At 37.9% G+C, this 72089-nt stretch overlaps 1 long non-coding RNA gene and 1 pseudogene across 1 annotated transcript; one reads left to right on the top strand and one right to left on the bottom strand.

Annotated features, from left to right (window-relative positions):
- The first annotated feature begins 22257 nt into the window (after positions 1–22257).
- On the top strand, positions 22258–32484 carry LOC141578291 (guanylate-binding protein 6-like; annotated as a pseudogene).
- Positions 32485–43703: 11219 nt separating this feature from the next.
- Positions 43704–49311, bottom strand: LOC141578498 (uncharacterized). The gene is made up of 3 exons (XR_012508881.1): positions 48647–49311; positions 45783–45883; positions 43704–43838 (listed from the first exon to the last, which is right to left on the bottom strand). It is a non-coding gene; the product is annotated as an uncharacterized LOC141578498 (long non-coding RNA).
- Positions 49312–72089: the final 22778 nt, after the last annotated feature.

Here is a 72089-nt window from a genome sequence, read left to right as displayed (position 1 = left end):
ACTCAGTGAGGTAAGTGGAGCATGGAAGCTGTTGTCAAACAAAGGAATGTGCCATCAATTTTGAAGGTGTGAGATAAGCAGCCAGAGTTCAAAAGTCAGAGCTCACCCAAAGAGTCTATGGGGATGCAATGTACTAAATGACCATAGTGAATAATACTGTATTATATATTTGAAAGTTGCTAAGAGAGTAGATATTAAACATTCTCATCATAGGAAAAAATATATATAGCTATTTGTGGCAATGGATGTTAACTAGACTTATTGTGATCATTTGTATCAAATACATAAATATGATATATATATATATACTATATCTATTTCAAATCCATGATTTTGTGTACCTGAAAGTAATATATGCCAGTTATATCTCAATTTAAAAATAATGTAAAAATGCATGTACTAAAATATCAAAGGAGAAAAGAAGAAAAATAAAGGTAAAGGACTCAGGTTTTAATAACATGATATTAACCAATTATGAGAAATAAAAGCAATATAAAATGGGATGTATAATTCTACATTCTTGCCTCTCAAGAACACTGAAGTTTAATGCAATGACAACAGTTCCATTCAACACAAAAGGTGATGAAGCTTCAATGGCAAAGTGTCTTTATTAATGAAGAAATATGTTTTGCTTGAACATTAAAAATTCCAAGCTTGAAATTCCCATAGTAGAGCCCTAGTAAAGAATTCTTGCTGCATTTTGAAGGGCTTAAACTTTCACTTCAAAAAATAACTTCAGATCAGATTACTCCCTAAACTATATGAGGCAAATGAATAACTGTGCATTGTTTGTTTTTTTCAGCTTAAAGGGAATAGAAGCTATCTCATCTCTCCTGAAAATTATCCACTATTTCACACATCATAGAGTCGTTAATTAGAATTCCAGCATTATTTGATAATAAAACTAGAATGGGTTTTATTATACATAAAACTATATGTTATATTAGAAAATATAATAACAGTATAATATATATTAATCACTTATTGTATTCCTGGAACTGTGCTAAACTTGCTCAATGTTAATATATTAAATGTGATCACTGTACACCTTGTGTGATTCTCAATGTGATTGTGCTATTTGTCAATTCATTGACTTCCCAACTCCAAGTCTACCCTTTATTCTCTATTCTGAAAAAATAGAGCTTAACTCCTCAAGTATTTTTCCTTGGCAAAATGGCAAAGTTCAGCTTTGTCAGTAGAAGGTGTTAGGAGGACAGACACGGTCTAATGGGAGACCTCCTTTAAATATTGAAAGACTAAACTAGTTATTCTTAACATTTTCTGTACATAAACATCAACAGGGATGGTCTTAAAAATGCTCACACTTGACCTTTGGACCATCACCAGAGTGTCTGATTTAACAGAGCTGGACTTGGAGCTAAGCATGAGTGTTTTTTTAAGGCCTCCTTCCCAAGTGATTTTAATTGCAAGCCAAGGATGGAAACAACTGGAGTACACCTACAAAGAAAGTGTGAACTTGAAGGGAATCTGCCTTCCCTCACTCAGAATGCATTATATTCAATGTTGATTTGATACAGTATGGAAAGGAGAGAGAAGAGAAGCAAAAAAAAAAAAAAAGATTCATGGCTATCATATTTATTTGCAGCCAGGGGTTTGTTTAAAAGTGTATGTTTTGTTATTATTCAAATATGGTGAGACCAACAGATAAGGAGATGATTGTCATGGAAAAGATGGTTTGTTATTCACAGCTCCCAAGAGGAGAGGGCATGCCATGACAATGTGGGGCAACACAAGAAAGTACCAGGGTCAGTAAGGAGCAGAGTGAGCAAGGTGAAACCTGGGCAAGAGCTTTATTGTGGCTGCTGCTGGAAGGGGAAAGGGAAGGGGTGAAGCAAAGTAGTCAGGTTAAGATTGGTTAGTTTGAATAATTTCAGCAGGCTGTATGGTATGGGGGTGTCCATAGTTGACTGATATCTGATCCTCAGGTGATTAGAGCAGTTGGATAGTGGCCCAGAGGGTGAAGGCTGATAGAGGAAGTGGCTGGAATATAGCCTATTGATTGGTTGGTTTTTTACAAAAGACACACTTGCAAGGGAGTCCTTTACTATTTCAAAGAATAGGCTAACCCCAGATTGATCAGTCTCTTCAGGGACTGCAAAGTCCCAAGATGCCAAACCATTAAATACAGAAGCTAGTAAATATAGTTACTACAGGGTTGCATCTCTTGGATGGTCCAGGAACTCAAGCCAAAATTTTGGTTTAGGATGACTCTGGACTGGTAATATCCACAGGCACCTTAAAGAATTAAATATGAATCCTTCACAATGGAAGATAATTTTACCCTATTCATCTTACAATTCCAACAAGAAATTTTAAAAGAAATTAAATAGCAATAACAATTTAAAAATTGCCAAGCTCAAAAGGAAACAATGAGCAAACACCCTTCCAAAAAAAAAAAAGAATAAAGTGACTAACAAAATTTAAATGTTGAAAATTATTGAATACAGATTACAAACTCATAAGCTTTCTCTGTTTAAACAAATAAAAGACAAACTTTAAAATATTTGCAAGTAATAGAAAATTATATAGTGACAGCAAATTTCAAAAGGAATGGAAAAGTCTTTAAATGAAAAATGGAATAGCTGAAATTAAAAACAAAATATATTATTAAAAGCAGATTAGAGACATCTGACAAGAGAACTGCTGTTCTGGGAGACAAATCAAAATACAGTATCCTGAGTGCAGCACAGAAGAGGAAGTAGGAGGAGAAGGAGAAGAAGATATGGAAGAGAACTGAGGCATCTTAGAGGATAAGGCAAGAAAATCTAAACTATATGAAATGGGTGTTCCAGAACCAAATTGAGATTAATGCAGATTCAGTTTTAAAGAACTATCAACAACCAGAAAGAAATTAACAAAATGGCAATAATTGCATACCTATCAATAATTACTCTAAATGTAGATGGACTAAAGTCTCCAAACAGAAGACATAGAGTGACTGAACATATGAAAAGCAAGATCGATGTATATGTTGCCTACAAAAGACTCACTTTGGATCAAGATACACACTAACTGAAAGTGAAGGAATGGCAAAATATATCCTATGCAAAGGGAGACAAAAAGAAAGTTGGGGTAGAAATACTTACATCAGACAAAATAGATTTAAAACAAAGACTGTAAAAAGATACAAAGAAGAGCATTACATAATGATAAAGGGATCAATTTAACAAGAGGATATAACAATTTTATGGGGGGAAGGTATAGTTCAAGTGGTAGAGTTCTTGCTTAGCATGCATGAGGTCCTGGGTTCAATCCCCAGTAGCTCCTCTAAAAATAGACAAACCTAATTACCCTGCCCCCAAAATTAAATAATTAAATCATACAATAATAAATAAAATATTTTTTAAAAGAGTACACAAGACTTGTAAATATCTATGCATCCAACATAGGATTACCTAAATACAAAAAGCAAATATTAACAGACACAAAGGGAGACAGTAAGATAATAATAGTAATGACAATAATACAATAATATTTGTGGACTTTAACACCTCACTTACATCAATGGCTAGATCACAGAAAAGCAGAAAGGAAACAATGACCTTAAACAATACTTCAGACCAGATGAACATAATAGATAAACACAGAACATTCCACCCAGAAGCAGCAGATACATATTCCTTTCAAATGCACATAAAGCATTATACAAGATAGATCACATGTGAGGCCACAAAACAAAACTCAATAAATTTAAGAAGAGTGAAATTATATTAAGCATCTTTTCTGACCAAAACGGTATAAAATTAGAAATCAATTATAATAAGAAAACTGGAAAAAAAAAAACCACAAACACATGGAGGCTAAAGATCAAGGTTCTAAAAAAGTAAATGAGTCAACAAAGAAATCAAAGAGGAAATTAAAAAATACCTTGAAACAAATTAAAATAGAAATAGAGCATTCCAAAATCTGTAGGACACAGCAAAAATCATTCTAAGACAAAAATGTATAGTTATAAAGGCCTATCTTGGGAAACAAGAAAGCAAATAAACAATCTAACTTTACACCAAAAGAAACTAAAGCAAACAAACAAATAAACAAAGAAAGCCCAAAGTGAGTAGAAGGAAGGAAATACTAGAACAGTATGAGGGGAGGAGGAGAGAGAGAGAAGGGACAGAAAGTTTATTAGAAAGAAATAATGGTTGAAAATCTCCCAAATTTATGGATGGAAATAAATATCCATATTCATACAGCATAATCCAAAGAGAATGGTTTTAAACTCGACACTGAGACACATTATAAGCAATTGTCAAATCAAAGATGAAGACAGACTTTACAAAGATTCATTAAAAAAAATAACTTGTCACATACAAGAGAACCCATAACTATGAGAGAATTTCCTTTTTTTAACGTTTTTATTAATTTATAATCACTTTAGAATGTTGTGTCAAATTCTAGTGTAGAGCATAATTTTTCAGTTATACATGAACATATATAAATTCATTGTCACATATATTTTACTGTGAGCTACCATAAGACCTTGTATTTCTTTCTCCATGCTATACAGTATAATCTTGTTTATCAGTTCTACAATTTTGAAATCCCAGTCTATCCCTTCCCACCCTCCATCCCCTTGGCAACAACAAGCTTGTATTCTATGTCTATAAGTCTATTTCTGTTTTGTATTTATGCTTTTTTTTTGTTTTGTTTTTAATTTTAGATTCCACATATGAGCGAACTCATATGGTATTTTTCTTTCTCTTTCTAGCTTAATTCACTTAGAATGACATTCTCCAGGAACATCCATGTTGCTGCAATGGCATTATGTTGTTGGTTTTTAAGGCTGAATAGTATTCAATTGTATAACTATACCACTTCTTCTTTATCCAGTCATCTGTTGATGGACATTTAGGCTGTTTCCATGTCTTGGCTATTGTAAATAGTGCTGCTATGAACATTGGGGTGAAGGTGTCATCCTGAAGTAAGGCTCCTTCTCTATATATGCCCAGGAGTGGGGTTCCTGGGTCATATATTAAGTCTGTTAATAGTCTTTTGAGAAATCTCCATACTGTTTTCCACAGTGGCTGCACCAAACTGCATTCCCACCAGCAGTGAAGGAGGGTTCCCTTTTCTCGACAGCCTCTCCAGCACTTGTCATTTGTGGATTTTTAAGTTATGGCCATTCTGACTGATGTGAGGTGAAACCTCATTGTAGTTTTGATTTGCATTTCTCTGATAATTAGTGATATTGAGCATTTTTTCATCTGCCTATTGATCATTTGTATGTCTTCCTTGGAGAATTGTTGTTTAGCTCTTCTGCCCATTTTTGGATTGGGTTTTTTCTTTTATTAAGTCATATGAGCTGCTTATATATTCTGGAGATCAAGCCTTTGTCAGTTTCATTTACAAACATTTTCTCCCATTCCATAGGTTGTCTTTTTGTTTTACTTATGGTTTCCTCTGCTGTGCAGAAGCTTGTAAGTTTCATTAGGTCCCATTTATTTATTCTTGCTTTTACTTCTATTGCTTGAGTAGACTATTCTAGGAGAACATTCTTCAGATGTATGTCAGATAATATTTTGCCTATATTTTCTTCCAGGAGGTTTATTGTATCTTGTCTTATGTTTAAGTCTTTGATCCATTTTGAGTTTATTTTTGTGTCTGGTGTAAGGGAGTGTTCTAGCTTCATTGCTTTACATGTTCTGTCCAGTTTCCTCCATACCATTTGCTGAAGAGACTGTCTTTATTCCATTGTATACTCTTGCCTCCTTTGTTGAAGATGAGTTGACCAAAAGTTTGTGGGTTCACTCATACCAGTCATTCTCAAACTCTTCCAGAAGACTGAACAGGAGGGAATACTCCCAAACTCATTCTATGAAGCCATCATCATCCTGATACCAAAACCAGGCAAAGACACTACCAAAAAAGAAAATTATATGCCAGTATCACTGATGAACATACATGCCAAAGTCCTCACCAAAATTTTAGCAAATAGAATCCAACAACACATAAAAAAGATTATACATCATGACCAAGTGGTGTTCATCCCAGGGACACAAGGATGGTTCAACATATGCAAATCAATCAATGTAATACATCACATCAACAAGAGAAAGGACAAAAACCACATGCTCATCTCAATAGATGTGGAAAAAGCATTTGATAAAATTCAACACCCATTTGTGATAAAAATTCTTACCAAAGTGGATATAGATGGAACATATCTCAACATAATAAAAGCTATATATGACAAACCTACAGCCAGCATAGTACTCAATGGTGAAAAACTCAGCAGCTTCCCACTAAAATCTGGGAGAAGACAAGGATGCCCAATATCACCACTCATATTCAACATCGTCTTGGAAGTCCTAGACACAGCAATCAAGCAAGAGAGAGAAAAGGGATCCAAATTGGAAGAGGAGAGGTAAAAGTGTCACTATATGCCAACGACATGTTACTATATATAGAAGACCCTAAAAGGTCCACACAAAAACTACTAGATCTGTTTAAAGAATTCAGCAAGGTAGCAGGTCACAAGGTTAATGTTCAAAAATCAGTTGCATTACTTTACACTAATGATGAATCAACAGAAAAAGAAAGTAAAGAAACAATCCCCTTTAAAATAGCACCCAAAATAATAAAATACCTAGGAATAAATCTAACCAAGGAGGTGAAAGAATTATACAGAAAACTATAAAACACTGCTGAAGGAAATTAAAGAAGACTTTAAAAAATGGAAAGATATCCCATGTTCTTGGATTGGAAGAATCAATATTGTTAAAATGGTCACACTACACAAGGCAGTGTACAGATATCAAGCAATCCCTTTCAAATTACCCAGGACATATTTCAGAGAACTAGAACAAATCATTATAAAATTATATGGAACCATCAAAGACCTAGAATTACCAAAGCATTACTGAAGAGAAAGAAAGAGCCTGGAGAAATAACTCTCCCAGACTTCAGACAATACTACAGAGCTACAGTCATCAAGACAGCATTGTATTGGTACAAAAACAGACATATGGACCAATGGAACAGGATAGTGAGCCCAGAAATGAGAGAATTTCTCAGCATAAATCTTATAGGCTAGAAAGGAGTAGAATGATATACTCAAAATGCTGATAGAAGAAAAACTGTAAAATAAGACTACTGTATCCCAAAAAATTGGTATTCAAAAGTGAAGGAGAGATAAAGACATTCTCAGACAAACAAAAGCTGAAGGAGTTCATCACCAAGAAATATTAAAGGGAGTTATTCAAGTTGAGAAGAAAAGACACTAAATAGCAACAGGAAAGTATACCAAAGTATAAAACTCACTGATAAATATAAATATATAAACAAATATGGAATATTTTACACTGTGATAGTAGTGTGTAAATCACAGCTTATTTTGATATAAGAGTTAAAAGACAAAAGTGTTAAAAATAAACATAAGTATAAAAAGTTATGAATGGATGCACAATATAAAAATATGTAAAATGTGACAACAAATATAAAGTTGGAGAAGTAAAAGAGTAGAGTATTTGTATGTGATTGAAGTCAAGTTATTGTCAGTTTAAAAAGAGACATAACTCTAAGATATTTTATGCAAGCCTCATGGTAACCACATGACATGAAAATACCAACAGAGAAGACAGAAGAAAAAGAGAAAACAATCAAAAAGTAACAAAAATCAACAAAACACAAAGGAAGACAGCAAGAAAGGAAAAGAGGAACAAAGATCTATAAGATAGACAAAGCTGTAAACAGTTAATATCCAGTAACAAATGAGTAGATTAAGAAAATGTGGTCTAATCATACAATGGAATATTACTCGGCTTTAAAAAGGTAAGGAATTCCCACCATTTAACACAACATGAATGAAAGCGGGAGACGTTATATAAGCGAATTAATTTTGTCACAGAGGACAAATACTGCATGATTCTACTTACATGAGGTGCCTAAATATTGTCAAAGTCATAGATGTAGTGAATAAAATGCTGGTTGCCAGGAGCTATGAAGAGGATGAAAGGGAGATTGGTTGCTCATTAGGTTGTCAGTTGCACAAGATGTGTATGTTCCAGAGAGCTGCAGTATGGTACTATGCCTACAGTTATCAATACTGCACTACACACTTAAAAACTTGTTAAGATATATAAAATAGATAAACAAGTTTATACTGTATAACACAGGAAACTATATTCAGTATCTTGTAGTAACATATAAAGAAAAAGATGAAAATGAATATATGTGTTTATGACTGAAACATTATTCTGTGTATCAGAAATGGATGCAACATTGTAAACTGACTAAACTTTAATAAAAATTAAATTAAAAAGTGTGTGTGTATGTGTATACATATTATATATATATAAATATATATAATATATATATATAGCAGTTTGGCCCACTAAAATGTTTTTGAAGCAACAGTACTGCAGAAATAATGAATAAATGCAACACCCAGATTTTTGTTTTCAAATTTTTGTTCACTTAAAAAAATGTAGCAAACAATGTTCCTTAGAGAAATCACAGATTGATTGCAGGTGTAGGGGAAAAACACAACATGTGGCTATGATATAGTTTGGTGCCAGAAAACAAAAGTACACTCAAAGATTAGTGAGGTCATATCAAATAGGTCATATCAAATATGCCAAAAGGACATATCATGGGCAAGTTTGGGATAATTTTAATATCCAAAAGACTCATGATTATAAGTGATTATATTCACATAACCTAAGCCGGTATCCAGATATAACTTCAGTAATAGGAAACATAGGGAAAGAAAAACAATATAAAAGACACCATGAGAAAATAAACAGGTGGGATATTCTATATGAAAACTAGTTTCTTTTAAAATTCAATGCTGTTTTTAAAATGAATAACACATTAAAAACACAAAATGATACTTCTAGGTTTATATAAACAGATATAACAAATAAATATAGGACATGATACTTGGTTTGACCCTGATTCAAAGATATAAATAAATGATACAGCTAAAAAGGTATGTTAGACGCAATTGGGGAAATTCAAATATTGGCTATTAGGTTATATTAGAGAATTATAAATTACCATTCTTTCCCAGTTACACTAATAACAAATGTTTATTTAGGAAAAGATACTTATTCTTGGGAGATGCATGCTGAAATACTTAGGGGTATTGTGAATTGTCATGAAACAAGTTTTAAATGGTTCATCGAAAAAAGTATGTAGAGAGAGAAAGTAAACGTGACAAAATATTAACAAATTTTAAATCTTAATGGAAGGTATATGGGTGTTCATTGCACTATCTTTTCCACTTTTCTGTATGTTTAAAATGTATCAATTTAATGTTTGGAGAGAGAAAAGAACTGTCCAAGTGTAGAAAGGCATTCTTGCAATGCTGTTAAAAATATTATAACTCAGGGTACAATCTAAACGCACTGCAAGCATAAATCACTTAAACACATTTAGTACAGTTGTTCCAGCCACAGAATGAATTCAGCCAATCAGTGAACAGTTACCACCCAGGCAAGTTCTTGGCATCAATACTACCCTAAGCCCTGAGGACAGAGTGATAAAGAAAATAGAGAAGGCTTCTTCTCTCAGGGGAGAGCCAAAAACAAGCCAACAAATAAATGAACAAATTCATTACCGATAGGACTGGTGCATGGCATGAAGGAAATAATAAATGACAGAGGAGTTTCCCTAGATTGAGGGAGAGGGAAGGTTACATTGGGGTGGCAGTATTGGAGCTGAGGCTTGAATGACAACAAGGAGCTGCCACGGGGGACACCTCTTAAATCTTCCCATCCTCACAAGTGATAGCAGAGTGTAAAGGCACTGATGTGAGCATGAGGACGGCTACACAGGTGAAAAAGATGAGCACGGCTGAGGAACATGTTTGCAATTAAGGTGCTGTGTGAGAAGAGGGGTCTAGAACTTCTTCTCTAATAGGATACAACTCTTCAAAGATACATGTACACACAGGATGATACAATGCAAAACACCAACAGCTTGTCACTGTGTTGACATCACAGGAGACCTTTCTCTTTCTCTCACTATTTGTTTTTCCCAAAGTACAAATGAACATGTGACTTTTATATAGATATAGATATAGATATAGACATAGATATAGATATAGATATTTTAAATGCTTAGCACCCTCCTGGAGGGAAATAAAAACAGCAGAAATAGCTCAGTAACTCCCTGGCACCCTGAATGAAGTTCAATCTGGACACTTGAGAAGGACCATTCTGATCCCACCTAGTCACAATCCAGGAGCTCTTTGCAGGGAACAGCTTCATATATTTGTGAAATGCTTTGCTTTCTTCCTTGACTCTAAACCTTGGGACTAGGACAGAAAATAGGGGAAACTTCTCATAAGCTACCAACAACAGAAGACTAGCTGAGCCTAAACAAACAAACAAACAAACAAAGCAATTAATTAATTTTTTAACATTTTTTATTGATTTATAATCATTTTACACTGTTGTGTCAAATTCCAGTGTTCAGCACAATTTTTCAGTCATACATGGACATACACACACTCATTGTCACATATTTTTCTCTGTGAGCTACCATAACATTTTGTGTATATTACCCTGTGCTATACAGTATAATCTTGTTTATCTATTGTACAATTTTGAAATCCCAGTCTATCCCTTCCCACCCTCGGCCTCCCTGGTTAATCTTTTTAAAGTGTGGCTATGACTGATTCAGCATCCTGGTTACTGCCAAGGAGGAAAGCAACCTACCAGTTGCTCGTTAGTGGGAGCCTGATGATTGGCTGCTCAGCCACAGATATCCACAAGAGAGCAGCAGAGGAGTTTGCTTGCTCAAACACAATCCCATATGCCCTATCCTCCAGGGCCTCCATTCTTCCCTCTTCACCCTCTCTTTTAGTTCCGCCCTCAAAATGATCTCCTGTTTTTCAGCTTACTGTGGAGAATAAATCTGTTGGATCTCCACCTTCTGGAGACAATGCTCAAACCACTCATGCCACCTACTCCCAACCGTAAACAAACTGAGAAAGTAGCATTTAAACGTTTGTCTTCAATTAAATTGCATGGCGAGTGATTTCCCCAAGTCCCAAAAGGAAAGAAGGAAACTATGCAAAAAGTCAAGAAGCCTTGGCTGCTTACTCTCTGAGATTCCCCAAACTTATATCAACTTATAAACTTTTTTGTGGTGATACTTTTCTTTGGTTTCAGAAAGCTAAATGGACCACTATCTTGGAAGACCTGGAGGGGTCTCAAATTACTGCTGAGTTCAGTCAGAAAGTAAGAGTTAGAGGAAAAGGGTTAGAAGCCATTCCAAGTTTTATCTTGTTAAAATCGTTTGGTCCTGTGTTCAAAATTGTAAACAACTGAAGGATGAAATGTGGCAAATTAACACCAGCAATTAGAAACTATTTGGAAAGAGCAGTCAAGGCTTGAACTGAATTACAAAAGTAGCCTTTGCTCTAGCCACAGCTTTCTGAATGATATAAGACTTGAGCTTTATGACAGAAAAAAGTCTACTGTTAAAATGCTGAGATGCCTGAATTTCAGACATCAGCTCAGCATTGTGAGGGTAACGTTTCTAAAAAATAGAAAATTCACTATCAAATCACATGGCTTTACAATTAAAACAATTGCAAAAATCTGAACAAAGACAGGACCCCAAAATATGGGCTTCCATTGAATAGAATACTTGCTGGCATTACAAAGAAAATTTCACTGGATTTTGGACTGTCTAGACTCCAAATAGAAAGAAAAGCCCCCAAAACATACAGGAGGAATACTAACTTAGCTCTGAGGAAGCAAGCATTCTTTGACCACAGTTCCCACTAAATTCACAGGGTGAGGTTACCCTTGTGAGTTGAAGGGCACCCTAACACATTTCTCTTTAATTCTGGAGTGACATATTTCACTTTTAACACTGCTTCCTTTTCTGGCACCTTCTTCAAAGTCACCAAACTGCCAGTGGTGGGTTTTGATAATTTCCCTCATAGTTTGCCTCCCAGCCCCTCAGTATATCTATAAGATCCCTTCTGTGTCAGCCCAATTTTCCTCTTAGACCAACTACTCCAATAACTTCATGGATTGGGGTATTATACTTCATTGTGATACTGCAGGACTCCTTTCACAGGTCTCCTATTCATTTCTTTCACTTTTGTTACCTCTAATGGCTTTACCTGACTTCCTTAAGCTTCTCTGTCCTCTTCAACCTAGTACCAATCTTACTGTGGACTGAAGTCAATTAGTGGACAGGAGTTCTCTTCTTTCTAGACAAGGAATTTAACTCAAATTGGGCATGTATGAGGTGGAGAACCCCATAATAGAATGCTATGGTAAATAGAATTAGTTCTGTCCATGCCCACACCCCCAAGATCCCCCAATATAATATAACACAAGAGAAACTTGATGGGTGCTAATAGTTCAAGAATTATTAGATAAGGTACTCCTGGTTCCTACTTGTATCCCATGCAACACTTTCATTCTGGCTGTTTAAAAGCCAAATGGAAAGGATACTGTCTATTCCAAGACTGGAGATGCTAACATGTTCCCCTTCAAATCTAATAGAACTCTATCCTGAGGTCTATTTAAATGTTCCCATAACTATATACTTCAACCCTCAATCCACCCTTATCAGAATTTCCCCTTCCCACTCTAGCCTTAAACTCTGTATAATCACTCAGCTTTAGGCTTCTTTTTCCCTTCTGTGGATTTTTGGAAATGTAGGGACCCTAAAAGCAACTACCACATGTGGAAAAGACTAATTGAAAACAGAGTGGATATTTTACCAACTCAAATGAATTTGAAAAATACCCAGATAGCTGCTTGGCGTCTTCCTAGTCCCCATTCCAAAATTGAATTTACAGTCTCCTTGACACTTATCCAGATGTCAGGCTTCCTCCCACACTCACAGAGGCCTGCAGACCTAGGCAGATGTCACACACCAAACCAGCCTCTTCCTCACTACCACTGAGTGTATTCCATCACGTTTTGTTTCTCTTTGGCTGATCTAGAAGTTACTGGCAGTGCTATGTTGTTGGGAGTGAGACAGTTACTGGCATAGATGTGTGGATGCATGGCTTGGGGACCAGGCAGGAACCCATGTGGATGATGCATAGACACATGGACAGTACACAGATTCCTTTTCTGCATCTCTGCTCCAAGACAATGAGGATAGTTAGACACTGTTTAACCCAAATGGCACTAGAAGCAGACACTCAGCCTGAGATTCTGGACTTGGACCATTTTACTTGGCTTGTAAGACAATGATACATATATGAGCTGATGATAACCCCTGGTATATCATAGCACCACATTTACTTAAACCAGGATGACTTCCCATTGTCCACCTTTGTAAACAATGTCTTGCTGGAACATAGTTATGCCCATTTGTTTACCTATTGCATGGATGCTTTCACTGAATAGTTGTGACAGAGACCCTATATCTCAAAAAGCCTAAAATATTTACTATCTGGCCTTTTATGAAGAAGTGACCATAGACACGGAGAATGCTGAGGAAGGTTGAGAAGAGGAGGAAGGAGAAGTACTCCTTATACCCTCACAGTCCGGCTTCCTTGGACATCTCCCTGCTGCACTTCTCATCTTTCCCTTATACGCTGCTCCATTTTCTTTCTCACAAATGTGTGCCCCCAGTCACTTTCTTATCTGACCAAATACATCCGTTTGGAACTGGTCCAATTGGCTAAATTCCTGTGGAAAGAGGGTATCTATGTTAGGAGAGGGTCCATGTGTTAGGGAAGTACAGGCATGCTGAGCAAAATGCCAATAGTGAGCATCTCCAGATAATACAATGAAGGGTTGTTCATTTCCATCTTTAATCTTTATTTTCTAATTATGATAAAAGTTTTTCATTTAACTAAACATATATATTAAGGAACAGATGTAAAATGTTAAAAGCCCTTTACTAACAAAAATACCCAGGAATCCCCACCAAGAGGAAAATGCTTGAAATATACTTGTTGTATACAGCCTTGCTTACATTTGTGCCATGGATTTTCTATTTTTCTTGTTTGCTAAGGAAACTTAAGCAGCCTTTGGCAACTTTACACGGGGGGAGAGATGTATCAATAAGGGGGCTATGAAGGCCTTCCAATGCAGGGCAGCCCACAGAAAGCGGTGGCATGTGTTAAGATGTGACTATTAAATAGCGTTTTCTAATCTCCTCTCACCATGAACTACACACCCATATTCGAAATGTAATCAGTGGATCTAGCATGACTCTGCTAACTGAAAAAAAACATGAATTACTTTTGCTTTCAGCTTCAGTTTTATTACCATCATACTAGATGGACCAAGAAAAGATGAACCTCCTCGCTCTTTTTTAGCTTTCATGAAGGAGAGTCAGACTGGTAGGAGGAGCTAGTGAGCAAGGTGTGAGAGGCACTGAGAACCGTTCTTTTATCCCCAGTGTGTGGAGCAGGTATGTCCGTGTCTTTTACATGCAGTGCAAAATTGATGTCTTTTCTGTTTTTATTGAAATAGAGTCGATTTACAATGCTGTGTTAGTTTCTTGTGTTCAACACAGTGATTGATATATATATATTCTTTCTCATTATAGGTTATTACAAGATGCTGAATATAGTTCAATAGGACTTTGTTGCTTATCTATTCTGTATGTAGTAGTTAGCAAGATTGATTTCAGATTCAAAGTGACACCTGAGGAAGGGCAAGTGGCCTGCTGTCTGGCATGCAGGGGTCTGTGGCTGGCTTTAGTTCAAAGGAAGCTCAGCTTCTCTGTATGGACCAGTAGCAGCTGCAAAGTGACAGCCAGACACACTGTGTCCCCCTCGATGTTCTTCTCCTTGAGAGAGTCCTCCTGGGGGCCTGCCTGTCTTGCTCTGTCAAGCTCTATGGGCTGGCGTTAGAATTCAGAGAATAAGACAGTCCCTGGCAAGGAGGTTATAGGGAACTGTCATTTATAGAGATTGTTTCTTTTTAATGTTTCTATTAGTCAATTTAAGAAAGCTCACAGTGAGAGCTCTGTAAATCTCTATGTAGAGATAAATTTAGTCTCCTCACCCCTGATCTTTATTACTTAAACATTACGATCACATCAAAACTATCTTTTTCTGTCTCTCTGGCTCCCTCTTCCTCCCTCTTATTCTCTATCTTCCCCTGTCCCCCAACCCCCGCCCCCGCATTTATGGGTTTGTTTTTCATAAGAACATTGGAATCATTTGTAGCATGTTTTATACATACACAACCTAGGTTTAACAATCCCTCTGGGTGATTTTTTTTCTGTAGATCACATTTTGAAAACCAACCTGGAACAGGATTGAATAGCTGCAGTTTGTTAATTTGATGTTAAAAATTATGTTACTTATTCACAGCTAAGAAATCACAGGTCTGTTTCTTTAAAACATTTTTTATTGAGTTATAGTCATTTTACAATGTTGTGTCAAATTCCACTGTAAAGCACAATTTTTCAATTATATATGAACATACATACATTCATTGTCACACATTTCACTGTGAGGTAACACAAGATCTTGTATATATTTCCCTGTGCTATACAGTATAATCTTGTTTATCTATTCTGCATATGCCAGTCAGTATCTACAAGTTTTGAACTCCCAGTCTGTCCCTCCCCCCGCCCTGCCCCCTTGGCAACCACAAGTTTGTATTCTATGTCTATGAGTCAGTTTCTGTTTTGTATTTATATTCATTTTAAAAATTTTTGAGATTCCACATATGAGAGATCTCATATGGTAGTTTTCTTTCTCTTTCTGGCTTACTTCACTTAGAATGACATTCTCCAGGAGCATCCATATTGCTGCAAATGGCGTTATGTTGTCAGTTTTTATGGCTGAATAGTATTCCATTGTACAAATATACCACTTCTTCTTCATCAAGTCATCTGTTGATGGACATTTATGCTGTTGACTTCTCTTGGCTATTGTAAATAGTGCTGCTATGAACATTGGGGTGCAAGTGTCTTTTTGAAGTAGAGTTCCTTCTTGATATATGCCCAGGAGTGGGATCACTGGGTCATATGTTATGTCTATTCCTAGTCTTTTGAGGAATCTCCATACTGTTTTCCACTGTGGCTGCACCAAACTGCATTCCCACCAGCAGTGTAAGAGGGTTCCCTTTTCTCCACAGCCTCTCCATCATTTGTCATTTGTGGACATTTGAATGATGGCCATTCTGGCTTTTGTGAGGTGATACCTCACTGTAGTTTTGATTTGCATTTTTCTGATAATTAGTGATCTTGAGCATTTTTTCTTGTTCCTATTGATCATTTGTATGTCTTCCTTGGAGAATTGCTAGTTTAGATCTTCTGCCCATTTTTGAATTGGACTGTTGGTTTTTTCTTATTATGTAGTATGAGCTACTTATATATTCTGGAGATCAAGCCTTTGTTGGTTTCATCCTTTGCAAAAATTTTTTCCCATTCCTTATATTTTTGTTTTGTTTTACTTATGGTTTCCTTTGCTGTGCAGAATCTTGTAAGCTTAGTTAGGTCCTATTTGTTTATTCTTGCTTTTATTTATACTGCTTGTGTAGACTGCCCTAGGAGAACATTTTTGAGCTGTATGTCAGATAATGTTTTACCTATGTTTTCTTCTAGGAGGTTTATTGTATCTTGTGTTATGTTTAAACATTTGATCCATTTTGAGTTTATTTTTGTGTATGGTGTAAGGGAATGTTCTAGCTTCATTGATTTACATGCTGCTGTCCAGTTTTCCCAAAATCATTTGCTGAATAGACTATCTTTATTCCATTGTATATTCTTGCCTCCTTTGTCGAAGTTTAATTGACCAAAAGCTTGTGGGTTCATTTATGGGCTTTCTATTCTATTCCGCAGACCTGGTTTTTATAAAGTTGTTTCTCTCACATTTTCCTGCAGCTTCCTTTAAGTTTTCCATTTAAAGAAGGGGACTGGACAACTCTGGTCATTATAATGTAGCTGTTAGAGGATCCTGTTTTACCTTTGTATTCTTTTCTCCCACAATGAAGAATCAGAAAAAAGGAGATGGTACAGGAGCAGTGTTTGAATTTTCTTGCTGCTTTGCTCTGAAAAAAAAAAATTATAGACCTTGTTTCTTAGTAACCTGAAGTTTGCAGATTGTGTTCAAATATGTAACCCAATTTGTTTAGTGCAATTATTGTGGATAAATCTCCATCTAATTCAGTAAGCATGCACTGAAATCCCTTTTTGTGCTGCATTCTATGCTCATATATAAGCTTTTACTTATCTGATTTTATTATCAAAACATCCTCCAGACTGGACTTACCATTTTTTTCATATTACCCCTATAATTATTCTTAAAAACTTAGGTTTAGCTAAGTGAGGCTTCTTGTTTAAGGCCACACAAGTAGTAACTGATTAAGCTGGTATTTTTTAAAAATATTTTTGATAGTATTTGAGGCATCTTGAATACTTGACCTATAAATATGAACTGAATAGTTGAGACATTTGAATATAATATCATGTTTATATAGTCTGATTATGAAATATGCATAGATATTATAGGGAACTTTTATTATAATGCCAATCAGAAATATGCCAGAAGAACCATGGTATAATTGTGTTTTTACTACTTAATTTTTAAAATCAAATTTGCCTTGGAAAACAATTACAAGGGAATCTCATATCCTTTTCACCTAGATTTACCCACTGGTGGCATTTTCCTAGATTTGCTTCCTCTCTCTAAATATATGTATATGTCTCTCAATATAATATAAAACAATATTTGCATTTTCATTCTTATTTTCATTTATGGGATTAAGTTGCAAAAATCCTGACCCTTCTCAGCTAAGTACCTTGGCCTAAATCTCTCAAGATTCAGGACATCCTCCTGAAACAGAAGAAGAGTGGCAAGCGGGAGAAGGAGCAAGTGTGTGGGAACATTGATCTAAAGTGTGCAGTCTCCTTCTCAAAAAGGGGAGGCAGGAGTGTGGGAAAAGTCTTCAGTAGTTTACCTATGAGGATGATGTTACCTGTGCGTTTTTCCATACATAGACTTCATTATGTTCAGGTAGTTTATTTTTATTCTTAATTGTATTTTGTTTAGTTTTCACATATTTGTAGACTTTGCAGTTTTATTCCATCTATTAATTTCCAGTTTCATTTCATTGGGTTCAGAAAAGATACTTTGTATGAGTTTAACCTTTTAAAATTTGTTGACTTGTTTTGTGGCCTAAAATATGGTCTATCCTTGGAAATATTCCATGCCCATCTGGGAAAACGTGTTTTCTCTTGTTGTTGGATGAGAGTGTTCTGTATATGTCTGTTAGGTTCAATTAATTTATAGTGTTATTCAAGTACTCTGTTTTTCCTACCTATTATTGCAAGTAAGGTATTAAACTATTGTATTATTGTTAAGTGATCTGTTGCTCAATATTGTCAATGTTTATTTCACATATTTTGGAACTCTGAGGTTCAGGTATACATATGTAGAATTGTTTATCTTCTAGATAAACTTTACTCTTTTAACATAATATCCTTCTTTGTCTCTTTTAACAGTGCTTGAAATAACTTTTTTATCTCATATAGATATAACCACAACAGTACTCTTTTTGTTGTTATTTGAATAGAAAATCTTCCTGGGATGTACAGTAAGGTGGTAGTTGCTCAGGCTGACCTGTCTCCAACCTGTCTGGTGGCAAACCAGCACCCATTCACTCCTTCTAGTCTAGGCTTCTCCAGCCTTTCTATCTGTTTCAGTCTTTCTCCAAGTAGCCAAGGGGATTTGTCTCCTCTGTGCAGGACCTCAGGACTGGGATGCCAAGTCTGTGGCTTGACCTACTCACTCCTCAGGGTTAGGGTCTATTTGCACAGTCTTCCTTTTCCTCTTAGTCCTTCCCTAGGTGCACAGGTCCCAACCTGAAGTTTTTACTCCTCCCTAATTATGTGGTAATATCTCCTGAAATCTTGTTTGTATAGGAGTTCTGCCAGTTTTCAGTCACTTTTCTGTGAGAAGTTATTATCCCTCATCTTGACACCCCTCCTCTGGAAACAGTATTCTTCATTGGTAGGTTCCCCCCTACCCCATCACTCAGTTTTTAGCAATTTAAACATATCATTCCACTGCCTTCTGGCCTACAAATATTTTGTTGATAAATTGACTGACAATCTTATTGGATGTGATGAGTTACTGCTTTTTGTCGCTTTCAAGATTCTCTCTTTGTCTTTTGACAGTTTGATTATAATATGCCTCAGCATTGGTCTCTGATTATTTATCCTACTGGAGTTTGTTGAATATCTTGCATTTGTAGATTTATATATTGCATTGCATTGGGAAATTTTTAGCCATTATTTCCTCAAATAATCTCTCTGCCCTGCCTCTCCCTTCTGCTTTAGGGACTTTCATAATGTATATACCTGTCTATATGACAGTATTCCATAAGTTTGTTAGGCTGTATTCACTTTAAAAAAGTTATTTCTTCCTTCTGCTCCTGAGACTTGATAATTTCAAATGTCCTTTCTTCAAGTTTGCTGAGTCTTTTTGCCTGTGCAAGTCTAATCCCCTTTATATGTATTCAAATGCTCTTTCCCTGAGCTTTACCACCAAGGCTAATTCCCTGTAGAAAATGTGTAAATTGATTCATTGTATTTTCCAGCCTCAGAATTTCAGTTTGGTTCCCTTTTTAATTATTTTTATCTCCTTGTTCATTTTCTAATTTTGTTCATATATTGTTTTTCTGATTTTCTTTAGTTATTTTTCTGAGTTTTCCTTTAGCTTTTTAAGCATATTTTTAAAAAGTTATTTTAAAGTCTTTGCCTAAAACATCTAATGCACAAGTTTCCTCAGGGTTGTTTTGGTTTTTTTTTTTACCACTTTATATTCTTCCTTTGGAAGGGCCATATTTTCATTTATTTTGTATGCCTTGTGATTTTTGTTGTTGTTGTTGAAAAATTGGATATTTATTTATTTATTTATTTTAAATGAAGGTACTCAGTACCTAACCCAGGATTTTGGACATGTTATTTACATGCTTTACTACTGAGTTATTACCCTCCCACCCCCTGAAAATTGAGCATTTATGACTCAGTCACCTTTCCCATTCTTTGCATACTGGCCTTTTGACAAGGAAGTCTTTTCCTAAGCTGGCTCTTGATTTTGAAACTTGGGATTAAACTTAAGAGAAGTTCTAAAGTCTTTTTAGGCTTTTTTGAGCATGCATCTTCCCTGGGCCTGTGTTTTGCTTTTTCAGTTTTCCCATATATGTGCTCCTTTTAAGTATATTAATTTCCCAAAAGATGCCTCCTTTGAACTTTTGATTGTCTATTGTGTGTCTCCACCCTGAAAAGAAAAAGAAACATTCAGTTTCTCTTCTCAACTTTCTATTTTTTATACTTATTTCTGGTCACCATATATGTGAGCATTTTTTCACAATAAGCAATTCTGACCCTAACTTCCAAGAGTTAGTTTATACCCTACAGATTAAGGGCTCAGTCCCACAAGACTTCTCCTCAGTTCAGATGCAATTACAAATCCAGGTTGTCACCTGTGCTTCTGACTAACTGGCTGTACATTGGAGTTACCCATCTCTTCCCCAGGTTCAATGATTTGCTAGGATGGCTTAAGAACTCAGGAAGGATAGTTTGCTTACTAGATTACTGGTTTATTTTAAAAAAGGATACAGCCTATAAACAGCAAAATAGGAGACGCAAAGGGAAAGATATCAAGAAAAGCATGTGGAGCTTCCATGACCCCTTTGGATGTGCCACCTTCTAACAACATCCACATATTCATCAAGCCAGAAACTCTCTGAACCATTTCAGTTAGGTTTAATTTATTTTTTAATGGAGGACTTCTTAGATAGATATGGTTGAGTAAATTATTGGTCATTGGTGATTAACTCAACTTTCATCTCTTCTCTGCTCCCCAGTGGTTGGAGCATCAGGCTAAATGTTGCAACTTTCTAATAACATTGATTCCTCTAGCAAACAACTCCATTGTAGTGATCTAGGGGCTTTACAAAATCACCTCATTAACAAAAACTCAGTTGTTGTTGAAAGGTGCTTGTTATAAATAACAAAAGACTCTCCTTTCATCTTTATCAGTCTGGAGCTATTTTAGGAATTGAGGACAAAGACCAAAAGTTACAAGAAAAATAATTTCATCTCTCTCATCACATAGGGTTTTAAGAGCTATATACCAGGAATAAGGACAATGATCAAATTTGTGTTTCTTATTATACATCTCAATATCACACACCCATAATATCTTGTCATAGGTGTCTGCAGGTCTTTCTCCCTGCAGCTTTCCCAAGCAATGCCCACTGCTTCTCCCTGCCTAAGATCCAAATAAGGGAAAAGATAACAGTCCTTCAGGCAGCCCATGAGATGTCAGAATATTGTAAATGCAGTCTCCTCTGCTCTGTTTATTTTGAAAAAGGGAATTGGAAACTCAATTGATGCCTTAGATAGTCTATTTTATATATTCACTGGTAACCTCTTGCTCTAGGCATCTGTGGAGCTGTCTCTCCACATTTTTCCTTGAGAAATACCTGCTGCTTCTTTCCACCTGATATCCAAGTTTTACCACCACCTACCCCTCTGCCACCCTTCCCTGAGTTTCATGTGAAGTGAAACAGAGACCTGAAGAGGCAGCCCTGACAGTTTAGAACACTATAAAATTCCCTCTCTCTGAATCAGGGGAGGGAATTGGGAAATGATTTGCCACTTCCTTAAAGACCTTACCAAAATGGGGACCGAGGGCAACAGAAAAACCACAGAATTTCCTACCATTTTGAATGAGGCTGTTTCTTGATTTGGTATTTGGTTGGTTGCTTTGGACCTTTGACTGTTTTATGGAACTACTGTAAGGTTATTCTAGCTAGTATTTTGGTTGTTGTTTATATCTCCTTGGGGAAACAAGAGCTTAGAGTTTGCTAGTCTGTCATTTTGCTCAAGTATGTAGATTTTCAATCCTTTCTCAATGACATTCACTCAGCCTTTGTGAGAACCATTTACCTCATTTCCAAAGTAGTTATGTTAATTACTAACTTTCAGTCTCTTGTTAATATCAGTTTAGCTGGATATGTAAGTTATTATCAAAGGGCTTGGTATATTGTAGGCCTTCAGTGCATCATAACAATAACTTTAATTATATTATTATTTTGAAATAACAGTTTGGAGAGTGATATTATATTATTTCACTACCAATATCATGAGAGACTTGAGGGAATGATGGGGGAAAACCTCTGCATTATGCTAATTCTAGGTTACATTTTGTCTCATGGAAAGCACAGAACTCTTACTTAACTTATCCTAAGTTGATAGATGCTTTGTATAAGTCTGAGTTAGAGAATGACTTTATAATCTGATTTCCCCTAAGAAGCTCTTCTAGGTTGGCAGGTTGCCATGGCATCCAGACCCAAAAGGATGGGCACCATTTGTCTGCTGGAAAGTGTCAAGGTGCTTTCAGTGAACCAAAAATCTCTGCAGATTCTTGGTGAGATTTCTTTGCCAGTGCTGGTGGTGGCCATTGTAGGGCCGTATCATACAGGCAAATCCTACTTGATGAATCATCTTGCAGGTCAGAATCATGGTGAGTGTTGTACTGGGTCAAGGACCAATTGCTTGATTCTAGCTAATACCTCAGCTTCTTAATTTTTGTCCTGATCTTGTGTAGGGAGAACCAAACTTCTCTTAACAAATCAACTTTCCACTCCTTTTTCTCACTGCTAAACCACTGTCTTACTGTAATTCATTATCATATTGTATGTTTTATTCCTGTAAAGCAAAATTTCTCCTACCAATTCTCACAATCCTACCTTATTTTACATGCTTAAGCTCTGGACTCTTGCAATTGTGTCTACTCGCTCTTGAAACACATTTTGCTTTTTTATGGACTATACTCTTCAACAAATAAATGTGTTAAAATGTCTATAATCTTAAAAATATTTCCTGTATGTCATATATTACTGTGGCTAACACCTCTCCCCACTTTTGAAATATTTGTCTGACAAAAAATATAATCTTGATTTTTTTTTCCCACCTTTTTCTCTTCCCATGTCTGTCTTCAGTCCATTTCTCTCTGGCTTTGAACCTCACCGTTCTTTCAAGATACTCTTGTTATGGTTATCAGTGACTTCCATTTTGTCTGATTCATGGATTCCCCTTTGCCTCTATGTTGAGCCCTTGCTTGGTATCTTTATCACAATTAATGTTCCTTCCTCCTTGAAACAGATGACACACAAAGTAGGACATTCTTGAGGAAATGGAGAAAGCACCAACTCGTATGCTGGGATACTGACATTCCAATAGATCTGACTCTGTAGCCCCTTGGTTGTTTAGATTATCTGCTCTAACTGAATGCTGCTTTCTCCCCTCTCCTCACAGGCTTTCCTCTAGGCTCTACAGTGCAGTCTGAGACCAAGGGCATCTGGATGTGGTGTGTGCCTCACCCACGCAAGCCCAATCGTACTCTGGTGGTCCTTCTGCACAATTAGAGCCTGGGGGATGTGTGAATGGTAAAGCAGAAATTCACAATTAAATCCTTTTTATTCTGGATTTTCCCCTTATCTCTCCATGGTCCTAGAAATTTTACTGCTTTAATCTGTAAAATCTAGAAATCAATTATAGTAAATAAGGCAAACTATGTTTTGTTTGAATCTCACTTCTAGGTAAGTTATCATAGTGTCTTAGATAAATTCTTTTATTTCTTGGCACTGTGTGGATGACTTGATTACATTTAGTAAGTCATTATTGAATGGCTGAGTTCCAGGCCTTTGGACTTAGGATTGTAGATATCAGTGACCAAAGTAAATGTCCTGCCCTAAAAGAGTCTTTAGTTCAATTGACAAGACATTATCTGCAGTCAGATTTAATACCATGTAATTGGGAAAGAAGCAGGCTGGAGAGAAGAAGAAATTACGTTGCATTGCAATCCCCAATTTGTGGGAATTTCATGGGAGCTCCATGCCTGGATTGGCTTTTTTGAGTTATCCTGATTTTGGGACAGGGGTGCTGATACATTTTTGAAGAGCTGCTCCTGAAGCCTTTCTAATTAAGAGGGCTGACATCTGAAGACTGTCTTCCACCAGCACTCCCAACAGCTGGGGGAATAAGTCCTTCAGTTTTGAAAGGCAATCCAGGCAGCACCTTACTGGTTTTGAGAACTTACAGTTAAGCATAACTAAGAAAGAGAAGTATCAATCTGTGAGTGAGGAAAAATTTCTGATTCACCTTCTTAGCTACAAGGTGAAGAGTGTATTTGAGGGTTGGATTTAAGAGACGGGTTTACATTTTCTATGATGAAGTTCATCAACTACTCACAGAGTGTTCTGGAAATCTGTGAGACACCTCTGAATGTGCAAGTTCTATAAAAGTAAGTTTTTGTCCTACAAGAAACATTTTAAAATGGATTTTTGGTGTTTTAGCTTTCTGCTAATGGGTGAAATGAACTATCCCTCCTTTCCCTCTTTTGAGATTTATTTGGAAATAATACCTACATTTTTATAGCTCTGTCTTTTTTCTCAACAGGAGTTAGAAAGTCTGCTTATTTTTAAAGCCATATATCAAACAATGATATAATCTTGCTGTTGAAATAATTGTTTGTCATAACTGCTACTTCTTCTTATCCTAATTGATTATTTTTAAAAACTGGGTTTTGGGGAAAGAAAGTAATGAATAGACTCTTATCCCACCAAACTCCCATTTAGAATCTTCTCAACATAAACCACAGTTTTTGCATTTACACTGGGAGCAACTTTATATGCCATTTATAATAAAAAAAAAACTATTTCCAGTTTATGCCATCATTTAGACAATGCTATGATTTATACAACTTAGCCTGGGCTTTAGGGCCCTTGATTAGGCTGCATGAAACTCACCTTAACTTCTCCAGTTGCCCTCTTCCCTCAAATGACTCTGTTCTAACTACAAGACCCCTGTCTTCTCCCATCTCTAATTTTGTTTCTCTGGGTTTTCCTGTCTATGGGATCACCTTCATTTCTTCAGTTCCACATTTACCAGTTCTTTAATATTCAGCTCAAGACATTGAGGAAGCTTTCAGATCACATATTCTTTCTCCAAATTTCATAGCTCTGTTCTTCCTTGATAGACTTCTAAATTTTAGTTTAGTGTTATAGCTATAGGTTTCACTGCTTATATACATTACTGAGAGTAAGCCTTTTACAGATACTTCTATCTTTGTTGCACTTACTATTGTGGATGTTTGTCCACTGCTTTGAAATAATCATGTTGTAAGAAAATTTTCATTTTTAGCATTGCTTTTTTAAAATCTAAGAACAATGGGGGATATTTAGTAGCTTCCTGCAAGTATTTATTGATTGCATATAATTTAAATACCCAGTTATGTCAACTATGGTGTATTTTATATGGACTCTGATTAATAAATATATGCAGAATGAATAAGTGCCCACACTCATCACTGAATTCCTAATTACACAACAGGTACTGTATTAGTTTTTCTGTATATGTTATTTTACTTTATCCAATTGAGGAAAAATAAAGCACTGTGAAAACTAGAATCATTTTATATATGAAAAATTTGCAAACACAAGAAATGTCTCTGTAATTGTCAAAGTTGACATCTGCATTTACATCTGTCTTCAATTTCTTTGCATGGTGAGTATGTTAGCTGAAATAATAAATGAAACCATGATTGAAGAAGTGTACAGATGAATTTCTAATGTAGGGGTAAACTTCTAACTCTCTTGTTCTAATGTGCTTTCTAGGATGAGTCTAAGAAGGATTCATGGATCTTTGCCCTGGCCGTGGTTCTCTGCAGTAGCTTTGTCTAGAACAGCATGAGCACCATCAACCACCAGGCCCTGGAGTATCTGCAGTATCCTTCCAGGTCCTGAACCACCATGTTTCACTGAATTCATGGGAATGAGGATAGAGTCAATCTCTCCCTTCCTGTCATTTAGTTTCTTGGGTGGAGCAGAGGGGACCCATGGCAAAAGAGTGTGTTTATACTATTTTTATACTAGAGAAATGTGGGAATTGTTGGTAGTGAGTTTCTTTTCCCTAACCAAATGTTAGTTATGCGACAGAGCTTGCAAAACATCAGGGCAAAGTCCTCTCAAACACCTGATAGAGTAGAAGATTCCACAGAATTTGTGAATTTCTTTCCAGACTTTATCTGGACTGTATGGGATTTCACCATGGAGCTGCAGTTATGTGGTCAGCCTATCACAGAAGATGAGTACTTGGAGAATGCCCTGAAGCTGATTCCAGGTATCAGAGTATGGCCTGGGCAGTGTACGGTCCAATAGAGTGTGGGATCTACTAAACAATATCCCTCATCTCTGTGATTGCATTTGTATTTGAGACTAAATCAAAGTCTGTGGAAATGGTGGCTGGAAAGTGGGTTGCAAAGATCTAGGGGCTACAGTTGAAGTTTACTCAAGAAAAGTAAAGTGTAAAGTGAAATTACTCAAAACCAATTTGTTTTTTATACATCTTTAAATTTAGCATCCAGATTTACATGGGTGATGAAACATTCTAAAGACTGGACACTATGTTTCCTGTTCCATCAATTTTTCTCTGTTGAAGAAAACAACTAATCAGCTAATTGTTAGACATGAAACTGCAGTGAAAAGCTTATCTAATGAACAAAATATAGATTTCACATATTATTCTTTTCAAAGAGGGCTAGAAAACTTTCTAATCCTGTATAATTATATCATCTACAAAATGACTGTATGTTCTAAATAAACCTGAAGAAGTGACTGTCTTTACAATCTATGCCTTTTCAATAATACTGACAATTATTAGAATATTCATTTTACCTTCCACATCATAGCTTTCTCCTAATTCCCACATGTTTACCCATGAATTAATTACAAGGTAAAAAATTATTTTCATGGGTTACATTTCCAAGGATGTGTGTCTATTGAAACCTTGAGAGAAATATCAATCACAATTTAGTCATTCTTCCTTTCACGTTTCTATTTATGATTTCTCAAAACAGCTATTAAGAAATTGGCTGGCAGGAGAGGACCAAATATAAACATTTACCTCAAAGAGTTTATAGATTAGTGGTGATACCTTAAAATTATATTTCAGGTACATTTATACTTCAGAGGTGTTTACTAATAAATACATAACACTGCATCAATTATTTTTAGCATCAAAACAGTTTTTCTTAAATAATGAGGATGTCATTCCTAATATTCCAATTACTGTCCATGATCCCTTGTTTGTACCTCTCCTTTTTGGTTCCACAGCTTAATTCCTACATGAGGTTGAGTTGAGCAGAAAGTTTCATGTGACCTTTCATCCTTTTAGCTGCTAGTTAAGCAAACACATCATAGACAACCATTCTACTATGTGCATGTGTGGAGAGACCAGCCATAGGTTTCCTTTACTGGATCAGATGTCTCCCTAAATTTCTCTGCAGTTATATCATTGGTATAAGTCTGATGTGCAAAGAAGTATTGAATGTCTATGTTAAAAGAGTTCTATGTGTAGAAATGGCAAAGACACACAAATCCCTGCCATGAACACCTGTAACCCCCTCGCCTCAAGACTCTACACACTCTAATCCCTGTTTTTCTGTCCCTCAGGGAAGAATCCCAAAGCCCAAACATCCAATCTACCCAGAGACTGCATCAGGCATTTATTTCCAAGATGGAAGTGTTTTGTCTTTGACTGGCCAACATAGGAAAAAAAAATTCTAGCCAATATTGGGATGGTAACTGAAGACCAACTGGATCCTAAATTCCAGGAGCAAACAAAAAATTTCTGTTCTTACACCTTCATTGATGCAAGGACCAAGACCCTCACAGAAGGAATCATGGTCACTGGGAAAGGTGAGTCTCTTTTTCCCATTTCCATGGGGACTGCTATGTGTTGAATATTTTATATAATGTGCTTTCTAGTATTTTTGTTTGATTCTATAAAGGATTCTGATTTTACAGACTTTTATACTCCATGAAGAAATCTGTATACTTTATAATTATCTCACTTTGGGGGATTTACAAATTCCTTCCCCAAATTGCAACTTTTGTCAATGATATCGGTGACTCCCACTTATCTGAAAACATCCTCCACTTAGAATATAATCACTCTCTTGGTGTAAAAACAGAATACTGCATGTTTTCAAAGGAAGTCCTATACAATAAGTGTTCTTCACAAGGAGAATTCAAAAGATATTTTGATAATTTAGAGTGGTCCAAAAATAAATATTAGCCCATAAATCACTGAAAATCCATTCAAAGCCTCAGAATTAGGAATAAATTAAACATGGTACACTTTGCCTCATCTGTCTATCTATGTAATCTGTATTGCTTTCAATTTTTAAAATGAGAAACTGCATTTTCCAGGTAGCCCCTAGTATTTTAGATAGAAGTAGATATTAACTTTTTTAGTCCTGTGGCCTGGAAAACCATAAAAATGAAGAGTCAGTAGGAAAATGAAGGTGATAATAGTAGAAGGAGGTAGGGTTGCGTGTGTGTGTTTGTGTGTGTGCATGTGTATATGACCCTAGAAGCATAGTCTCAGAATCCTGGAGCCATTGACTGATAACTTGATATTTAGCCCCTAAATTTCCTGGCTTCTTCAGGGCTGAGGACTCTGGTTGTGACCTACCTGGATACTATCAATAGTGGAGCAGTACCTCGCTTGGAGAACGCGGTGACAACTCTGGCCCAGCTGGAGAACTCAGCTGCCATTCAGAAGGCAGACAACCACTACAGTGAGCAGATAGCCCAGCGAGTGAGCTTCCCCACAGACATGCTGCAGGAGCTGCTGGAGGTGCATGCTGCCTGTGAGAGGGAAGCCCCTGCAGTCTTCATGGAGCACTCCTTCAAGGAAGACAAGCAGGAGTTCCAGAGGAACCTTGTGGTAATCTGTCTTAGTATTTACTTTATGTCGCCTCCCCTTGAAGAATGAAGCCTAGAAGTGTTGTTACCGGTCCCATGGCTCATCTCTCACTCAAGGATAAAGTAGTCCATGTTCTCATGAGGGACAGAGTTTCAAAGGACTACATTTCCTTCTTTTTTGACTGCCAGAACTCAGGCAGTTTATCTGGAACTCCCTTTGACCTTCAATGAAAAATCAGTATAGATATCCTCTTGAAATAAATACTTCTGTGGATTCCAAGCCTGTCCAGAACACCCAAGACATTCTTTAGCTGGCTTCTTTTCTGTGAACACACTCCTATGGCTGGGAACCAAAATTTCTCTTTTCAGATCCACATCTCAGGCCACTTTCAGCTTAGGTTGCTCCTTGTTGTATCTATCATTGAAGACAGAATCACTGAATGTGGCAGCTTCAAAGAACCAGAGAGATTAGGTAATGCAATTCCAACAGCTCAGATGAAATACCCAAAGGAGGTTAGGGAACTTCCCCATGGTCTTCCAGAGTTTTCAGAGCTGTGAATAAATCAAATCTTGTGACTGCTGTTTTATTACATGTCCTCCAACAGAATACTTTTCTCATGAGGAACACAGTTAGACCAATTCTTCTACCAGATCCTTTGGAAATTTACTTCCTCTGTTCCTTGCTTCTGGTGACAGCCCTCTATCTTTCTTCCCTCTAGGAAATCATAAAGAATAAGAAAGATGGTTTCTTGATGCAGAATGAAGAGACATAAATCAAATATTGCCAGACTAAACTTGATCAGCTTTCAAAGGCACTAATAAAATTATCTCAGCAGGAACTTTCTCTGTTCCTGGAGGTATTGAACTCTACAGGAAAGTAAAGGAAAGTATTGAAAAGGAAAATTACCAAGTGCCCATGAAACAAGTGAAGGTGAGGAATAAGGGAAACATGGGGAACCTACAGAATACTCAAAGGGGTCTCCTGAAAATCTGAGAGTGCAGCTCCATGCATGCAAAAAGAGAGTGTATGGTGCCATTCAAACAGCTGTGGCTTTTAAGGTTCACTGCATGCTATTTATTTCTGAAGAGAGTACAAATGTCAACTCCCAACCATGAGTACAGATTTCTTAAATCCACAAGAGACAGAACAGAAATTATTCATTTTTTTTTTACTCAACAACATATTTGACGTGTTGAGCACTGATAATTTACAAGTCAGTCTTTGTACACAAGGATGATCACAAGTGAGACAGGAAGTCAACTACATAGGCAAGCTATAACACTCAGGAAAGAGCTACTTAGGTGTTAGAAACAAATATAATACTAATACTAATAATACTAATACTACTACTACTACTACTACTACTACTACTACTACTACTAATAATAATAATAATAATATTAAACTATAATAATGCAACTAATATATATTGAACTGTTGTTTCCTATAGCCAAAATGTTAAGCTCTTTCCCTAGAATCTTTAACTTAATCTTTCAAATAGCATTAAGAAGCATCTACATTATCAACATTTTAAAGATCTCAACTGAGAAGCATAGGCAGGTTAAAATAAGTTGTCTAAAGTTATAACCAGCTAGTGGCAGAGGAGAACAGCAGCACAATTTAGAGGCACTATTTCACACTGGTAAAGCAGATATGTAAAAGCACCAGAGATTTGGGGTTTGTAGAACTGAACATGATTCTGACTGGCTGGATTCTAGTGTGGGGAGAAGGAAGTAGCACTGGGCAAGAGACTGGAGAGAGACAGGTCACTCTAAGGAGCTTGGACTCATTGTAAGGAACCACTGAGGAACTTTAAACTTGAAGCAAAAGTTACATGGACTTAGTTGTCTTTGCATCAATAATTTCCCTATTGGAAATCTAATTTCTGTGCTCCTCCTTGGTTCCTCAGGCAAATGAGTTCCTCCAGAGGTTTCTGCAGTCCCAGATGGCACTAGAGAAATCCTGCAGGCAGATAAAGCCCTCACTGATGGGGAGAAGCCCATAGCAGGTACAGGGTCGGGCTGGGCTCACAGTGGGATGTGTATGTTCTTGCAGTGCCCTCTGACAGGTGTGAGAGCAAAACCTTCCCAATACCGGAGCTTCCTTCCTTTCTGTGGAACAACACTGCTGCACCTGGAAACAGCAAAGGGAACTGTGGTTGGACGCCAGACAGGCAGAGCCTTTTCTCTCACATTCTGAAGTGTGTTCTCGATGGTGTGGACATGGGGTTTTGGGGGAGGACTTCAGAGATTTCCTACCTCTCTCTTTAATTTGGTTTGGCCTCTGAGCTCAGGAGGGTGGAGGTCAATCCTTGCCTATTTTTTTCCCTCTCTAATACCTTCCAGGGGCAGAAGAGTGGACCTGGAAGGAGACAGCTGAGAAGGAACAGGAGCTGCTGAAACAGAAACTGCAGGAGCAGCAGCAGCAGGTGGCGGCTCAGAAGAGAAGTCTCCAGAAACACATAGTTCAGATAATGGAGAAGATGGTGAGAGAAAGAGAAAACCTGCTGAGAGAGCCAAACAAGATATTGGAGCATCAGCTGAAGGTGAATCAGGCTGTGGCAGTAGTAGAGCTTGATAGCTTTGCCATGGTACCCCAGGAAGGGATGGGTGAAGGTTACAGCATGGTCATGCAGAGATCACAAGTGCATCTACTGCTTGTGATTTATTAAAACCCTGAAGCCTTTGAATCCTTCCAAAACCTTTAAATTTGGCTCTGTAAGTAGACTTTGGAGACTTCAGGATGAGTATTCCCCCCTCTACTCCAAGCCCTCAGAGAATATAAATAGGGTTGAATAGCCATTTAGAGAATTTTAAAATGATCTCACAGGGCTTGATTGAACAGATATTCCAATTATGTGTGTTTAATATGAACAACAACTAATATGCTCTACCAAGGTCACTACCTTTTACCAGGAGACCTGCTCAGCCCAAGGCCCTGAGGTAGATCTGTTCTGACATAAAACTACCAGAAATGTCCAGACTTAAAAACACATAGAAATGATAGATTTTACACTTGCTGCATTGCCTCCAGGTGTGGACAGATCCCCAAGCTATCATGTGGCTTGGAGGGATTTCTCTCATTGTTCATCTGAACATGATTTATAAGAGATTTCTATAATTTAGGGGCCATGTGTTTATAACAGATTTCTATAATATGGGTGACAGTGTCATCCTGAGTGGGACTGAGAATTAGTGCAGTCAGACCAAGGCTACCTCTCATTTGCATTTTTTGACTGGAAAATATTACATTTGTCCTCATGCCAGGCTTAGCCTCCTGGCAAAACCCTAAGGTATATGAATATTATTAAGGCTGTAAACTACACTTCTTCTTAATATTTCGGTCCAAACAAGGAAATATTCCTTGTTACAAGAGTCTCCTTTCATGATTAAGAGAGAACAATTTTAGGAATAAAACAAAGATAGTCTGACAAAGTTTCAAAGTTTGACAAAATGTAATCCTTGAAAAAATGGGAGATTTAAAAAGTTTTACTTCCTTCCTCATTTTTTTTTTTTTAGGTCCAAGAAGATCTGTGTACTGAAGGATTTAGAAAGAAATGTGAGGAGATGAGTACAGAGATAAATCATTTGGGAGAGAGAATTGTTGATACTAAAAATGATGATAGTTCCTTGCTTGCACAAGCCTTGGACAACCTTGGCAAAAGAATCGCTTCGTTATTGCCTGCCCCAGCTAACATTCTTGGTAATGTTATGAAAGTAGTGAGCTCACTATTTAAAAAGAAGTAGCTCTCCTTGTAAAGAAATCAGATATATAATATAATATACATGTATGTTCTCTGGCCTATTTCTGATACGCATGGTTTTCACTTTCATCCAGCAATGCTTTAAATATAAAAAGTGATTTCTAGAGAATACTGATGCCTGGCCCACATTAGATAGAATAAATGCATGGACAATTTGATATAGTGTGTTCAGATTTAGGAAATATATATGCGTGCAAAATAATATATATGTGTATGTACATATATACAAGAGTTTCACTGAGGCTTCACTTCTAATGGCAAAGGATTGGAAACCACTTAATGCTCATTTATGTAATTTGGTAATATATATTTTCCTTGTATTTATACTAGAATACTATGTTGCTAGTAAATAGATAGTGGAGCTCTATTTGTATAAATATAGAACAATCTGGAAGATAGAATGTAGAGTGAAAAAATGAGGCACAAAATAGTTTGTATAATGTGTTCACCGTAAAAAAAAAAAAAAGGCAATTATTTTGGGCACTCATACACATGTATGTAAAGTACATTTCTGGAAGATTCATTAGAAACTGGTATCATTGGTTCTTCCTGGAGAAGACAGCTTGGCATCAGGGATGGAAAGGACACATGCTTTTCATTATATACTCTATATTTTCAATTTTGCAAATTTAGCTTGTGTTATTTCTCGAATAACAAAGAAAACAAACTACAATACTAATAATTAAAATAGTAAATGGAATGTGAATAAATGGAATTGCTCATTGCTTCCAGAAATGACATTAGCCTGCTTAATGAGGGGTATAAGACTAAGATCAGAATACTAGAAAATAACCTTTGCATCCTAATCTTGTTTTTGCTTTGGCCTTGGTTTTTAATCCCTTATATTTGCTTCAAAAATAAGGTATGAACTTTCCTGTTACCCCTTGAAATCTCAACAACAGTAACCTTTAATTCATAGGTTTCAATTACACTTTTACAGTGTTTAGAAACAAATTACTAAACACTAAGAATATTCACTGGTGAGAGGAATTCCCATCATCCTTAAGTTCAGTGGTGGCATCTCTGCTGTTGGCAAGTACAGAAGGGGTGATGCACCACTGCAGAAATGGATGCCTTCATAGTAATGGGGAATGAAAAACCCAGACACACAGAGGCCAGGTGTTGGCATTTAAACATCAGAATTCAAGTACATACAATAAGAGTAATGAGCATCGTGGTTTGTCTTAGCTCAGGCTGCTATAACAAATTACCATAAACTGTGTGGCTTACAAAACAAACATTTATTTCTCCCAGTCCTGGAGGCTGTAAGTCCAAAAGCACTGTGCCAGCATTGTTATTTTCTTGGTAAGGGTCCTCTTACAGCTTTACAGATGACAAGGTTCTTACTGTATCCTAGCATGGTGAAGAGAGAGAGACAGAGAGAGAGAGAGACAGAGAGAATGAATCTCATGATTCTTTGTTATACAGGCACTAATTAGATTCATGAAGGCCCCACACTCATTATCTAATCCCTCCCAAACCCCATTTCCAAGCACATTGGGACATTGGTATTTGGGGTTTCCTCAAATGGACTTTGGAGAACACATTCAAACATTCAGTCTATAATTTGGTTGGAGTGGCAGCCAGCAGACCTGACCAGAGGAAATTCTGAAGATGGCAAATAAAACAAGGTGTCTGTAGAGAAAAAAAGAATGGGGAAGAAACCATTGGAATCAAGGATATATATAGGAAGCTGAGAGGTAACATTGATAAAAGGTTATAATCCGTAGCCTTGGTCTAAACCAATTTCAGATGATGGAACTATCACCTGGAGGGGAGGGCAGGATCCCAGGAGAGAGGACCTTGCAACTCAGGGATGAGGATAAATGATAATGATTTTCACAGTGCCTCTCCTAGGGGACCTCTGGAAATGTTCTTGGATCCATATGCTGGGAAATGAGAATGCCCAAACACTTCAAGGACTCTCAGAATCAGGATCCAAGCTAGGAGTGATGCTCAGATCCTGAAAAGACATCACAGTCTCCCTGTTAGAGGTACATGACATCCTGGTATGAACACAGTCTTGGCCCAGGTGCAACTAACTTGGTCTAGTATTTTTTTCAAATAAAAGTATAGTTCGTCTGAAGACAGACACCATTTTATATATATATATATATATGTATTTTCTTTACATCTTCATAGTGTATGTTTAGGCACAGAGGGTACTTAGTAAGAAACTTCTGTAAAAACAAAAAGCTGACACATGTGTGATTGTTTTCAATTGCCAGAATTCCATGATCACACCAAACCTCTGAGATAATAGATTGTTTGGATTTTAGATATTAGATTAAGGTCTCTAATTTGACTTAAGGACCAGAGGAGCAGAAGAAACTCTTTTGGTACAGTTTCCCCCTCTGTGACCTTATTCACCACAGTCTCAGTATCTCTGCGAGGATGTTAACTCATCTCCACTGGAGAATTTAAATGACTCCGTCTAGTCGTGGCTTCAAGTGTTCAGAAGGAGAATGAATGGCTTTGCCTTTTAAAGAAGAAACCATATAGTAATGAATATGTGACCAATGTATCATGGGGTTTAATGCAAAAGTAAACTATTCTACAGAAATATCTGTATATCTGTTCCCACTGAGAGCTTGACTTAAGCAGATGTTCTAATCCCTTGGACTAGACACACCCTGCATTGAAGAGCAAAGAGAAGCCTTGTCTTTTTTAGATTCGACATACAAGTGATATCACACTGTACTTGTCTTTCTCTGACCTATCTCACTTAGCATAATGTGCTCAAGGTCCATTGATGTTGCAAATGGCAGGATATCCTCCTTCCTTGTGACTGAATAATATTCCCTTGTGTATATGTATATGTGCCACATCTTTTGTATCCATTCATGTGTTGGCATTTAGGTTGCTTTCATTTCTTGGCTACTGTGGTTAATGCTGCAATAAACTTGAGTGCAGATATCTCTTTGAAATACTGTTTCTATTTTCTTTCAATAAAAAATAATAAAACTGACAATGGTCACTTAGAAAAATAAAAAGGCTTTAAAAAGTAGTTAACAATTTATTCACCCATCTATTCTAATCCTCATTAAGGAATGCTTGGTTCTAATTATTTACATTGTTTGTTAAATTCTTATGTCCTCCATGCCATTGTTCTGGATTATGTAAAGAGAGAAAAGCAAAGATCTTGTCCTCATGCAGCTTACACTGTGTATGGGCCTTACATAATGTTATTTAGGCAGAAATAAATATTGTAATTATAAACATGTATATATATATATGTGTGTGTGTATATAGATGTGTGTGTGTATATAGATATGTGTATGTGTATGTATGTGTATGTGTGTGTGTATATATACAAATATTTTTTGTGTAGTGATCAAGAATCTAAGTTGCAACCAAATAGTCTTTTTTTAAGTTTGGTTTCAACCTAGTGCATCTTGCCTGGAGATATAATTGTGTATTATAGAGCCCTAAGGACCAAATATGGTAACTTTAAAGTAAGGTAAAACCTAGAGTGCATGGTGATTGAAACAATGAATAAATAGATTAATGTTTGGATGTATGAATAAGTGTGACATTTGTTTATTATTTCAAAGGGTAATAAATATCCCTCTTATTACCTATAGGCCAAAAAGTAAAGGCTTTGGTGAAGAATTTTGTGTTTTTTGATCTCTATTCCTTTATCACCTGTACAAATTATTATGTTTAAACAAACTAAAGTGGATTCTGTTTCTATGACTGTACTAGGACTGATATGACAACTCTGGAATATTCTTCCTTGTGTCTCTTTTTCCATGGAAGTGTGGTTGTGCCACTCAACAGTGTTATTTGGATGGAATTCCTTTTACTTCAGATAATGTGATCTTATTCCTTAACCACTGTTCTGTGGACAGTGGTCCCAGGCTGCATTGAATATGGTGCTCACTCTTAGCCCAGGAAACAGTCCCTGATAAAACATGAGTAATGAATTCCTCCCCTGATATATTTGGTCTAAGGCCCCAATCTCTCTCTGCCCCTGCTGACTGTCCATTAATATAGAAAATGCAGACAATCAAGTTCTATTTCCCTCCCACTTAAAGTACCTAATTATTTTATTTTGATGAAATATGCACAACTATTTACTATTTTAACTATTTAAAGTGTACAATATAGTGGAATTAAGTATATTCACATAGATGTTACAATCATCATCACTATCTACCTCCAACCCATTGCATCATGCTCAGCTGAAACTCTGTATCCAATAAACAAGTCTCCATTTCCCTCTCCCCAAGCTCCTGGTAAGTGTGAGTAAACTTTCTGTTTCTATGAATTTAACTACCCTGGATACCTCATAATAATGACATCATATAGTATTTTTCTTTTTGTGACTGTCTTATTTCAGTTAGCATAATGTCCTCAGGTTTATTTCGACTGTAACATGTGTTAGAATATCCTTCTTTTTAAGGCTGAATAACATTCCATGGTAAGAATGTACTACACTCTATTTTATTTTTTTTAATTTTTAATTATTATAGTACTTTTACATTTCCACTTAATTTGTAGTTATTACAAAATACTGGCTATGTTCCCTTTGTTGTGCAGTACATCTTTGTAGCCTGTCTTATACTCAGTAGTGTGTTACTCCCACTCCTCCCACTCCTCCATACCTTTATTGCCTGCCCCACTTCCCACTGGTAACCACTGGTTTGTTCTCTATATTTGTGAGCCTGCTTCTTTTTTTGTTGTTGTTTTTGTTATATTCAATAGTTTGTTGTATTTTATACATTCTACATATAAGTGATATCATATAGTATTTGTCTTTCTCTGTCTGACTTATTTCACTTAGCATAATGCCATCCAAGTCCATCCATGTTTCTGTTAATGGCAAAATTTCATTTTTTATGGCTGAGTAGTATTCTATTGTGTGTGTGTGTGTGTGTAGTGTACAAAAAATATCTATACATACTATATCTATCTATATCTATCTATCTGTGTGTGTGTGTATATCATATCTTCTTTATCCATTTACCTGTTCATGGACACTTAGGTTGCTTCCATATCTTGGCAATTGTACATAATGATGCTATGAACATTGACATGCATGTATATTTTCAAATTAGTGTTTTTGGTTTTGGTTTTGCTTTTGCTTTTATATACCCAGGGGTGGAATCTGGGTCATATAGTAATTATATTTTGAGATTTTTGGAGAAATCTCCATACTACTTTCCACAGTGGCTGCATGAGTTTACTTTCCCACCAAGAGCCCACCAAGGGTTTCTTCTCTCCACATCATTGCCAATATTTGTTGCTTGTGTTCTTTTGATGACAGCCATTCTGACCAGCAAATACACTACAATTTATTTACCCATTCATACGTTAGTGGATAACTAGATTGTTTCCATTTTTTTGTACTGTATTGAATAATGCTATTATAAACATTGGTGTACAACTATATATTTGAGTTCTTACTTTCAGTTCTTTTGAGATATATAACTAAAGTTGAACTGTTGAATCAAATGGTAATTTTACGTTTAATTTTCTGAGGAATAGTTATACTGTTTTCTACATTAGCTGTTCAATTTGTTCCTACCAATGATGTACAGGATTCTCAATTTCTCTACATCCTTACCAAAATTTGTTTTCTGTTTCTAAAGAAATGGCAACCATATTAATGTGTGTGAAATGTATCTCATTTCCTTAATGAATAATGATGATGAGCACATTTTCAGGTACTTATTGGCCATTTATCTTTGTTATTTGGGGAAGGTGTCTTCAAGTCCTTGACTATTTTTGAAATGAGCTCTTTGTTTTTGTTTTTGTTGTTGCTGAGTTAAAGGGTTCTTTATATATTCTGTATATTAATTTCTTATCAAATGTATGATTTGTAAACATTTTCTCCCATCCTGTGAGTTACCCTTTATTCTTTTGATATTGTCCTTTGATATGCACAAAATTTTAAATTTTTGTAAAAACCAATTTATCTATTTTTTCATTTGTTGTCTACAAACACCTTTGGTGTATATCCAAGAAATCACTGCCAAACCCAATAGAATGAAGAGATTCCCCTACGTTTTCTTCTAAGAGATTTTGTTTAGCTTTTACATTTAGATCTTTGTTCTATTTTGAGTAAATTTTTGAATATGGAGGAAGGTAAGGGTATAACTTCATCCTTTTGCATGTGAATATCGAATTTCCTCAGTATCACTTGTTGGAAATATTGTGCTTTTCCCACTGAATGGTCTTGACACCTTTACCAAATCATTTGACCGCATATGAGAAGATTTATTTACTGTATTCGTCTATATGTCCATTTGGATTACAATAGTTTGTACTAAGTTTTGAAATCAGGAAGTATGATATCTCCCACTTTGTTCTTCTGTTTCAAGATTTTTTATTTGTTTATTTGGAATCTCTTGAAATTCCCTATGAATTTTAGAACTTTTTATTTTCTGGAAAAAATATTGGAATGTTGATAAGAATTGCATAAGATCTGTAGAATCTGTTGAGTAGTACTGACAGCTTAACAATATTAAAACTTCCCACCTATGAACATGGATGTCTATTTCTTTATGTCTTCTTTAATGTCTTTTGGCAATGTTTTCAGTATGCAAATCATTCTTCTTCTAGGCTAAATTTATTTTTAATTAATCACTTTGATCCTATTTTAAATGGGTTTGCTTACTTAATTTTTTGAATTGTCATGTTAGTGTATAGAAATGCAACTGATTTTTAATTGTTGATTTTGTATCCTCCAAATTTGCTGAATTCGTTTATTTTTTCTATTTTTTGGTGAAATCTTTGATATTTCTATATTTAATATCTTGTCGTGTGTTGAGAGAATTTATTTCTTCATTTCCAAATTTAAATCTCTTTATTTCTTTCCCTTGTTTTATTACACTGGCTAGTACCTCTAATACTATGTTAAATAGAGGAGGGAAAAATGGGCATTACTGTCTTTTTTGTTATCTTAGGGGAGAAGATTTCAGTCTTTCATCATTGAGTAGGATGTAGCTGTGGATTTTTCATGCATGGTTTTTATCATGTTGAGGAAGTTTTCTTCTATTCCTAATTTTTTAGTATTTTTTTAACAGAAAAATTATTAAATTTGATCAAAGGATTTTTGTGAATCAATTGGATTACCATTTTTTTTCTTTGCTCTCTTAATGTGGTATATTATATTGATTGATTTTTCTATTTGGAATCTACAGGATGTAATCAACATTTATAGAATACCAAAAACATCAGAATACATATTTTCCTCAAGCTAACATGAAACATTCACCAAGATAGACCTCATTATGTATCATTAAACACTCCTTAAAAATTGAAAGGAACAGAAATGTTATAATGTATGTCTCAGACTAGAGTGAAATTAAACTAGAAATCAACAATGGAAAGATAGCTGGAAAGTCCTAAAATACCTGGATAGTAAACAACACACTTCTACATTATACATAGGTCAAATAAGTCTCGAGGGATTTTAAAATGTATTCAATGAAATAAAAATAAAAATACAACTCATCAAAATTTGCAAAATGCAGTGAAAGTTGAAGGAGACTTGTAAGATACTTTTGTCATGATATATAATCTTATGGAGACCATAAACTCAATTATGGGAAGGGGAATAGGAAGACACAAAGCAGCAGTTCCCAGGAAGGGAAATGATCCTAAAATTAAATTCATAAATGGTTTCCAAGCAAAGAACAAATCCAGGGTGTTGCCAGAAAAGAAAAGAAAAAAGATGGAGGGGTCAAATATGAAATGAAGGACATGACTGAAGATTCTTTTCCTTAAACCTCAGAATCATTACGGTTGCATCCTTGGAGTATGACATAATCAGAAAAAGACTCTCTGAGGAGATACAGTATGTATCATAGATGCTCTCAAACAATTGGTCTTCTGGAAAGTTTAAGGGAGTTTTTCCTCAGACTTCTCAGCAAAAACCCAACGTAGAAATAGGGCTACATTGAAAGGATTTGTGGGTTCAGCATTGTTGAGCCTTGATGAAGCTCACCTCAGAAGGCTTAGACCAAATTGGAGGGTATTTGTGCTAATGAAGAGCTACAGGGGAACCTGTTGACCCTGCCCTGGCACTCCCATGCATGACTATACTTTCATACATTTTTCCTTACCACTTTATTCTCTTATCTATTTTTACCCTTTGTTTTTCTTTCTTTTCTCATTTCTTCACCCCTTTTTGGACAGTTTTGTGTAAGTAATGGACAGAGGACAGGCCTTGGAGTCAGAGAGCTTGCATCTGAGACTAAGCTCTAGAACCAAGCTAAGTGACCTAGAATATGTTAAGTCTAATCTCTTCACTTGCATTAATGTAGGAATAATATCTAATTTACTGTGTGATCATGAGGATTAGAGATAGTAAGTGTACTTCCTTAAAGGTAGAAAGTGTCCAATAAGAGTGGCTGTTATATTGTTTTTATTACTGTTGCTACAATTTTGTTTATGTGGTTGATTTGGGTTCTTGGAGCAGCTGTTAGTAAACTCTACACTGAGTTTCTTTACTCTACATACTCTTTAATATGATTATTTTTATGAGGTTGATTTTGATAGCTGATATTGAACTCTCTTAGTCTCTTTACAGCAGAGTATCCATCCCAAGATGCTTTGAGTGCTGGCTTCTAGAAATGCTTACATGATCTCCCTTGAGAAATGCCTGGGAACTTGCATCCTCCTATGTCTCCAGTTCTCAAAAGATTTCTTCTCAGAGGATTCAAGCAACAAATCATCTACAGGAATTGCCATCTTATGCTTTGCTTCTAACATACTAACATTAGAAAATTATTTTTTAATTTTTATTTTTAATACTACAAATATATCTTAGGCCTTCCACTAGCAACCAAAGATAGAGCAAGCCCTCAGTTAAAGAGAATGCTAATCTATACTGTATCAGTTTCCCCTTCCTGGCTCCACTTCTGGCACAATGGTGTGCAACTCAGAATCACTCCTCAAAAAAACTGATGAAAACTATTTTTAAAACACATTTAAAAATAGTTGGCCTTATGAGCATCCACAAATGGAAATGCCGCTACAGATATACAGCAAATGAAGACACATTTACTAAAGAATATTTACTAAAGCTCCATAAAATGATGAGTCTTTAGTTTTTGAAGATCCGCACTTTTCCCCTCTCCACTCATTGAGCTGGGAACTCCACCCAGACTTGTACAACCAAGAACACAAGTTTTTGACTCCCCCCAGGTCCTGGTTGGAGGGTTGTCTTCCTGGGAAGGACATGACATTAGCATTTCTCATACTGCCCCTAGATAATTGTTGCTGAGGCAAAGTTCTGTACTACTGCAGCCAACAGGTGGGGGCCCCATTCTTCCACCACATTTCCTCTCATGAGACAAAGGTTCTACCTTGGGCACGGTAGGACATTGAGGTCCCAATTGCTATTGACTCAGCTCATAAGACAGGGGATTGTGCCAAGGGAGACAAGCCAAGGACACCTGGGGCTCTTGCCCATATATCCACTGAGCACTTACTTCTTCAAACTGGGCTGTCACTTAGAATTGACCTATTGTTCCTTACTCCAGCACCAGAGTTGTGGCTCAGAGATTTTCCCTCGGAGGAAAGGCAGACCATAGAACAGAGAGCTCAAATTATCTCCCCAAAGGAGCCAACTTTATTTGCAACAGCATATGAAGTTCAAATCTAAGTGTGCTTTCAAAAACAGTAGAAGTGTTGGTGAGAGGCAATGGGGAGAAGACTGATAAATTCATTGAAGATACAGGCTAAATGATAAGCCAACTTGTTGCTGGAGAAAAATAAGAAACCAGCTGCAAGAACTAGAGTCTGAATAAATTTCAAACTTTGACCATCAGGAACTGTCCCTTCATAGCAGCCTGAATTTGACTGGATTAGGGTGTAAATAATTTATTCTCCAGGGCATTGTTATGAACAATAGAGCTTTTAACCAGCAGTTAGTGGAGTTTCATAGGTTAGTGTGGTCAGGTAACTAGACAAACACTGCCTAAGTCCTGCTAAAACCTTGTTATCCCAAAGTGGCTGGGCATGTCCAAGGATGAATCCCTGAGGAAAAACATCAGAGGCTTTACCCTGTGTCTGTTTAGGGGATAGAGGAGGAAGAGAAGGGAATGGACAACACTAAAATAATCCAGTTAGTCTTTAAACAAGTAAACAAGCTAACAACAATGACAAGCACTGAAAGAGGGGAGAGATGAAGCCAGTACCCAAAGTTGCTGCAATATCTAAAATGTTCATTTTCCAAAAAATATGAGACATGCAAAATAAGCAGGAAATTATGGCCTAGATACCAGAAGAATAGCAGGCAATAAAGCCACCTGCAGGAGAGACCAGATGTGAGAAAAGAAGCCATTATAAATATGTTCAAAGAAACAAAGAAAACCATGATTTTAGAAGTAAAGCATGATGACAGTGTCACATCACATAGAGAACATTAATAAAGACACAGAAATTATTAAAAATAACCAAATGGAAATTTTGGAACTGAAAGGAGCAATAACTGAAATTTAAAAATTCACTAGATGGAATCAATAATACACTTAAACGGGCAGAAAGTAAAAGTACTTAAGAATAGATCAATAGAAATTATGCAATCCAAGAACAGAGTGAAAAAAAGAATGAAGAAAAAATGAGCAAAGTCTCAGAGAAATGTGGGACACTAATGTATACCAACAGACATGTAAAGGCAGCACCAGAAGAACAGAGAAGGAAAGGAGCAGAAAAATATTTGAAAAATTAGTGGCTAAAAAATTCCCATTTCCTAAAATATTTAAATCTACATATCCAGGAGGTTCAACAAACTGCAAGTAGGATAAACTCAAAAAGACCCATGAATAGACACATAGTAAAAATGCCAAAGAAAATCTTGAAGGCAGCAAGAGGAAAATGACATCTTGCTTAAGAAAACTCGTATAAGATTAACAGTTGACTTATCATCAGAAACAATAGAGGGCTGAAGGCAATAGGATAATCTATTCTCAGCCCTCAAATTTTAAAAGCTCTTAATCAAGAATCATATATCCAGCAAAATTATCATTTAAAAGTGAAGATGAAATAAAAAGACATTTGGAAAACAAAATCTGAAAGAATCTGCTGCCAGTAGACCTACCTTACAACACATACTAAAGTTAGTTCTTCAGGCTGAAAGCAAGTGACCCAAGACAGTAATTTGAATACACACACACACAAAACAAAGAACACTGATAAAGGTAATTATGCAATTATAAAGGAGTATAATTGCCTTTTTCTTATCCTTTCTTACCTTGTTTAAAAATCATAAGGCAGTATACATTTAATTGTATTTGTGGGCATATAACATACAGAAATGTAATATATTTTCCAATAGCAGGGCAAAGAGGTTGGGGAGAACAAACCAACATTGGGTTAAGAATTGACTCCAGATGTTTCACTTGAATCCAAAGGAACAAATGCATAGAACCTGAAATGGAAAGAAGGCTAATATGAGAAAAATTATACATATAACATAAAAATTGTGTTCTACACTGGAAACAGACACAACACTGGAAACTGACTATAACTCAATTTAAAAAAAAGAAAAATTATACGTATAAACTTGCTCTCTTTTCTCCTCTCAGCTTCTTTAAAAGACATAAAATTACATAAAGGAATAATAATTATAATGATGTACTGTCGGGCTTATAACATGCATAGAGATAATACCTATGACAAGAATACCACAGTAAGAAAGAAAAGAGAGTAGAGCTATATGGGAATGCTGTTTCTACATTCTCTGAAATTGCTGGTGTAATTGTGAAACTGTTTTTGATAAGACATATATGGTAAGGCCTAAAGCAATCACTAAGTAAAAACTAAAAATATATAGCAAGAAAATCATTAAAGAAGTTAAAAAGTAATATTAGAAAATATTCAATTAATGAAAAAGAAAACAGTAATGCCAAAAAAAGACTTGAGGTGTAGAGAAAATAATAACTTAAATGAGAAATGTAAATCCTATTGTTTTGCTTAGTTTTGTTTTTATGAACTCTGGATACAAGTCCCTTATCAGATATATTATTTGTGAATATTTTCTACCATTTTGTGGGTTGTCTTTTCATTTTCTTAACATTACTTTTTCAATTAGTGCTATGTCTCTCTCTCTCTCTTTTTTTTTTTTTTCCTTAAAATGAATCAGAGCAAACACAACATGTGTACAAATCTATAGATAAAGCTGCTCTGGAAAAAATGCATAAATACATGGCAAAGAAATGAGACTTGGCATTTTAATGCTGATCATGCCATCCTCAGTGCCATAACACCAAATCTGTGCTTGCAACACAGTAAACTATGTGTATCTGCTATACCCTACTTCTCAAATCCAGGACTTATGAACTCAAATCAGAATTTGCCATCAATAACTCAAACTTGAATTCCTGTACTAGGAATGTCTCCAGTAGAGAGCACTAATGTTTTTTGAATATTCGGTGTAAGTAGCTTTAATTGAGATAAGGCCTAGGAAGGAGTTACAACCATTTCCCATTCCCATATATCTGGGTACACAAGACATAGGCATTTATTCCATATCTATTAACAGTTTACAGAGCACCCACTGTCCCCAGGCACCACATTAGGCCTTGGGATCCTGAGGAGGAAAAGATACACTCTTACCCTCAAGGAATTTGGCCTAGTGAAGAAGACTGTCTCAATCCCCTAATAACATCTCCTTGCATCAATCAAGGAAAGCATTTACTAATCATGCACTTTCCTATCACAAACTACATACATATATGTAGAAAAGCACATGGACTGTAAGCATTTGCAAACAGTAGGTTCAGGAGCGCCTTAGAGAAAATCTAGTCAAAATCTCTCATTTTATACCTGGAAACTAAACCCAGAGTGGATAAGTGACTTACCCACGATCACGACAAGAACTAAGATTAATATGGCACTTCCTATACGCCTAGAACTGCTCTAACAGTATTGTTTATTTAATCCTCACCACAACTCATTTTTGAAATACAAAACTAAGGCACAGAAAAATTAATTAACAACAAAAATCAAACAGCTCACAAGGGCAAAGTCAGGATTTGAATCTAATTAGTCTTGCTCCAGAATCCATACTTTTAGTCACCATGCTATATTTAAGTAGCTATGTCTAAAGGCAGTCATGATTTTCTGACTCATGTTTTTACACTGTCTTGTTATTTTATACTGTCAGGGTTTCCAGCATCTCTAGAACCCATTGGTCAAAAATTATCAAAAAATCTCAAGATATTATGGTACTTCAAAGTCACAAGATCCTCGATTTGGGGAAAATGGCTCAATTCAACGTGGATGTACATGTTACCAGAAGGTGAAGATGAAGACATGCACAGACATGAGAAATATAATAAGTAATCTTGTAATAAGTATTCTTTTATCTTACTTTGACAAATGTTGCCACTTCTGTCTCATTTCCTTGTCTTCCTGAATCACTTCCATGTACTCCTTCTCACTTCCAAATCCCAGTCTTTAAGTGTGTTGATTCTTCAATCAAATAAGAACATGTTAATGTAGACAGAGCTAGGGATTAAATCTTGAGAGGACCCTGCACTATACAAGATAGAGAAAATGTGCATTTCAGAAGCCTCAGACTTCACTTCACCCATTCATTTATTATCTAACAAATATTTATTGGGTGCCTGCCATATGCACAACAATGCACTGGGTTCTGGGGATGTGCTAGTCTATGTGATGGATGTGACCTTTACTCTCCTGAGGTCCACAGTCTTACAGCATTCCTCCAGAGTAAGTTAGGGATCAATAGTTAAGCACTTGTCAATTCTCAACCCGTTGGGCCTCTGAATGATGCCTGAGCTACAGGAGGATGAACAGAATGACTCAGCAAGACTGGGGACTGCTAAGAGATGCTGTCACTCTCAGGTGTGCAGACTACAGAGGAGAGAGCATGTTATTTTGAAATGACAGTAATACACTGAGTGATATGCATGAACTATAAAATACTTTATAAATAGAAATTATTTGCATTATGATTATGTTTTGTCAGAATGCACACATCTTTTTTTGTGTGTTTGTGTCCTTGAGGACCCTGAAGAACAAAATTTTGTAACTGATTATTGAATTGGTTAAGTAAATTAAGCAAATCCAGGCATTTTATTTGATAATCAAGTTCACTCAAAGATGAAGGTAAAATTATAAAATTTACACCCACTTACATATTTGTTTCATCCTTTAGTATGCTTCCCCCCCTCATTTTTACTTGTAATCAATCTGTCTGTAACTCCCCCAGTTACACAGAGGCCTTTACCAGACACAAAAAGCTATTCTGCTCACAAAAACAACAGGCTTCCTTAAGCCTTAAGTTTTTATATTTTTAATTTGCCCTTTAGGTCTCAATTTCTCTGAGAAATCTGGGAAGTCCTCTCCACTTTAGCCCACTCTTTCATCTACCAATGTAAGACCCAACTACATTTGCCCTTCAATTTTGTAATGAGATAAAGGACGCCTGATTTATTATCATACTGCTCTTTTTCATAAGGTGACCTGGTTACATTCAGCTATTATAAAGCATATTTGAGTCATAGGCTCTGAAACATGTCAATATCCTGTACTAGGAGATTTTAATCAGCCCTGAATTTGCTCATATATCCAGCTATATATTGGCCTCTATTTTTTTTTAAACTATAAGTTTCTTGAGGGCACATGTTTATTTGTTTTTAAATCCTCCAAAAACAATTTGGTGGAGAGACTGAATTGGAGATAAAGAAGTTAGCAGAGATAAATTAGTAGAATAAGTGGATAACTGGAAGGTGTGCCTGCATTTGGATACATAGCATTCAGGAGACAAAGACAAAGAGAACTGTGGTGTAGGGACACACTGAGGTTTGTTTAGTTAGTCCCCACTGATTTATCATGTCCAGCCTAACGGTCCCTGGAGGAATGCTTGGAGACTTGTGGACCCCAGGAGGGCAAAGGCCACATCCATCAAATGGACCAATGTATCCTCAGAAACCAGTCCAGTGTTTTGCACACAGTAGGCATAGAATAAACATTTGTTGGATGATAAATGAGTGGTAAGATGAAACGAAGTCTGAGATATCTGGAACATGAAATATTCCTATCTTCTTTTCTGATATAGTCCAGGATAGTTACATTAAACACAGAAAACAGAAACTCCTGCCTAGACTGTTAGTGGCTTGCCCCAGATCTCACTGCCAGAAGAGCCACCAGCAGAAGCCAAGATACCAATTCTCATACACTTTCTGACTCATATCTTTTCCTCTATTTCTAAAATGTTCTGAATCTTGTTCTTTTACAATTTATATTGATTCTTAAAAATTCTTAACAAACTATATATATATGTGTGTATATATACATATACACACACACACATACACACATACATATGCATACATATTATGTCCTAGTCTTAGAGAATCAGTTAAGATTAGAATTGAAGTTCAGTATTAAATGTGTATTACAATTAACAGATAGCCTAATATTAGGCCAAGAAACACATATGCACAAATACATACACGCACAGTCATTGAGGAAAAAAAGATGGGAGGGTCATGGAATCAAGGCCTAGCTGGTATTAGACCTGGGTTACTTCAAATCAAAGAAATGAAAAAGTTGACTATGAGGAACCTCAGAAACCAGCTGTTTTCACAGTATCAGGAAAACTTTGCCCAGATTTCAACATGGTCCAGGGAACACAGATTGAATTCTTACAGGGATCCCAGCAAGCACTGTCTCAGTCACTAGCAGAACCCATCAGGGCTTTTTTTATATCACTTCACAGGAGCTAAGGAGCACTAACTCTGCTTTAATTCTAAGCTTTCAGCCTGGCTTCACTTGCAAATATTTTTTTAGAAGTCTTCATTTTATGGATGGGAAAGAGACAATAGTCAATAACTGGCTGGCTCCTGTGTGGCAGATTCCAATATGGGACCCAGATGACAGTACATATTCTTTAAATGGGATGCATGGGAAACTTTCAAAGAAATATTTGGACATCTTCCCAGAAGACAGATTAGCTGGAGATGGCGGGCATCCTGCTGCAGGAAATCGTGTTTTTCCCTTGAAGGAGAGCCTGGAAGATCACCTTCCTAACACTTGTCATAAAAGGAAGGGATGTCATATAGTTAAGGCAGAGGGTCAATCAGCATAGTGGGCTGAGAACACAGAGTAATTGGTCATGAATATTTAAGACTGGGACCATGATAAGGGATCAGCTCACACAGAAGTGCACAGCTGGCCTTGCACAATTACAGTTTCTAGTCAAGCTACCTTATTCCAAAAACACTTGCAATGTCGACCTCATCCTGTCCTTGGACTTCTCACCACTGAGCTCATTCTCAGGGGTCACTCTCAGAATTTCTCCCAGGCCCGAGGAGAGCTCACATTAAAACTCTGCAAACAGGAGATTGAAAAGTTCAGGAAAACATGGTGAAGTCTTTGATCAAAAATAAATAAAAATTCTTCATCAATGACAATATGCTCAATCATACACAGTTGAACCAGCAGGATGACTTTCTGAGAATGCAAAGCCATGAATGCCTACTCACTTTTGTTCTTTTCTTCTGACCTGATGTCTCAGTAGGACTAACAAACTTGAACCCTGGTGTTGAGAAAATATTGCAAAGTAGTATTTCAATTGAGCACTGTAAAGCTAGCCAAACTTTCCCAGACCCATGTTCCTATGCTCCTCCTTCAACCCTGCATGGCCCACCAACCTCTCCTCCCCTTTCAGGTGCTGCATGCTTCCCCTGTAGATTACATACCTCTGAGAAAAGGAATAATGATTCCTGTTTACCTTCGTATTCTGCCTCACCTCTCCAGAACTCCAGTGCTTTCTTTTATACACTGTAGAATTTCAATGTTTTAATTAATTGAAAGAAATAGAGAATTTTCCATTATCAGAAATAATTTTATAATACAGAATTGGAAAATAACTGTTAATACTTGATAATATTCTGTCTTCCATTAATCATAAAAATTTTCTCATGACACAGAGAAATCTGAACTCTTATCAAGGCAGCCACATAGAGCAGAGATGATGACACTCAGAGTCTCTCTTTTTTTAATTTTTTTTTTATTTTTTGGTTTGGTTTGGGTTTTATTGTTTTGTTTTGTTTTTCAGGGAATCAACTCATAAAGGCCCTGCCAAACCTAGGAGTGAGTTGATTGCTCCATGTAGGTCATGCAGTTCAATAACACAATTTGTAGTGATCCTTTCATTTCTGTTATTTGTGACTCTGCTTGTGCCATTGGGCAGAGGAACCGGCCACATTGCTGCTCACAGTCATCTCCTTTATCATATGAATGTGAGGAGCCTACCACTAGATATGTCCCCAAACCAATGGGATGCTGTAGAAAACAGATTATTTCTATGTCTTTTTCTTCTGGATTTTCTCAGGTTACCAGAAAGAGATTGACTGAGCCCTGAGGGTGGATTGGTCATTTTTAAGACAATATTTGGGGCAGATAAGGCAAACATATAGAATTTAGGTCTTTCTAAATTTTACTTCTCTTTCATGAGTCTCTTTCTGATTATTATCACCTGCACTGATCCATCTCTTCATGTAAGTAGTACTTGGTTGTTTTCTATGTGTTCACCTAAGTTCTGAGCTGCTTGAGGTCAGAAACCAAGATTGATGCTTTTTGATATTGTTCTTGATATCTAGCATACTGATGGGCACAGAATGAGTGCTTAATAATTATGATGAGACTTCTAAACACAATTTTACACTTTGACAAATTTGGCTGTGGAAATAGTGACTGAGTCTTTTAGAATTTTCTATGAACAGAATAATAAATGTATATAGGAAATTTATAAAATATAGATGGGAAATAAAATACAGCAGCATCTTTCAGAGACACAGCTTCTCTTTCCTTTCTCTTTCCAGATCCATGCAGGTGACAGATCTTTCTCTGTCCACCTCTGATGGAGACTATATTCTTTACTGTCCAGTAGCATATTCCCTTTGATTGTCTCTTAGGTATGCAGAATTGTGAGCATATTCGAACTTTCCTTCTTTCCTTCTGTCTAATTCTTTTCAGCAGTTTTACACACACACACACACTTCCCGCACCACCAATCTTTTGCAGATTATAATCAGGAGTTCTTCAGGCTTCTGCCTAAGAGGGTGGACTTTGCAGACTGGTGGGCCTGGGTTTGAACCTTACATGATCACTTTGGATGTTTCTGGATTAGTTAAAATTAGCTGCCAGTTACAGAGACTGCAAAGAACAGTGGCATAAACAAAGTGATGTTTGTTTCTCTTTCACATTAAACAAATTTCTAGAGAGAAAATCCAGAACTGGTATTATGATTTCACAAATCTCCTGAGGCTTAGGCTGGTTCCACTTTTTAGGTTTGCTAAACATCAGATGAGGTCCTCAATCTCATAGCCCTAGTTGGAGCTTTATCCATCACATGCAATGTAGAAAGGAGGAAGGAAGGAAGGGAAGGAGACAGAGGAAGGCAAGCATCTATGTTCTCTTAAGGAAATTTCCCAGAGGCTGTCATACACTTCCTGTTACATTTCATTGACCAGAATTTACTATTGTGACCTCACTAAGCTGGAATAGAGACTGGGGAATGTTGTCCTTATTCCAGACAATACTCAGCTGAAATGTGGGCGGTTCACATCCTTAGAAAGAAAGGGGGAAAGGAGCATCGGAGTAGCCAAATACCAGTTACTCTATACCACTTTTTTCTTGACTGTTATTATCCATCTCACAGGAGTCTTAGGATTAAAATAAATGTTACTATGAAAGCATCTAATACAGTATCTAGCATAAAACAAGCTTTCAGTTAATGTTAGTTAATATCCCTCCTTATTCCTTTTTTGTGAATTTTCTCATTTCACTGATACCCCATCATTGGCATCCAAATTCTATTTTAAATACTTGCCCCAGTTGATGGTACTAAGCTGTAGTCTTGTACCTTTTCATAAGAGGGAGCAACAAATACATTATTATTCAATGTCAGCATTAATTTTTTAGCTTAAAGTTTGGCTAAGATTTAAGACATATCTCTTGGAATCAAATAGACCTAGATGTGAATCCCGGCTCTGCCGCTTAGTCAGTGTCTAACCCCAGCCTCTTGCTCCCTCCATTTCCTCATCTGTGACCTGGGGTAAGATTCAGATATGAGGATTAAATGAAAATAATAGAGAGAGAGCACCTGACAAAGTAAGTGTTAGTTTTTCTTATCTTTTTAAATTTGGCCTAATCTGGGTGAACCTTTTTGAAAATGAACTCTTATTCCATTAAAAAAAAAAAGTTTTAAAATTGGTCATCTCCATACATATACAAATGAGTGTTGTTAAATTGTTAGTCAAACCTTTTGATAATTGTCTCCAAAATCAGTTTAAACCCAAATAGCAGCAAAGTCTTTCTTGTGTTTTTTTTTAAAGAAAAAAACAGCATAGCTGAGCCTTAACCTTATTTAGCCTTGATTTGAATGATTTTTGGCAGATCCACTCTTAGAAGCAGAAACATTTCCACCAATGAGTATATTTCATAGCATCTTTCCCCCAGTGGCTAGTTGTTAAGCCTCTACTGTGTCCCAGAAGCTGTGCTAGTTTCTGGGGACATATTGGTAAGCAGAAATGCACATGGTCCCTGCTGCTGTGGAAGTCGCAGTTACTGAGGGAGACAGGTGAATCAATCACTGAAAATAAATGAAAAATTGCCATTATTAAAGTTGTTAGGAAGGAGACATACCGGTGCTGTGAAAGTATGTGCGAACATCTTATGATCCAAGGTTGAATGGTGATTTTAGGAACAAAAAATTGACCAGTCAGTTGAAGTAAAGAGATGTTATGAGCATATGGTTTGAAATGAGCTCAGACACAAGGTGAGCCTGCCCTTGGCATGGACCAAAACATGCCACAGTCTCCAGCACCACTCCAAAGAATGCATTTCATGGTTTGGGGCTGTATTTAAAATAAGTGCCCGTGATATATAACTTCTCAATGTGATACTCTGAAAGGGGCTACATAACTTAGGAATAATCTAATTATTTCATAATGTATTCATGCTATATTGATAAATATTAAATTCACATACTTTTTTTTTGATACACCAAGCAGAGATATCTGAGAAAATTGGCTGTAAAGTAGGATCTTTTCAGAGAGGGTCAGAGTGTTGATCTGCATTTCCTGTAGTGAGAATGAATTTGAAGCCATTTGGCTGAATGGGGTGGCATAAGAAACACTGTTGGCAGAAGAATAGGTAGCCCACAAAGTAGCAGTGGAGGATGACCACAGGATGAGAGGTGTGAGCAGTGTGTTCCAGAGAGCAGGCAGGACTGTGCTTGGGATGGCCCATCTCAGAGCCAGCAGGCAGCACCAATGTCCCATCTCTCCAAGGCATTCCAGGTTCACATAGACAAGAACCCAGCTTGGCACCTTGGCAGTGGGGTACCATTTCTCCTTGTCCTGTCCAGCTGAGCTAACGGGGCATCCTTTGGGGAAAATGTTGCCTCTCTGGTCTCTTTTAGGGGTTTGGAAGTTGGCTGGGAGGCTCTGTTCCCATGTAACATGTTAGGGCATGACTGAGCCTCGGGGGAAGAGCTGCCTGACATTGGACTGTAGGTGGTTTCTTGTTCTGAGCTGATAAATTTAAGATGAATTCCATTCATCTAAAGATTTTTAAGTTCATCTTTGTAGGCAAACCTAAATGAGTTTTAGTTAAATGAGGTATCAAAATAGGCAACTGAGCAAGGGCTTGTCTTCCAAAAGCATTTGTGAGTCATGATGCAGTTTCTAGAGGCATAGTTTTGTGCACAGTGGGCAGGTTCCCAGCCCTCCCCAAGAGTATTTGTGCTAGGTATTTACCCAAAGGCGTCACAAGCCTTTCACTTTCACCTTCCCAGGAATGCCATTGGAACTAGGAATTTCCCCAGCTCTTCAATTGCTCTGTAATTGGAATTCCTCCCTCAGGGTGCAGCAAACTTGTTTCGACCTCAGGGACATCTCAATTGCTGTTCTCTGCCTAGAAAATTCTTCCCCTAAGAATCTGAATGACTGCTTCCTTCTCAATGGAAGGTCAGCTCCAGAGTGACCTCAGGGATACTTTCCCTAATATCTAGATAAAGTACCACTGCCTGCTACCATCATAGTCCTTCAGACCTGGGTTCATTGCTTGCTGACTTGTTCATATTCTGTTCCCCCCAACACAAACACAAGAATATAAGTTCTGTGAAAGCATGGTTCTTGTCTCCCTTGTTTACCTGTTCTTAAGCCTGGTAGAGAGTAAACTTCCCAACCTGCTGCATGTGATAGTAGGCAAAAAGTTTACCCCTTTGGACATAAAATAGGGATAACATCACCTGTGCTTCCTGCCTCATAGAAAAACTGAGGACCTGGAGTTAGGGTGCCAAAGATACTTTCTCTCCCAGAAACGTGACTAATTTTTTGATTCCATATATATATATATATATATGGAATATATATATATATATATATATATATTGCAAATATCAATACCATTTACCCAATTACATAACCCCAAAAGTCTTAGAACACATTTTGTGCTTGTCTTTGCTTTGCTCCCCACTAAACTACTCCTTAAACAATAGTAATCAGTTTGTCCAGAGGCCATATCCTTAAGGTCCCTCCCTTCAGCACCCTTCCTTCACAGCTTCTTGATTGCCTTGAGTCTTTCCAGGACCACTGATAATTGTCTTCCAACCAGCAGTTCATTTTGTATTCTTTCCCCTCTTCCACCTCCCAAATTTGTCATCCACACTGCAGGAAAATAATTGTTGTGGAAGGCAAATTCCACACCAATACTGCTTAGTTTAATAATCATGTAATGACTTGCTTTGCCACAGGATCATGTCCAAATACCTTGAAGAACCATGTAAGGCAGTCTTCCTCTGTGTGCTTCTGCAACTCTCCAGCTTCACCACTTGCCCTTCTGTCATTTCTAAATCATCAGTGCACACAACATGGACAGAATGTGCACAGTCAAGTGCCATATGCACCAACCATCCCAAACTGTTTGCAGTGCAGAGAGGAAGGATTCCAGGTGGCTTCACTCCCCTCTATCTGTGGTGTTCACATTGCCTTGTCAAACACCTGCCCATCTTTTAAGAGTCAGTTCAAGTGTACCTATTCTTAAAGAACATTCCAAACACTTGCCCTCTGCCCACCACTTCCAAGAGCTCCTCATTTCTTCCTCTGCACTGCCTCTGAGCCTTGTAATATGCCTATTATAATACCCATGCCAGAGATCATCTCTGCCTCCTCCTCAGTGCTCCTTCATGGTCAAGTTATTTGATTCATCTCCTGAGCTTCCTGGGCCAGGCATTATACTTGGCATGTTAATCAGTATCTGGAAAAGAACAAAACAAACAAATTCAGTGTACTTATTATCTAGTAGAGGGCTTCATTCAATAACATACTTTTGACTGATATTTGAAAAATTGAAAGATCTCCTTGAAGGTTAGAGTTAGGAAGAAGGGATATTGTATTTATGCTGTTAATAGATATCAGTTGAATGGCCAAAATATTTTGTCAATGAGCTAGTGTTAACTGAACATTTACTGTGTTCAGAGTTCTGGATGTGGCCAATTGCAGGGGATGCTTGAAATAGCTTTTGGACATTTCTGAAATGACTCTGGCTTTATCATTTCACTGGGTCAAAATGTTAAATGGTCAGCACAGGTTCTCAGCTTCCAGGCAGTTTAGAACATAGTGCCTGAATGTTTTTACATCCACTACCCTCTTAAAGGATTTTGAAACACTGTGTCCTTTCCTCATCCATTTAAAAAGATAATATGTAAAAATTTTATCTTGACTTTAAATCATTATAAAAGATGGTGCTTCTTACATTATAAATATTGATTTACAAAAACCACTCTTTTTAATGTACACAATGGAAGCTAAATTAAATACCAAAGTGATTTTGTATCTACCATGTCATCCATATAAAAAAAAACACACACATTATAAACAAACTGTTCTAGAAAAGCCAGGAATTTTACATAGTTGTTTCCCTTGCAGAACTCATTTCATTCCTCTTCTCCTATAAAACTTAATCCCCATATAACATTCTTGTGTTTGATATATTTTCTTGATTACAAGTGCATTCTTAGCTCACTCTCATCCATGTACACTCACCCCTTGGCTCAGGACACCTGCTGGACATTGGTTGAACATCAATTTCACCTTTTCTGTCTCTTACTTCAAGAGACAGAAAAGGTCCTCACAAAATTGGGAAGGAGGAAAAAGAAAAGTAGAAAAGGAAATCAGTGCAGGACCTGACTTTTGGTGAGGGAGCCAAAAAGGGGAAAACACTCTTTTACTGGGACACACACAGAGAGATCAGTTGGGATTGAAGGAGATCCAATGAGGGTGAGAGGAGTGCACAGCAGATGCCTGGCTGACAGAGCTGAAAGAAACCAGCACAAAATATCCCTGTAATGAATCCCCAGACCTTGACTTGAGCTGTTGATGCTGAGCTAGGAATGTCTGCTGAAGCTGAGGGAGAGGGCTGAGGCTGATGGCACAGACTGAGTCTCATGGGGTTGGAGTGTGTTGTTTTCTGTGATTGGTAGTGTCTATGGAACAGAACTGCCTGGGACCTGAATTCAAAAAGCAACATTGCTGATGCACATGGTGTGGATTATCTAGTTATCTCATGGACATATTCACTATTTCTGCAGGTCCAGGGCCCAATTTGGCATTTTTGCAATAGAAGAGAAGCACGGTTCTATCAGAATCATCATAATTTTGGTCTGAGAGACCCAGGGGAAGTTCGGGTTGAAATCAGAATCCATGGCCAAAGAACCTGCATATTTCATTGGCACAACTGTGATTTTTATTGGGTCCAAGGCAGAGGGTGTGGATATGCTCTGTGGTTGTCTTGGTGGTCCCATGCCACAAGGAAGAGAGAGCCAAGAGCAGAGATCTGGGTGCACAGAAGGGGAAGTTGAAGCCTTTCCATCAGCCTTGTCTGCTACATGAAAATGTGACAATAGGAATGGCAGTGACCTGATACTGCACTGAGGACCCAGCTGGGGGACTGAAGGATCATTACAGGAGGCCCTAGTGCATGACATCTTTAGATTTGTTTCCACTGGTGTTTCTGTGTAGAATTTGGACATTCCCATGGCAATAGAAAGGGCAAAGGAACTGTTATGAGTGTGTATTGGAAACATTCCAACACCACATACCACAGCCTGCACCCCAGAAATGGTTTGGAAGTCTCAATTCCAATAAAAGGAGAAACCCTAGCCACTCTCCAATCTGTGATAAACACCTAATCAAAATGAGGCTCTGTTAAACAACAAAAGTACATTGTGTTCACCACAACAAAAACCACATTGACAATCATAGAAATAACAGGCAATGCACTCACAAGAATGACATGGCACCACACCATACCAAAAACAGATCTCACAGCAATATCATGGAAATGTGCGCAGCCAACACAGGAAATCTTCCACTTAATAAAAGCCCTTCAAGTCTACAACAGATAACTGACAATCTTTAACCCATAAAGATAGAGAGCTATAATAAAATGAAAAAGAAGAATCATTCCCAGACCCAACCTCCAACACACTTGGAAACTGAACAAAAAATAAATTAAAAAAAGGCAGCATGTGAACATCCTTATCTACAGAACAGACTGAAATAAAAATTAGATTATGACTACTTCTTAAAAAAAAGTTTTAGTTTTCTAAAATGTCTGAATTTTCAAAGCCACATTTTATATTCTCCACCACCTATTTCTTGTCAATGAGCCTGAGTAAGGTGTTCACTCAGTGACCAAGAAGATCTCAGGTGTTGTCAGCAGGACCTAAAGCAAGCCTCCTTCTACTTGCTTCATCAAAAGAAAATCGACCTATAGTTCCTGCCACTGAGCCAAGAAAACAGGCAGTGAAAACACATTCAGTGTTGTTAATCATCAGAGAAATGCAAATTAAAACCACAGTGAGATATTACCTCGTGTCTACCAGTATGGCTATCATCAAAAAGACCACAAAACCACAAACATTCAGCAACAATGTGGAGAAAATTGAACCCATATACACTGTTGGTGTATAGTTTATACAGAGACTAGTGTGTGAGAGCTGAGTCCTGGAGGCCTGTGATTTATCCAGGAGGTCAAGTCATTGCAGGCAGCATGTGCTGCTTGAAGCCAGTTTTCAGCCCTGGCTGTCCATGCGCATCAGTCTCCTCAGGAGCTGAGTCCCCCAAAATCACAAACTCCCACCCAGAGATTCTGATATAATTGGCCCAGGCATCCTGATTTGAAAAGCTTCCCACTTGATTCAATGTGTAGTCACATTGAGAGACACTGTGAGCAACTAGTTCACTCTGGGTTTAGTCAGTATAATTTATACACACAAACTAGGAAAAGAAGGAACAATAGAAATGCAAACTATTACAACCACAATGGAAAACAGGATGGTGGCTTCTCAAAAAACTAAAAATAGAACTAATATATGATCTAGCAATTCCACTTCTGGGTATTCATCCAACGAAAATGAAAACATTAACCTAAAAATATATATGAACCCCAATGTTCATGGTAACCTTATTTACAATTGCCAAGATATGGAAGCAAACTAAGTGTCCATCAACAGATGACTGGATAAAGAAGTTGTGGTATATATAAAATGGAATATTACTGAGCCATAAAAAAGAATGAAATGTTGCCATCTGCAACAATATAGATGGACTTGGGGAGTATTATGCTGAGTGAAATAAGTCAGACAGAAAAAACAAATACTGTAGAATATCACTTATATATGAACTCTGAAAAAGAAAACTAGTGAACATAACAACAACAACAACAACAACAAAAAACAGACTCACAGGTATGGAGAACAAACTAATGGGTATCCATGGAGACAGGGAAGAGGGGAGGGCAAGACTGGGATAGGGAATTAAGAGGTACAAACTACTACTTATACAATAAATAAGCTACAAGGATATGTTATACAGCACAGGGAATATAGCTGATATCTTATAATAACTATAAATGGAGTATAACCTTTAAAAACTGCAACCTGGAACTTATATAATATTGTACATCAACCCTACCTCAATTAGAAAAACGTCGAAGACCAGTTTGCCCCATGTGACCGAGGTCCCTCCAGTTTTGCCTCCTTTTCCTATCTGTAGGGCTCAGTGTCATCATCTGTTAAATAAGGTACTCAGGCTAGAAGGCCAGCTCTACTTCAAGAATCCTGTAAATCTATTGAAAGCAAACTAAATGATCAAATGAGAAAACTCAATCCCAGCATGAGCAATCCTTACTGCTGGCAGAAGTTCCATCTCCACCATGATGAAATGAGGACTAGATAGTGCACACTTGTTCCTTGCTTTCATAGACAGGAAGACACAGCTGATGTTATGTGAGATTTAAGAAGTAGGGAGAACAAGCCACATACTGCACTAAACTTAATACTCTCATCTGCCTTTGCTTTCCCTTCCTTGCACACTTACTGGAGGTGAGATGTGTTTAATTAAGGTTATATACCAATAAAAACCAAATTATTATTTGCTTTTACCCATCAAATTTGTCTATATAGAAAATGTTTTCAAATAATAAAAATAACATTTATTAACCATAAAATTTCAAATAATTTTAAAACACAAAGAGTAGAAAGTAAGAGTTATCCATCTCTTGCCCAGATATATTTTATTTCCTTTAAGGAGTTTAACACATATCATTCAATACCTTTTCTTATATATATTTATACATAAAGTATATTTTAAATAAAATGTATTAATACTATGTGTAAATTTTACAACTTGCTTTTTCATTTGACAATATATACTGTAGACATCTTTTCATTTGAATTTACATTGCTTTACCTCATTCTTTTTAAAGGCTGACTAGTATTCTACTGTCCAGATGAAATAAACTGTATTAAGCCCTCCCTACTGAGCCTGGTCCTCTCCCCCCTAAGGTGCAGGCCCCTGCATCTGTGAAGGGGAGACGTGGTCTTGGGGGAAGAGCAGGATGTGCAGACAGAGGTGAGCAGGCAGGGAAGCAGGGCCAGCTGACTGCCACTTTCTGCCCCTCCCCTCTGGCTTTCAGCAACACTTCCTTCATCCTACAGTTACATGAATTGCCTTTTTCTCCTTTCAAGTTTCAAAATTCCCTGCACTCAAAGAATTTTGGAGAAACATTACATGAACATTTTCTGATTGTTCATTTCAGATTCCTCCTTCTCTCTGACAATAACACATCTGGCACTAATCTAAATACTCATGAAGCAAGACCAGCAAACTCACAGAAAGCAAGAGGGGAAGGACCCCCTTGATCTTTCAGTCAACATGGAGGGTTAAAATTGTCCAATTTAAAAATACAGCTGGGCAGATAAGAATAAGAGATACTAGAATATTTAAATCAAATACTTCTGGCTAACTGAGTTATATTGCCAAGCATTTAAGTCACCCTCACTCCAAGAAAAATATTTTACCAGGAATCAGGCCCTTAACAAATCCTATAAAACAGAAGTCAAATAGGACTATCTGCAGACTGATGGTAAGGGTCTATTATTCTCAGAATGCTGGGCCTTTAATTTCAGAATGAAATCCAAGCATGTTACCCAAGCAGCTTATACCTTATATAGCAGATGGTGGACATCAATGGGACAGTTCTGTGTTACTTTGTCAACAACATCTGAGATGGATTGCATAAAATCCAGGTTGGTGAACAGAATTTTGTACAGATATAAAAGAAACAATACACATTTCTCTCAACAACTTTTTTAAAATGTAACTTTAACAAATACAGAATTCACTATGCCTTTTAAACCATCACATTGGAATGAATGTGTCAAATTAATCCAAGTGACTCTGTGCATGGAGTAATGGTGACATGTCCCTTCAAGAGATGAAATGTGTGGGTTTAGAGAGGGAAAAGAAATCAAACAGTAACAAAGACAGACCAGCCCTGCGTTAGAATACACAGTGACTCAATCTTTATATGAGATTGTAAAAAGCAAGTGCTCAGTGTATGTGGCATGTAATGAAAAATATTGTAGATAATGAGCATGTGATGTATAGACACTAATGTCATGAAAAAGTTAGCCAGGATATAAGAAAAAACCTAGTCAGTGACTCACACTGTAAATCTGAGCTAGAAGACTGGGAATGGGGGGTGGTGGTGGCTTCTAGGTGAAACAATCAATATGGTAATAACCATGTTATTAACTAAAAAATCTTACATTCAATTCCATAAGTGAAATAAGCTAAAGTATAAGTAATTCAATTACAAAATTCTTAAAAATGCTTTAAAAATCATGAAAAGTGTCAATGTGCTCGAGGGAAGAAGAAGGCGCCATGCAGCTGTTCACTGGACTTTGCTGGTTTATGTCTATTTTAACTGAAGACTATCACGAGCGAATGAGTGCCGTGATATCAGGTACTGTCAGACATACATTGTGTGCCATTTCCCTGAACAGTCATACACATCGAAGAACAGGCAGTGGTTTGTATTTACCTATTAAATGTAAACTGAATGAGGCAGAAAAATATACCAAAATACAAATAAAGTCCATTTTACTTAAACCTTAAAATATTGCCTCTTAGTTACTGCTTTTACAAAAGCAGTAATAATTCTTTGTGACTACTTGCTAAACTGATGATATCTTTAATTCTTCTTTCCAAGGCTGTCCTCAGACAGAAGCTTTATCTAACTTGCAGCAGGGAACACAGCAGGACCAGCTGTACTGGGTTAAATGTTGGACTGGGGATGGATCGTCATGTGTGATGGGAAGGTTATATGTATGCTATCGTACTCTTATACAGAGGCAAATTCCAATCAATCCTCGAGATTAACTAGTTTTCATATCAGTAGGAGATGAATTTCAAATCCATTCTCTTCTATTGCTCTTAAAGCTTCTTCCTAACCACTATTGGTTTAACCAACCATTAACTGTTTAACAGATAGCCAGACCCAAAAAGGAGCATGATGAAACACCCAGTCAAGTGCGTGGACCATGCAGGAGCCAGAGCAGCCACTGAAGCTGCAGCCTACACTCCCAAGGTTCTCCCTGAAAGGTGGCCACCTCACTTGAGAGCCCAACGGGGAGCCACTCTTGCACACACGAGGTGACAGCATTGCTCCACACACGTCATTCTCTGCACACTCAGAAAGCAAACGTCTTACCTCTGGGTGAAAGAAAATTTCAGGGCCTGGGAAACTTTCCTAGCCAACATCGATAATGAATTTCTTCTGGCTTATGGCATTGTTCCCTGTTTGCTGTTTGATCCACTTCCGCTGATCCACGTCATACTTGGCAAACTTCTTGACTATATTGGGGCAAATGTGACAGTACTTCTCCTGCAGACACACACACAGAGATGTCACCAGGCATTAGCGGCCACCCAGTCTGCCCTCCGGCAAACACCCAGTAACTCCAGCACCACAAACCCCCGACATCAGTCCTGCCCAATGCCACAGCTCCAAGGGACATTTACTGGGCTCAGTGATGTCTAACAGCTATGCTCTGGCCACGTACTCTGCTTTCTTTCCAGCTCTGCTATTAGTCCCAGCCTCACTGTGTCACATGCTGCTGCCTACTATCTGAGATGATGTCTGACGGTGCCTATCAAGTCCCTAGTCTCCATCTCCTCTCTTCTTACTCCTTGTATGCCCCCACGTGGCACCTGCCCAGGCACTCGCTGCCACCTACTGGGACAAGCAGACCCGCATCGCAGCCCAACCCAGATCTGAAGGCAGCAGATCTGGCCCTGTGGTCACCACATCCGATTGGCAGGTGGTTAACCTGCTCTGCGGTCTGACACAGCACACTCAGTGGCTCCATGACAGAGAGTTAGTGAGTGCCTAGGCACGTGGGATGCACAAGTGAATAAAACACACACAGACCCCTGCCCACTGGCCCATACACTGGCTGAGAGTCAGAGTAACAAGTGACAGTGATAAATAAGTAAATGGCAGAGCACTTTATAAGGTGCTGGGACCATGAACCAAAGGAAAGCCCGACTTTGACAGGATGGAGCTGCCACACATTGGGGCATGAGAACCCGCTCAGTGCCAGCCCCAGCCTGTGCTGTGCAAAGTGTTTCCTCAGCTGGTGATGCCTGACTGGGGGTCTCTGGGTTGATCATCTGTCTTTAGAGCTAGCCTCAGAAGAACAGCAGTTGGCCCCTGGGTACCGGATTCTGAAAGTCAGCTTCCTGTGGGCCAGGTGGGCTTTGTTCAATGCCTGCACTTTGTCAGGCCCAAAGCTGGTGCTCAGGAGGACCTCTGAAGGCATTTTCATGATACTAAGTTCAAAATATCTTAGAATCCCTGAAATGAAACCTAATACCATCCTTGGTATACTCTGCACAACTGTAAGACTGATGGGCCAGACTTGCTACACACCCCTGTTCTCACTGATAACTGAGTGAGTGGGTCACCCCATACAACTTCAAATCTACCAGGCTGAGGGCAGAAACAGTAAGTTGTCCTAAGACACCAGGTCAATGTCTCGCAGCAACTCAGAGGCTTAACTGAAGGCAGGAAGTGCCTCCACAGTGTTGATGGTGTGCAGTGTGTCAGCCCCAAGTCCTGGACCACCACTGTCCCCACCAACAGAATCCATGCATCCACAGGCCCACTCCTGCCCACAGGGGCAACAAGACACAGGGTAACTCTGACCCACTCCCACAGAGGGAAGTGGGGCAAGAACTAACTGACAGCAGGGATGGGGTGGCTGACCTGCAGGGAACACAAGGAGCTCTTCCACTGCCTACCTTCATGGCTGAGTGATACATTGTCACTGCCCAAATGGGCCAAACCTGGTTCAGGGTCAGAGATGGACCCCAGAGAGTCAGTGAGGAAGGTAAAGCCCACCACGAGGACTAGGAGAGCAGCCTCTGTCACAGTCAGCATACTCAGGGCCCTTCTCACCTGCATGGCCACCCCGACAGTCAGGAGCCAGAGGCTGTGAGACATATTGGTAACAGGAATGGGGAGGTGAGGGAACTTGGGTCAACTATCCAAATTTATTTCCTTGAAGAAACACAAGGAAAGGACTAGGGGAAGTTCTAGGAAATATTTTAACATAAAAAGAAAGTCTTATGCTACTTCTGTAAACCTTCCCCCAGGGGGAAAGGATTGACTCCCATGGGCTGCCCAGGACCACACACCCAAGCTGTGAAGTGACCCATCCCTGGAAACTCTAGTCCTGGGTACACCCGGGTACCCAGCCACCCTACTCACATGGGCCCTGACTCGCACCTGTGCACCCTGTCCTAAAAATACCTCTCCGTCCACCAAGAGTGTCATGCAAAATGTGGGACTCCCCCCAGGCACTAGCGTTCCTTCAACCAGCTTGTTACTGGGTGCAAAAGTGGGAGGGAAGGGGGGAGGCTAACCTCCCTTAAACTCCCCTGCAGCTCAGAAACTGTGTGTTCAAGGTCACATGTCACTTCCATGCTTAAATTTTTCTCCAAAAACAAAATCTTTGCTCTTCATATAATAATTATCCTTGTATTAATAAGAATCTCTTTATTTTGACTAAAACAAAACAAAAACAAAACAGTAATTTGTCCTGATTTTGCAACCTGAAGAGAAAATTGCTTTGAAAGGGGTCTGTCAACAGCTACCTACAGAGTGACACAAAGACCAAACCGATGGATCAGTCAAGTGGGCATTTTAAATAAGGACCAATGAGCCATTTTCCTCCGAATCTTACTGATTTAATTTTAGAGCTTCCTGTAACTCCTCCAGCATGGTAACAGAGTCTAGAAAACACAGGTGGACTCTGTTCAATGATTCACCCTAGAACAGCATCACTCTGAATGGTAATTCTCAGGGTACAGAACCACACACAGCAAGAGCTGGAAATGAGTTTGAATTCTGGCTGACTGCACAGGATTCCTCACAGTCACTGCTGCTGCTGTCTGCTCCTTACTCGGGAAATGAAGCCTGGAGGGAGAGGTGCAAGACACATTGGCTAATTGAAAGTTCTGTCTAATCAGGCTCCAATTAAATGACATCGTACTAGGCAGGATGCTCAATACCAGTTATCAAGCTGCTCTCATTTACAGCTGGAGAACTCCACAAGCATCCATGTTCAGAGAAGAGGCTAAGTTTTCAGCCCCTTAATTCAAGTGGTAAACAGATGGAGACCCACATTCATGGGGAGGGGAGGGAAGGCACAGTGGGAGCAGGGGTGGTGGCCACAAGGGGAAGTGTGCAAACACTATTTCTCTCTCACCACCAAACTGGCCCATTTCCCATCTGTGTTTACCTTAATGGCCTTTGTGGTCTCCAGTGGTTGCTCAGGAGGGACTCCCACCTCCCTCTCCCTTGGCAGCTGTTGAATGAAATACATATCTCTATCTGCAATAGGGATGTGTTTGATGCAGCTTCCAATTACCTAACCTTCCACCTGGGGAGACAGAGAGGCAAAACACCATGTGAGTAACTCCAGGAGGAAAGCCCTCCCTGGACTGTAAGTTAGACTCCTGCCCCCACCTGCCCTGGCAATGCAAGCATTTACTGAATCTCCACTCTGTGCAAAGCTCAGGACTGGGGGAGGGGGAATAAAATGACCATGCATGCAATTCCATTAGGAGAACCTGAGATGCTCTGTAAGCAAAGTGGCCTTTCCATTAGGAATGTGAAGAGAAAACCACAGAAGGCAGTTAATTTCCAAAATGCTGCTGTCTGTCCGAACAATGGGTCATTTTATTGTTCCTCTAACAAAAAGGAAAAAGTTTTAACTATTAATTTTATAAACATTTTTATTGAGTTATAGGCATTTTACAATGTTTTGTCAAATTCCAGTGTAGAGCACAATTTTTCAGTTATACATGAACATATATATATTCATTGTCACATTTTTTTTTTTGCTGTTTAACTATTAATTTTTAAACCAACTACAAATTGGCTTGCACTTAAAAGTCAACCACCTGGTTAGCATGCAGGACTTAGATTGTGACAACCTGGACTCAGATCCTGGTTCCACATCTGTGGGCAGAGTAACCATGGCCACATCTGTTAACACATATGTTTCAGCCTTGGCACCTTCACCCATCATATGCGGTGAGTGGGTGCACAGAAGAGACCCAGTGACAGACAGCGGGTCAAGTACACAGCATGGTTTAGGCATGCATTAAAGACTCAATAACCGATCTGCTCACTCTAGTAAGAGCTGCACTTGGTAGGAAGGAACAGTCTGGCAGGTACCCCTCAACCCTATGCTATGTGAGATCCATGCTGGGGGGAGTTTGGATCCACTCACCCAGCTGCCCTCCCGGACCAGTGACCAGGCTGTCAGCCATCACCAGCAGGAGAGGGCCAGGAGCTGCTGTGTGGTCCCAGGTCCTCACCAGCCCCCTGGGGTGCCACTCAACATGCAGGCCACAGGCTGGGAAGGTCCAGCTCATGCTGGTGGGAGTAGCTGTGCAGAGTGGACAATGTCCCCACCTGCACCAGGTAGAGGAGGCACTCTGAGCTCCCTGATGGCACTGGCTGCTTGTCACACACTCATGGAGACAGAAGGCTGGAGCAAATCCTCATCCATCTGACAGATGGATCAGTTCCACTATGTACAAGCACAGTTACCACTGAAGTTGCAAGAACAGTGACTGAATTCCTCTTATGTCTTCTGAGGTGCCCAACTTCTAGAAGTGAGAGAGTGTGTAGCCTTTCTCAGGAGCCCAAGCCAATTGTAAAATATTTAAGATCAAGATAAAAGATATGTACACATTATTAAAATAAAAAAAATCATAAGAACAGTAGCTCTCACAAACAGAAACTATTCACAATTTCTATACTCAATACATTACATATAACATTTTCTAAAATTAATTCAACCCATGTTGAGTATCAGCTTCATCACAGATTAAATATATTAAAACAAACCACAGCCAATGTTAGGAAAACAAGTAAGTGAGTTGTGCTTCACCCACATGATGGGCTGTCAGGTAGTTACTAAATATCTTTCCACAGAGTATTTAACCATAAAGATACATCAGGGATAAGTCAATATGCAAAATACAACCTCAGGAGCACATTGTACAATTAGAACATGAAATCAGATGGAGGGTATCCCAACTGTGCTTAAAATGTGTGTTGTTTGTCTAAGAAAAAGAGCTCAGTAGACTATACCAAAAAAGTGTGGCACAGTCCTCTGGGCAGGTTTGTGGGTCATTCTATTTTCTTCTTTACATTTCTCCATTTTACCTAAATTTTGTACAGTAAATGTAATTTTTATAAATAGGGGGAAAAAACTGCATTAAGAAACAGAGAAAAATTTGAACAACAACTTTCTCTGGGCCTGCACGTAGTGTGAAACTTGTTTCTGATGCACAGGGGAGGCCAGGAAGCAGACCCACAGGCACAGGCCCTGACCTTGGCCTGCACTGACCTCTGAGGACGTGACCTCAGAGAGGAGCCAGGTAGGACCACACAGCAAGTGGCACCTAAACACCTCACACCCAGGAGGGGGCAGTGTTCTGAGACTGGATGAAGGGGCTGCGAGCACAGAGCATGCTCTGCAGGACTCCTGCCTCTCCTCACCCCCGGGCAAAGGGGACACTGGCAGGGTGCAATGACAGAGGGGAAAGATTTGGCTTTTTCCTCCTGACTGTAGACACATCAGCCTCCCCCTGCAGTGATTTCTGAACTTTGAGGTATTAAAGCACCAGCATATTAGTACATCATCTCTGCAATGTCTTGAAATAAAACAGTGACTATTTTTAAATGAAATAAATGAATTGTTTTTTAAAAAAAACTAGTTTGCATTTTTTAAATTTGTCTTAGTTGATTTACAAAATTCTGTTAGTTTCCAGTGTATAGCATAGTGATTCATTTATTGCATTTTTAAATGGAGCTTAGCACATAAACACACAAACCTATATTTGCACAAAAGATACTTGTAATACACAAAATAACAAACATTAGTATCAGGGGTTGCCTCCAAGAAGGGACGTGGAGAAGGAAAGGCATGTCTGAATTCCCAATGTAACCCCCTCCAGATAGCTTCAATTTATTAAAAAAAAAACTTTAAATAATTCATTTAACTAGTCCATTGTACCAAATGTATATATATATATATATATATATATATATATATATATATATAGTCTCTTGAAGCCTGAATTAGAAAACACTTCTGTTATATTTTGAAAATTAAAACCAAAAAGTGACATTGCAGAGCATCCTACAAGTCAAGGTGAACAATCTCTCCTTCTTGGCTCTTAAAAAATTTTTAAAAAGCAAGAAACAAATCCTCTCCAGAGGATTGTCACAGAACACAAAATCATCCTCCAAATGTTCATGTGCCGCACCCACTGATACCCAGATTACAGTTCAGAATGAAAGCCAGGAAAACCCTCCTGTCAAAGTGACACCGGGGCCAAGCAGAGCCCAGGGACATCAGACGACTGCTGACACCAGACTGCACAAATCTGCTACTGCAAATTTCCAACTGCCAGTGCCACAGACACTAGGCATCTTCCACTTTCTCACACAACTGTGTTTAAAGGCTCTTGTTACCTTTGCTAAGTACAGGTATGTCTTCAAAAGTGGTGCTTTAATTAACAGAAGGGTTTTTTCTTTCACTGCTTCCTTCACCTCAAATCAGGTTAGGCCCACAGACAGAGCAGAACTCGGTGCCCTGCTGACCATTGGGATAGTGTGAGTGACCCCATCCCTGCTGTCAATGATGATTCCTGTTAATGTGTGTTCACCAACTTGTCATGATGTCCACTACACAGCTAAGGCCATCACTGCCTTCACAAATACCACAGAGACCATCAGCATGGGGACTTTCTCAAGTGTTCCACAAGCCTATCTTCAGGTTGGAGCAATAAGCCCTTTCTTTCTTACTGAGACTGAATGAAATTTCCCTTTCCCTACCTTCCATCTTCCTCCCAAATCCAAATTCCAAAGTGGACAACTAACATGTAAATTCTGTGCACTTAATCTGGAGGAGTCAACTTCTCAGTAAGATAAATCAAAGCTTTGCAAAGAAAAGCCAGAGAGAAAGGAATCTTATTGTGGAATCAGGAGGTTTTAATTTGTAATCCACTGGTTCCCAGTGTGGGTCCACAGATGGATTGCAATAAGACTACTTGTGGGGACTTTAGAAAGACAAAATACTGGGCCTGGCACCCAGAAATTCTCATCTGGCAGAACCAGGATAGTGGTTCTCAACCAGGGGCAATTTTGCCCCCAAGGAGCACCTGGCAATATCTGGTGCCATTTCTCGCTGTCACACTTGAGGGAGGGGAGGCTGGTGGTGGTGCTTCCCCTGGTGGGTCAAGACCAGAGATGCTGCTAGACATCCAACACACAGCTCAGTAACCTCCCCTCCCCTGAGGACTGCCCGATCCAAAATTTTGAGGCTGGAAACCCGTGGTCTGATATAAATTCTGAGAATGTGTATTTTGAAAAAAACACTTTTGAGGAGACCTTGCTGCATAGATCACTTTGAGAACCACTGGGCCAGTGTTTCCTGAAGTGTCTCCTACTCCATGGAACAGAAACAGCTTAGGGGTGGGGGAATATTTCTGGTTAAATTTGGAAGTGGTGGAATAAACAGAGTTTCCTAATGTAGGCATTTTCAGAGCCTTTAAGACATCACTGTCTACTGAGAATCACCACACAGAGGACACAGCATGTGGAATCTTCCAAGTTAAACATCTATGCAACTCCTACTCTTTTTTCCTACAAGTAAGGGAATAGAATACGCAGGAAGCATTTTGGAAAACAATTTTATCATTTATTCCCCCAAATTTCAGTCAATTCCCTTATATAGAGGCAGATACATTACACCTAAAAACAACAAACCCCCCCACGAAGAACAAGCAGCTTCAGGGGAAGTTCTGCAAACTCATGGAACCACAGGAGCTCAGATCCACAAAGGGAAACCCTTGAAAGACATTTATTTTGTTTCATTTTGTTTTGTTTTAACAGATTCTATAGTATATTTTCTTTTTTATGATCAGAAGTAAAAGAAGCCAAAGAACCACACCTACATATTGATCTTGTCTTCCTGAGGATACCTTAGATTCTAATGAATGTAAACAGACAAAAGCTGGACAAACTCTACACCAGCAGTAAAAACATAAATCACAGAAATTGCTCTGTACAGTGTTTGAGCTCAGACCTGAATGTGATGAGTTCCTGTGCACTTGAGTGCATGGGAAAGGAAACCACACCACACAATCTTACAGAGGCCTCTAGAATCACCATTTCTTCCACATTAGACAACTAAGGTCACTTGGGAATCATGAAAGTCACTTGTCCTTACCTGAAATGCAATGTAGAGTCCTGGTACATTAAATAATTTGAACATAATTTCTGCAAGATATTCTTTATTTTCTGGTGTATTCAGAGGAGGTTCTGTCTGTAAGGAAATATTCACTATATTTAGTGTTCACCCAAATTTCATGTAATTACATCAGAACAGCAAAATGTTAATCTAAAAGCATGTTCATTAAGATGCTGTACAACTCCTTAATTTGACAGACAGAGTACACCCAGAGTGATTGATTAAACATATTTTGGCTGTGAGGTTTAAAATCTTTGAGAGAGTAAAGCCTCTCTAAACACTTCTGCTCTTACTAATCCACCCCAAAACAAGAACAAGCTACAGAAAAGGAAACTCCACCTCGGATAACAGAACACCCAAACACCGTGAATCTGAAGAGACATGCACTGAGCTGCCAAGGGCAATAACAGCCCCACTGAGACCAGATGAGTGAGGACATAGAAAGAGAACACCAGTGACTTCAGATACCAGGCAATATCCAGTTCTCCAGAGAAGAACAAAAGCAGAGAGCCCTTGCTTGGAGTCAGAGCAGTCTGAGCAGCACAGCTGCAGGAGCCTCGCTCCCCAGGCCCCTCCCCTCAGAGCACAGGTGGCAAGGTGAGAAGTTACACCTCCACCATCTGCTGTGAGAAAGACAAGCCTGGGACAGAATCTGCTTCAGCCAGACACTGCCCACCACCCAGCCTAAACCAGACACACAGCCAGTTCAGAAAGAGCTCCCCTCACTCAAAGATGAGGAAAGAACACAAAAAGACTAGCCAAACATCAAATAAAAACACTCATAGAAAAAGAGAGTGGAGAGAGAAAATAGGAAAAAACAAATGGCAGATAAAAAACATGTACCCAGAAAAATATAAAAATAAAGCAGATGAATATCATGACATAGATATCCGAGTTTTTTAAAATGTCTATTTAAAATAATAACTATTATCTAATAGGAGGAAATTAACAGGATTACAGAAAGATAAAAATAAATAAAACTGCTTTTTGTCATTCAGCAATATGTTGAAAATTTTTCCATGTTAATAAATATGGATTTACATCACATATTTAAGCTAGGGAAAAAAAGAGAGAGAAAAGGAGAAAAAAAAAAAAACAAAGAAAGGAAAAAAAATCTAGGCCTTTTGGCAAAAAAATAAATAAATAAAAATCCACATTACCCTTTGTTATATACTGAGCTGTGTGTCCCAAAACTCTTATGCTGAAGCTGCAACCCTCAGGTGACTGTGTTTGGAGATGAAGCCCCTAGAGTGGTAATCCAGGATCAGTGAGGTCACATGACAGCACTAACATCTCTGCAGGATAAGGCAGAGGGATCAGGGAGCTCTCTCTCACTCACACACAGAGGAAGAGCCACACAAGGACCTGGTGAGAAGGAGGCCATCTACAAGCCAGGAAGAGAGATCTGATCATAAACCAACCATGATGGCACCTTGATCTCAGACCTAAAGCCCCCAGAGCTGTGAGAAAACAACTGTCTGTTGTTGAAGCCACTCAGCCTATGGTGTTTTGTTAGGCTTATTGAGCAGAGCAACATACTCTTAAAGCAGGAAAAGGGCAGCCTGTCTTGGCCATTGGCACAGCTGCATGCAGGACACTGGGACACACAGGGCCACATTTACAGACTTTTCTGGCAGGAAAATATGACCCCAGAATTCTATATCTGGCCACACTGCCAATCAAGTCTGTTGCAAAAACAAAATGTCTTTAAACATACAACAACTTGAGAGAATTTGGTTTCTATGAACCCTTCATGAATTAACCATCAGACAATAAGCTTTAGCAAAATAATAAGAATGCATAAAGTACAGCCAAAGACTTACAGTGAGCAAGTAGTCCATTTAAGATGTAGGGATAAATGCTTTTCTTTTCTGGGAGAATCTATAGCTACAGAAGAGAATGTAAATATTATAAATTAAAACAACAGGAGTAGTATCAAGTTGACAGGCACAGATGGAAAGGAGGAAAATATAAAGACACTGATGCCCTTGTGTCATGGAATCAAAAGATATTGTTTTCTTGGTAGAGCAGCAGAGACACCAGTAAACATAAAGTCACAAACATAAATATCAGAGTAAGTTCACTAACATAAACAATCAAAAGCAGGTGATAGAAGAAAGGAGGAGGAGGTAAGAAATGTGGCCATGTACCAACGTGGTCACTAAGCACAGTAGGAAGTAATCATCCCTAAACAAATACAGGTAAATATCTTATACAAAAGTACAGTTATGTTAAAATATGTTTCACCAATTATCAGAACGAATATGCACCCAATAGAAACCAAAGAGAAAGTCAAGCCTGAGTTTTAAAATATCCATACATAAATAAAACACACTAAAACCAGAAAGCACAGCACCAGAAAAGCAGCTGTGACCACACACACCTGCCACACAGCCCAGGCCATTTCAGCACGGGCAACGGGATAGCTCCAACTCCAATCAGCCCAGCTACACC

The sequence above is a fragment of the Camelus bactrianus genome, chromosome 8 (assembly GCF_048773025.1).
Source record: "Camelus bactrianus isolate YW-2024 breed Bactrian camel chromosome 8, ASM4877302v1, whole genome shotgun sequence".
Lineage (NCBI taxonomy): Eukaryota > Metazoa > Chordata > Mammalia > Artiodactyla > Camelidae > Camelus > Camelus bactrianus.
This window is presented reverse-complemented; position numbering and strand designations above follow the sequence as displayed.